Source organism: Rosa chinensis, chromosome 5 (assembly GCF_002994745.2).
Source record: "Rosa chinensis cultivar Old Blush chromosome 5, RchiOBHm-V2, whole genome shotgun sequence".
Classification (NCBI taxonomy): Eukaryota; Viridiplantae; Streptophyta; class Magnoliopsida; order Rosales; family Rosaceae; genus Rosa; species Rosa chinensis.
The window spans coordinates 52,951,022-53,011,566 of record NC_037092.1 but is presented as its reverse complement, the minus strand read 5'-3'; the positions used below and the strand labels follow the sequence as shown (position 1 = coordinate 53,011,566).

General features: G+C 40.7%; 2 protein-coding genes and 1 long non-coding RNA gene across 11 annotated transcripts; all 3 read left to right on the top strand.

The window, feature by feature from the left end:
• Positions 1-14,193: 14,193 nt before the first annotated feature.
• Positions 14,194-19,077, top strand: LOC112166743 (sterol 3-beta-glucosyltransferase UGT80A2). 7 transcript variants are annotated; one of them, XM_040507202.1, is made up of 7 exons: positions 14,194-14,458; positions 14,635-14,797; positions 15,788-15,892; positions 16,778-16,948; positions 17,648-17,711; positions 18,060-18,117; positions 18,921-19,077. In XM_040507202.1, the coding sequence occupies exons 4-7, from the start codon at positions 16,780-16,782 to the stop codon at positions 19,020-19,022; spliced, it is 393 nt and encodes a 130-aa protein (XP_040363136.1). In that variant the 5' UTR covers positions 14,194-14,458; positions 14,635-14,797; positions 15,788-15,892; positions 16,778-16,779; the 3' UTR covers positions 19,023-19,077. The 7 variants fall into 7 exon arrangements, 5 of the variants coding, with proteins under 5 accessions (XP_040363136.1, XP_040363135.1, XP_040363134.1 ...); XM_040507201.1 differs by having other exon boundaries at positions 14,631-14,797; XM_040507200.1 differs by lacking the exon at positions 14,194-14,458 and having other exon boundaries at positions 14,465-14,797.
• A 13,679-nt stretch (positions 19,078-32,756) lies between these two features.
• On the top strand, positions 32,757-35,657 carry LOC121049524. Of its 3 annotated transcripts, none has more exons than XR_005800626.1 (4): positions 32,757-33,065; positions 33,188-33,289; positions 33,953-34,612; positions 35,009-35,657. It is a non-coding gene; the product is annotated as an uncharacterized LOC121049524 (long non-coding RNA). The 3 variants fall into 3 exon arrangements; XR_005800627.1 differs by lacking the exon at positions 35,009-35,657 and having other exon boundaries at positions 33,953-34,034; positions 34,124-34,702; XR_005800625.1 differs by lacking the exon at positions 35,009-35,657 and having other exon boundaries at positions 33,953-34,702.
• A 19,612-nt stretch (positions 35,658-55,269) lies between these two features.
• Positions 55,270-58,593, top strand: LOC112168343. The gene is made up of 3 exons (XM_024305468.2): positions 55,270-55,816; positions 56,080-56,430; positions 58,053-58,593. The coding sequence occupies exons 1-3, from the start codon at positions 55,705-55,707 to the stop codon at positions 58,223-58,225; spliced, it is 636 nt and encodes a 211-aa protein (XP_024161236.1). The 5' UTR covers positions 55,270-55,704; the 3' UTR covers positions 58,226-58,593.
• The last annotated feature ends 1,952 nt before the right edge of the window (positions 58,594-60,545 follow it).

Here is a 60,545-nt window from a genome sequence, read left to right as displayed (position 1 = left end):
CGGAAAGAAATTTTTTTAGAATCATTTTTTACTAAATAAAATAACCGTATGATTGAGAAAATCACTTAACTAATGCAAAAAAAAGGGACCTAACATCTACAAAAGATTGCAAGCCCAAAGCTAAAACAAAAAATGCAAATCTAAATTCCAAATAGATCCAAATCCACACGTAATGGACGCCTTAAAGACCAACTAGATCCAAAGCCACACACAAGGGAGGCCCAGTGTCCAACTTCGAGACCAATATACATTGGGAGAAAGAAAAACAAAACATTTAGAAGAAATCAAGAAAATATGAAGTTTATTGAGCTTCCAACTTCGAGCCCAGTATGCATGGTGGGAGAAAGAAAAAAAATTAGTAGGATTGTTATTGATGTGATTCAAACTTAGGTGGGTTTGATATTAGTTAAAACACTAAATCAAGCCTGCAAATCCTTATACATGTACATATTGCACATACTCAGTCATTTATACTAGAAATCTCGGGTGGGCTTGAGTCCTCCCCACCATGTATGTAGATCAGCCCTTGGCTGTTGCCATGATTTACATTTTGTGACGCTATCACCATGTTAATCTCCGCTCTATATTGCTTATGCTTAATTGCTTATAAACATACATGGTTATGATTTGATCGCGGATAAATTTATGAATATATATGGATCAAGTTCTTACTTGGTCAGCTTAGATGTATAACCCCTCTTTCACAAAGATGTAATTGATTTAAGCAGGCATGCTATAGAGGTTGCAGAAGCAAGAAAAATCTTCAATGACATACGTGAAGCCCTTGCTAAAGTCATATGTAGGTACAATTCTTGTACACGTCGTATTGGCATTCCCATACAAAACTATGACAAAGTCCCTTTACTGATCTCGGAGAATCACAGGTAAATGCATCTGCATATGCATGGGATTGCAACGTGTGTTGCAATCCCCGAGTTAGTAGTCAGTTTCATGTGGAGTCCGATTTTGAAAAGTAGGTTTTAGGTTTTATGTATTTATGTCTTTAAAAGATTTTTCTGAGTGTTAAAATCATGGTGTTAATGCCCTAGGGTTTTTAGGACTTGTCTATTCCTAATTGATTTTCTTTAAGATTTATTGGATTTCATATATGGAAAGTTACTTTCCTAATTAAAGGACAATTAGGGTAGAATCTTTGGTTGAGAGGTTTTGCCGTTGGTGCTTGATACATATTCAGAAAATATGCACGACAGAAGGGGGGATCCAGTGACGCTAGAATTTTGTTAGTTTGAGATTGAATCTTCACAAAGAGTCAAACTTGGTCCATGTGTAAGTGTTATTGATCATGTTTTCATATGCATAAATAAACTCTCTTGAGATCAGTAGAGAGACTGTGAAGAAGGAAGAACAAGATTTGGTCATCGTTCAATTGAAGGAGTTCAAGAAGATAGACAAATTGTGTGTTAGTTTTTGGTCTAAACAAGATAGCCGAGCTAGTGCTATTTGAAGTTGTAAAAGAACATATCCTTTTGAATATGATGATTCTTATTTTGGGTTCTCAAGAGTAAGAGCCCCGCACTGTTTTAATCTCATATTTGAGGTTTTCACTGCGTAACCAAAATTTGGTGTCCCGTTTGTTTATTTTGATTTCTGCTGCCCAGTAAGGATTGATCCGTGTACTACAATCCTCATTCTCCAGAAAACAGTTTATGTCCTTGTATTTTCACTTGGCATCAGAGCAGGTTCTAAAGCTTTTTAGTTGATCCGTGGTCAAGGATGGAACGTGAATATAACAGAGCCTCCAGTTCGATAAATTGCCCCCCGCCCTTTGTTTGATGGTGAAGATTACTCACAATGGAAGATCATGATGAGGGCTTTTCTCTACTCTCAGGACGAAAGCATGTGGAACATAGTTGAGAATGGATGGGAACACCCAACCAAGGCAGAAGAATCAAAGAAAGTAGAAGGGTCCTCTCCAAGGGTTCTCAAACCTAGGAAGGAATGGACAGAAGAGGAAGTTCGTGACAGAAATTGTGACTTTAAGGCAATAAATTCACTATTCACAACTTTGTCCAAGAAAGAGAGGATGAGAATTAGCCACTGTGACACAGCCAAACAAACTTGGGATCTACTTCAGGTTACTTATGAGGGAAACAAGAAGGTTAGAGGTCAGAAGCTTCAAAGACTCGTATTGGAATTTGAGAACATGACCATGGGGGCAGATGAAACGATTGATGATTTTCATGCTCGACTTCTCAATGTGACAAACCAATGCCGCAGCCTTAATGATCCATTTGAGGAGCACCGAATAGTCAAGAAATTTCTCAGGGCTCTTCCTTCAAAATTTCAAGCCAAGCAGATTGCCATAAAGGAGACTCAAGACCTGGACACCTATTCTCTTGACGAACTGATAGGTAATCGCAAAACCTTTGAGAGGATGATCAAGCTTGAGAAAAAGGTAAAAAATATTGCTTTCTCTTCTATTAAAAAGAAAGATGATGTTGATGATGATTATGTGGATTTATCATTGTTGACAAAAGAGTTCAAAATTTTTTTGAAAAACAAAAAGTCCTTTGGCAACTCTTCGAAAAATTTTCCTAACAAACCTAAATTGTAACGCCCCAATTTGCACCTCTCCAAAAGTGGTTACGTTACAGTGCTGCGAACCTTTAGAAGTACATGCTAAGCAAGCGTAACTCATGTCCTAAAGAGACGCCAGGCAATTTCACAAAAAAAAAGAAATGAAATGGCAAGAGTTGGCGGAAAACGTAGAGTTTAAAGTGAGGTGAAATTGAAAACTTTATTCTTGTTCTATAGTAAAAGAACATTATAACTAAACGATGTCAAGAGAGACATTACTACTCAATTGACACAAAACTGAAAGGACAGCATTGAAAATAAATTTTAGTTTGGTTCAAACCATAAAGTTAACATTCACCTCAATCAAACAATGACAATTTAGTAGAGGTGATCAAAATGTGAAGGTAAATATACCGAAGAGTCAAGTAAAATAAAATGTAACACCCAGCTCAGTGCCGAAATCCTCCTCAATCCTCGTGCACAGTACCTGCAAGATCAACTATAGTAAGGGTGAGCTTTCGTCCTCGCTGCTCAAACATCAACCCTGGCTAGGTTTTAAAACCAAATAGTAATTGGCGCCAGTTGAGTAAAATATAATAAAATTAAATAAAGAACTCCCGATGTGAAACCATATGAAAACAAATGAGTACCCGGGTAAAATCAAACCTGATGACCGGTCTAATACTAGACAACTACATCCTCACCGAATATATAAATCTTCAACCATTGGTGAAGAGTAGCGAGAGTGTCCATTTATGCCGTACCACCTAGATCTAGTGTCACACCGTAAAGGATGTTAGGCACTATCCCGTCCGTACAGCCCCTCCGGAGGTTTAGGGGATCGAAACCCAAGGAAGTCGCTATGCCCCGCTCAGTCTCAAGTCATCTCATGAACTCAAGTGTTAAATCTTAAAAACAACTTCAAACCATAAAAACAATGTAGGAAACATAAGAGCACTAACTAGGGTGAAGCCTCCCTACCTCGAATCAAAGTGCTTCGAATGTTATTCCAGGTCAAGCAATACCTCTGCCTTTGGCTTGTGCAACTAGATTCCATGCTTCGTCATCCTATTACCAAGTTGGATAAATCATCAATTCACTTGACCGGTCTTTATAATTCATCTCCAACTTAACAACCTTTTCAAAGTAGTACTAACTTATCTAAACATGAGATAAGTTGATATAAGACTCCATATACGTCTGCACCTTTGAGTATCAATTAAAATAGCCCTTAGAATTCAAAAGGCGAATGCAGATACAAGTGAGCTTGAGGTAGGAACTGATGATGCTTGGAGATTTATTAGAAATTCATCTGAACAGCAGTGAACTTGAATCTTTCCAGAATTAAAGCTGACATATCAAGGTACAACATACTAAAATTTCAAGAAAATTGGCGTTAAAGAAGTAAGGGAAAAGATGGATGCAAACAGCCTAAACTGTTCAGTTTTTCTTAAAAATTCCAGCTGCATTCTATCAACTTAGAAAATTTGTCAAAAATTCATTTTGACTCCAATTGACATCAAACCAGTTGGTGATGGATTCTTGACATGTCTAGGTTTAAGAACTAAAATCTCAGCATAAACACAATCAAGAGCCATATGGATTTGATAAGTAAAAGTCCAGAAGGTCAGGTTTTGATATGAATGAACTTTGATTATGAATAAGCCATAACAAGGTTTTGATATGAGATAAAGGGAAAAACTGAGTCATAACAGGTGCAAATGGTAAGTTTAAGTATCACAAAACTTAATGAATATGAGATTCTATAAGATAATTTAACTAGAAAAGATGGAATTCAACAGATTGGGACAAAACTTACCAACTGTAAAATCAATTGTGTGAACTCAAGATGGAGATGTAAACTTCATGAAATTAACTCAAATGTCGATGGAGAAACATGACCCAATCTGAGTAGAAACTGAATTTGAAAGAGGATTGGACATGCAAACACGAATTAGAATCAAATATCAGTGGTATCTTAGAACATGATTTTCACTGAACTGTAAGCGGTCTCTCCTTGATTGAGAACGAATTAACCGTTGGATTATCATGATTTTCGAGTAAGGTATAGAAGACGCAATTTCGAACAACTTTCATGAAGAAGTCGTACTGATACAAAGGTTCAAACTTGCAGTTTTTGGCCATCGAAGTTGGCTGACAGCAGCAATTCGGGAAGAGGTCAGAATCTCCCTTTTTGAAGATGAACTTGCATGCATCCATTCTCCATAGCAGCTGATAGACTCAAACGTAATCATTGTACAGAAACGTTGGCATCACTGAGACGAAAATCTGGAGACTAAGTTTACAGTGATCGGGCTCTGGACGACATAGATATGAAATGGTGAAATCGGTGGATCAAGTGGGTCGGTGAATGATCTGATGCTGATATGATCAATGTGGTCTCACTGGTCTTGAATATAAGCTACTGCAAATATACCCATTTGCCCTTGAACTTTGGTAACCCGTAACTTTTTCGTCTAACTCTGTTTCATGAACCGTGTACGTGTATACGCTAGCGAAATCAATAACTTTCCAACAATGTAAAACTCACATCTTTAATTTCAATCTCCATAAAACATTTGGAAGGCCCTAGCAAGTATATGGTTGTCGAAAGCTAATTTCTGAAAATAAATCTGAAAGAAATCATTACTAATGCTCCACTAAGTAAATGGTGCTATCACTTCCTCCTGTCCTCGGGGACTAGGAAATTTCTCAATTACGTCACTGAAAACTTCAGGCCCTCACATAAATGCTTTGAGTGTGGTGGAATTGGACATCTTGCTGTCAATTGTGGTAACAAGAAGTATAATTCACGTGGTAACAAGGCTTTAAAGACCACATGGAGTGATAGTGATGAAGAGGTAAATCTTGCTCTTACTTCCTCTTTTAATTCTGAGTTATCTGATGTTTCTGATTTAGAAGATGACACTTTTGATGAAGAAACAAATGAAAATGCAAGCAATTGTATAATGCCTCAAGAATTGTTCTTAAGAAAAATAATAAACTTGAAGAGGAAATTGAATTTTTAAGGGGTGAGAAAGAGAAGATTGAGAAAAGATTTGAAATATCTTTGAAAGAATGGGAAGATGAGCGTACTGACTGTTTCTGTTGAAGAATACGGGACCTAAAGTAAGAAGCATGATGGAGAGAGAGAGAGAGAGAGATGACACCGGATGTATAGTGGTTCACCTTGCACTTGGGGCAAGGCTATGTCCACTTAGATATTTTACTATGAGTGAGGTCAAGTGACCTTTGTAGTGATACAAATGTGGGGATCATGGATCCATCCCTTCTAAGAAGGGGAGGACTTCCTCTTATAGCTAAAGGAAGTCCCCATCTAGTTTACATTTCCGATGTGGGACATAATATGCATATTGCTTCTCTTGAAGCCTTTTGGAGAGCATGGGAGGGTGGCCTCCCTATGAGGTACTGGCCGACCTCCACCATAGCGAGGTAGCTCGGGTGTCGGACTATCGGATGCATGTCGTAGGCGGGACTAGCCATGTTGCGGGGCCCACCTAAGAGGTCGTTGATCATGCTTGGAGGTATGTAATATAGGTGGTATGTACAAGTTCCCCAAGTCCCCGAGTAAGAGGCGCTTCTTGGTTAGGGAGTTTAAATGTGATGCCGCCAAGTATGAGTGATGACCTCGTTGAACGCTATACCCATACTAGTCCCCCAACTCCGTAAGTAAGAAGGGACTCTACAGGTAGGTTGGTTCCACGGGGCCCTCATCACGCTAGTACCTGCAAATAAGATAAGAGTGTACAAAATACATATTGATTGCGCTAGGGCAATCTAAGTGACATTTGAGTCAAATGCATCGAGGTGCATGAATGTTTATGTGATGCATGATGAACACGGTAAGACATGATATGTGTGATGAACACGGTAAGACATAATGATATGTAAATGTTGTATGCATATGATGAACACATGTTAGGACCGAGAGTGTAGTTACTCGCCGAGTCCCCCAAGTCACGTAGTTAGTACTTAGGTTACGCTCGAGGATGCCCGTGAGTTTGAGCATAGAGCTTCGGTATTGTAGTAACTATTGGTCGACATACTACTGAGACTATAGCATGGCCATGATAGTCCCCCAAGTATGGGTTAGAGGAAGGAACTCTAACTTACTTGACCTGAACGTATAAGCCATAACATGTTTCTGTTGAAGAATACTAGACCTAAAGTAAGAAGCATGATGGAGAGAGAGAGAGAGAGAGATGACACCGGATGTATAGTGGTTCACCTTGCACTTGGGGCAAGGCTACGTCCACTTAGATATTTTACTATGAGTGAGGTCAAGTGACCTTTGTAGTGATACAAATGTGGGGATCATGGATCCATCCCTTCTAAGAAGGGGAGGACTTCCTCTTATAGCTAAAGGAAGTCCCCATCTAGTTTACATTTCCGATGTGGGACATAATATACATATTGCTTCTCTTGAAGCCTTTTGGAGAGCATGGGAGGGTGGCCTCCCTATGAGGTACCGGTCGACCTCCACCATAGTGAGGTAGCTCGGGTGTCGGACTACCAGATGCATGTCGTAGGCGGGACTAGCCATGTCGCGGGGCCCACCTAAGAGGTCGTTGATCATGCTTGGCGGTATGTAATATAGGTGGTATGTACAATTGTGTCGCCGGTGATGTGAGGTGTCGCTGCTTGGGTGCCAAAAGCAGGAGTGGGGATCATGGATCCCACTGGGATTCCGGTAGCGAGATGGATCAAAGTACTGAGATGGAGCTTCCGAGAAATGCAGTGGATACCGGGAGGGGTCGCTGGGTTTGGTCTCGGTGATGCCGGGTGCCGGTATGGGCTTTAGGAACTATTTGAGGACAGCGGTACCCGTTGGTGAAGGGCTGGCGATAAGGGATGTCGGGTACCGGTATGTAGACTTGGTGGTGTAAACTCGGGTTTGCTTAAGCTGCCGAGATGAGCTGCTAAGAGGAGGTATCGAGTTGGTCACCGAGAGGAAGTAGAGGAAGTGTTGTTGTTGTCGGGACCGAGAGGTGTGTGTCACCGAGACTGGTGGGAATGAGTCATCGAGAGCGGGACTGCTACCGGGATGACCTACGGTGATGAGCTACGGAGATGACCTGCTTAAGTGGTTGCAGCGGGACTCAACTTTCGGTGGGTGTCCAAAGTAGATGCTAGGTGGACAGAGTAGATAGTTGATGAATGTAGATGAGTTGGTGCAGGTACCGCCAGAAAATTTATCTGCATTAGTGTTGCCGGAGAGATGGGGATGTTGGAAGAGGACCAAGAGCGGATCTTCTCAACGAGTCCCGGTCGGGTACTACTGAAATGGACATTGGTTGTAGAAATGACATGAGTATGGTGATGAGCTATGAGGGTGCGGCGTCCTGCGCGTACCCGCTTACTCATGAGTCCCGGAGAAGAGTGGAGCCTGGGAGTAGAGGGTGCGGGGTCCTGCTCGTACCTGCTGACTTGTGCTACCCGTACATGACTCTTGCTCAAGATCGGAGGTTCATACCCAAACTCCTAGGGGCCCCTCCTTCTAGCGCTAATGTTTCTGTGTGAGAATACGAGACCTAAAGTAAGAAGCATGACAGAGAGAGAGAGATAGTGACACAATTATGGTGTATAGGGGTTCACCTTGCTCTTGAGACAAGACTACGTCCACTTAGAGATTCTACTGGCCAAGTAGCCTTTAGTAGTGATACAAGTTGAGGATCATGGATCCCATCCCTTTCCAAGAAGGGGAGGACTTCCTCTTATAGCTAAAGGAAGTCTCATTCTATTCTATATTTCCGATGTGGGACAATAATACACATATTGCTTCTCTTGAAGCCTTTTGGAGAGCATGGGAGGGTGGCCTCCCGATTAGATACCGACTGACATCCACCATGGCAACGTAGCTCGGGTGTCGATCTACGAGATGCATGTCATAGGCGGGGCTAACCATGTCGCGGGGCCCACCTATAAGGTCGTTGCTTATGATTGGCAGTATGTAATATAGGCAGTATGTACACTAACTATGATTGTAACTCAACACAGCTAATTGCTTCAGACATGGCTTTACTTAGTTTCTTTCATAACCCTAAAGCATATGCAGACATTGTGTTGACTAGAAACAAAACATGGGTGGAAAGAGCCAGTCTGCAAACACATGCATGGAATTTAGTAGAAATGATACAATTTTTCCTAAATCTTGCTTCCATCCCAGCGAGCGCTTCAAACATAGCATAGTGTAGGGCTTGAGCTCCTAGCTCTCCACATTCAGACCCACAGCAGTGTAGCCCAAATGCCCAGCCAGCCGAAAAAGCCCAGCTCCAAAGCCTTCAGCATAGCCATAGCCCAACCAGCTTGGCCCACAGCCCCACAGCCGAGCAGCAAACCCTAATTCTAAATTCGAATTTTCCGCCGAAAAACGCCGCACGTACTGAGATCCAAGGCTGGGCTCCAGCTGCCGACCCCGTAATCTCAACAACCAACGCTGACCTAGAAAATGCAGGCTGCACAGTCGCGATAGTCGCCCTTCAGAAGACGCCGAGTCCGCGGCCAACTCTGTGAACCCAACAGTGCGGCCGCTGTCACCAGCACCTCCAGTCCCATAACCCCGTCAAAGATCCAAAATCCTGCATGAGGGATGCGGATCGTCGTCTCCTGCTCCATGAAGTGGAAGACTCCCCTCTCCTCTGCAAATACCTTCAACCTCCCCCCACCGGAGTTCAGCACCGAGAGCACAGCCTTCCCCGACAACCACCGGCCACATAGCACAGTCTTGGACTACATCACCACCCCCAATCAGGCTCGCCACAGCCTCCGCAAACAATGCAAGAGTAGCCACCGCTCCCTCCTCTGCCATAGCAACACCGGACTCAATCAATTTCTAGGCTAGAGAGAGAAAAAGTCAGACCGTTTCTTCTTATCTTTATGAACTTTTAATAATGTTAAGTACATTCTAATTTGGTATACCTTGTTCAGTGTTTAATGTGAGTCCCGTAAAAATTTAAGGAATTAAGGCGAGATTAATTGAGATCAATTTTACATCTCGATTGTGTCGGAAAGTGAGCGTGGAACCAAGGCCCTGGAGGCCGAGTTAGCCAAAGGTGATCCTAAGTTCTTGAACAATATTGATAAGAGGAATGCTAGCAACCTTCCCCTCCAACCTTTCCCAATCTACCTCCCCACTTATCTTGGGCCATGTGGATTCATTTATGATTACAATTTATGTATTTACTATCTTGAAAAAATAACTAATTTCATTCTATGTTTTGCCCTTATTTGGTGTTAACTCAGTGGTTATAGCACCCACTACCTAAGATTGAGGTCATGGGTTCGAGTCACCATGGGGGTAGGAGTGAAATCCTTTTATTCTCTTTAACATGAGAAAAAAAAAATATTTGACCTTATTAAATGCTCTCTATTAATATGAAAAAAAAAAAACTCTTGACTCTTTTGTTTTTCTAACTTTTTCATTTCTTATATTACCTAAGTTTTTTAACGAAAATTTTTCTTTCATTTATTTGGTCATGTTCCATAATACTGAGTCTTTTTTTGACATCTTTTTTTATTTATATAAAACCCACAAACAAAAATGGTCAAACTCACTGCATGACAGCTACAAACATTTTTTCTTTTTTTCCTTCTCGTTAGAACACATGTTAGATGAGATGATTATATAATTATTTTTCTTTTACATTCTCTTTGATATATGTATATAAGTAAAGCAAACGTTTGGCCATATTTATGGTTTCAATTTTTTTTTTTTTTTTTGGGAAAAATTTGAAGTATGTATGTTCTTAAATATATATATATATATATATGTATGTATTTCTTATGTAATTAAATACGTACGTAAGCCCTCAAAAGTAATATAATTGTGTTAACGTTAGAATCGAAGGCTCTAGTTAGCTTTAGAGAGAGAGAGAGAGGAGAGAGAGAGAGAGAGAGAGGCACACACAAGAAGTATAGTGGTTCATTTCCCACCTTAGCGGGAGACTACGTCCACTTGAATATTGTACTATGTGTGTTTGGGCCTTGCGGCCCAAAGAGAATACAAGAGATGTAATGGGATGTTGAGTAATTGGGAAGGAGTCTCCTTTTATAGGGGAGGGAGGATCCTTCCTTTACATGTTTTCCAATGTGGGATGCTAAAACCACTAGTCTAGTGTAGAAAGGCATATTATGGAGGCAACTTGGCAGGGCCAGGAAGGTGGCTTCCCGGTGAGGTATTGGCCGCTTCCGACTACCGTGGCATAGCTTGGACATCGGGCTACGGGATGAATATCTCGGTTGGGCCCATAACCCATCAAGAGGGTGTTACTTATGCTTGGTGACATATAAATTAGCCTTGCTAGTAGAGGTATCTACAAGTCCCCGAAGTCCCCAAGTAAGTGGAGCTTCTTCGTTGGGGAGTTATAATCATGAAGTCATCAAGCATAAGCAACCGGGCGGCACAAAGCCCTTACAAGTCCTCGAACTCCGTAAACAAGAAGGGACTAGTTAACCTGCATAGCAAAGACAGAAGCGCCCATATGTAGAATGCTTGTTGTGTTGGGCAACGTATGTGAGTTGCATTGATATGCATTGACATATACGAATGTATGAGGTGCATGATACATGTTGATGTATATATGTGAATGGCGCCGAGTACAATCGAGTATGACGTATAAACTCGAGAACGCGTTTAGTTGTGTGAACATATCACGAATAAGCATATGAATTGCATATGATGCGGATGGTGGTCGCAAGAAAACGAACGAGTCGAGTTGACGAGGTTACACTCGGTGTAAGTTGCATAAGTGCCATGAAGGCAATCATTTGTAATTCGTGAACGATGAATACGCGAACGCTTGTGTTTGTTTGGTTTTCGCTCGTATTAATGGAACGCGAAAAGGATTCAATTTGTTGCGAGCGACAATTAAGGGTGGAAGAATTCAATATTCCATTAATGTGTGTGAACATGTAATATATTGGTCTTTGTATATGTGGATCTTATGGCCATATAACATACACAATAGATAGTGGCAAGTGTAATGGGTGTCCAAAGAAAATTGTGGGAGTAGTCCCGGTGACATAGAATGAAGTGTTTGTGAACTTGGGGTTTAAGTAAAGCATGTTAGACATGATCGAGCAAGTTGAGTGTAGTTGAGTGTGTAGGCGCTGTGCGAGCATGCGGGGCATGGCCCAAGCGCAAGTCGTGGCCATACTCGATACCCAAGCGAGTCATTTATCCAAGCATGTTTAATTAAGTCAAAGTGTCACAAGCTTCTAGATGCATGTCACATGAAAGTGAATTTAAGCATGTATGTGTGTAGCATGTACTTGTAGTAAAGTTACTGATAACATGTTGTAGGCATGCTTAAGGGTCATGGAGACATGTATAATCATGGCAAAAGCTCTAATTTTAAGAGCGTAAGAGATAAGATATAGTGACTTATCTTATGCCGATTTGGAGTGAGTTGGGGTTGGCTGAGCATTACAGTCCATTGCTTGTGGCGGATAAAGTATTTCGATAATGTACATCAACTCGTAGTTGAGGTGATGAGCTCGATAGAAATAGTTGAATTTCCTTGAAACAAAATAGGAGATTAGTACACTAGTATTTTGCATATATATATATACACACACACACACACACACTTTGATAAAATGGACAAAGTAATATATCCATCATGCTAAGTGTAGAATATATGCGTATGCATTTCTACCATGTATATGTGTCCTTGGATTTGAACTTGGTCGAGAAACATATAAGATTATTTTGTGACTTGTGGACCTGTGAGAATGTGACCTTCTCATAAGAGGTGTAAAACAAGTGTTACGCTAGCTTGAATTTATGATTGCAGTCAGAAATTTACTAGTTCTTGTGATCATAGCACGATTAGAACATGCATCCACTAGTAATTATCACATGATGTAAAGCATGGCATTATAATCAGTACATCAGCAGGAGATCTAATGCATGAATGCTTATGTTCATCTTGATAGCTCTTATGCACATAAGTAAAGTTTTAAACATGCTGACAAGTAACAAGTTGAGATAGACTTTTTTGCGTAGCACATGCATGCAATTATCTATCAGATGCCTTATGTGTCTAAGAAACATATGTGTCGCAACAAACCATATATATGTGTGTTTACTTGACACTGATGCTTGTTGATTTAGGCATGACAATGCCAATAACATGATAGCCATGTATTTATTGAGGTAAGCGATAGACACGTATCCAATTTGAATATCAACTTGTCAAAGAAACATAGAGTTTTCAGCGATCTTAGCATGCTTAAAATAATGAAAGGCTTGTAGTTTTAAACATGGAACAACCAATGAGGGCATCTAATTGTGCATGAGGAGCATGTGTAAAGTATAAATATATGTGGCATTTGCACGGGTAACCTAAGTGTCAAATATATCATGCTGTTTGATAGATGGCATGAGAGCTATGTATCATGCTATTGTGTACAACAGAGACATATAGATAGATATATAGGTGTGTGGTTGGTGTTACTGATACGTGGCGTTGTATTATGTCATGGCAAACCATGTGTTTCAGCATATATAATAGATCCAAAGCATGATACACTACACCAAAAACATTAACATACAACACTTTTTGCACAACGGAAAAAAAAAAGTGTTGTGTGATGAAGAAAAGTGAATCACACAACATGTTTACAAAACTTCCGTTGTATAAGGTGGTTAAAATTCTGAAGTTTTTATTTAGAATGTCATTGCACAATGGTTACAAGAATAATCTGTTGTGTGAATCATAAAAAAAATAGTGGCAGATTTCCCTCCTAGATCAACTCAAATTTGGCTCCAAATTGGTACTACATAGTACAACAGCATAGTTATATCTGTTGTGTGAGAGTAGCATTCAAAACATGATACAACTGTTTTTTACCTTTTGTTGTGTGATAAAGTGGGAAATATTTGGATGTGCCTTTATTTGGCCCAAAATGGCACTGAAGCCCCCCAAAAACCTCCAAGTTTTGATTGAAATATAGCACCAGATTGATGATCCCACAACCAAATGAGTTGTTTCCGTTGTGTCAATGAGCATTGCCTAGCATGTTACTTTGGTTGCATATTATAGCGGGAACTTTTCCCTCTTTGGAACCTTAGCTGAGGTTTAATTTGTTCACAATCAGACAACAAAACTTCGTCTTTATGTTGTCTGATTCATAAAGCAAAAATTAAAAGCCTGCCTTTGACAACCTAATTAGCTAGCTAGGTTTATTGGATTTGCTGTCTCCCCGTCAACACTTTGTCAAAACAACCATTTCCTCTCGTCGAGCAGCTCTCTTCTCAACTTCATCAAAAACCATCACTCTCTCATCAAAACACCATGGGTCTCTCATGAAAACACCATCTGTCATGAGATTAGGTCTATCTCTCAGAAGCCATGCCAACCCATTCCCTCTCTCATCTCCCCTCACCTGCAAACCAAAAATGAAGAAGCTCGGAGTTTTGATTCTAAGCAAAATCACCGCGAAGGTAATTCCCATCTCAACCAAAACTGTGTGGTTTAAGTTTAATTAACATGTAGAAGCCCTGACCTTGTTGTTCTTGCGCAGCCGACTTGAAGCCACTGAGCATATCTCTCTCTTTCTCTTTTCTCTTCGTCACTCTCTATTAATGGTGCTCTGGCCACGAACCTGTCTGTAGTGAGCAATTTGATGGCGGGTCTCTCATCAAAACACCATCTGTCATCAAAATATATCTCGATTAGGGCTCGACTGTACTCATCCATCACTGCAATCATCGATTAAGATTATACCCATCTGTACAATCGCTTAAGATTTCGATCTATTCATGGGTTCTTCGTACTGGGGAAAAGATAGAAGAAAAATGGTTTTCAATCTAGACATCGAAATACCGGAGTTGAAACTAGGGTTCCATTTGTGGGTTCTTCGATTTGGGGATTTGGGGGTTTCTCGGCGATTCTTGGTGAATTTAATTTTGGTTTGTTTTGGTGAAAAACTGTGTTTTGTTTGGTTTTTAATCTCAATTATAACCACATTTTGTTGGTTATTCATCAGCTTAGTAGCTTCAAAATCTCATCTCGCTTTGCTTATTTGCTTTCATTGATAGAAAGAATCTTACTTTGTTCTATGCCCAGCTAGTTTGCCTTATTTGCAGAGAATCTGCAGCAGACCATCTTCTCCAACCATTCCAAGGCCTTTGCATCACTACTTTCAACAATTGGTAATTGCAATTCAAATCCTCTTAGTATTGTCGTTGCTATTCTCCCCCGTAGTTCCCGCCAGGTCCCGTCGCTCAATCTCTGTATGTATTCCAAATGCCTCCATCTCTTTTCGGAAAGAAATTGCAGGTTATTTAGGCTTTCTCAGTTAAATTTTGTATGATTTTGTGTCTACTTTCTTTAGAAATTGTTCACTTCAATGGTAATATGTTGGTGATCTAGTGATGGCTACTGTTGATTAGGTTGAGTAACGAGATGCAGGTTCAATCGGAAATAGCTACTGTTTATGTTTTGAAGTTCAGCTGTGTTGAATTATTGCTAGGTTTGTACATGCAGGTTCAATCGGAAATAGCTATTGTTTATGTTTTTGAAGTTCAGCTTTGTTGAATTATTGCTAGGTTTGTGCCTGTACATTATTGTAGAAACGGTTGCATGATATTGAATATCCTGCAAGCAAAATCTAACTTCAATATTCTGGGGGATCCTCTTTAAAGAACAATGAATGCGCCCCTCCAACTGATATGACAACATGTGTTTTTTAATTCTATCTCTTTGTAAAAAAAAGTGAATTTATTAAACTGGATAATTAAGTACAAAAGTTGTATAGGATTTCTCGCAAAAAGATTATGGAGGACGATTGTTTTCTGAATGATTGATGCTTGATTACCATGAGTGCTCTGTCTTTCATCTCTCTAATTTCCTCTAAATCTCTCTCTCTCCCTCTACCTTATCTCCTTATCTTTGTTCATTCTCTTCCTGTGCATTGCAATTATTAAACCATCTGATGGTTTTTGGTACTTAGCTGTTGCTTAGGCGATATTATTACGCCCCTGAGTTGTTAATCTTGGGTGTTCACTATTAAAAAAGGCTGGTTTGGAAATTGACTACATGATCTATTAGTTACTTTCAATTCATCTTTATGTCGGCTGTATAAATATGAGTACTTGAGAAATTTTATTTATATGGAATTGAAGTTCACAGGCCAGGAATGAGAATATATAAAGAGAGCTTTCTTGGTCGTGATATCTGAGAACCTTATCTGTGAAATGATGGGATGTTACTCAACTTTGCAGGAAATAGGGTTAGGCTAGCAACTCATGCAAATTTCAAAGATTTTGTCCTTACTGCTGGGTTGGAGTTCTTTCCTTTAGGTGGAGATCCAAAAGTTCTTGCCGAATGTAAGTAAATATTTTTGAACTTTTTTCTTTTTGGATATCCTGCTTACATGATGAGTCTTTTGTTTTTTTTTTTTTTGTTCTGGTAATTTTGGTGATTGATAGGTTCTTATTTTCTTTTTAATGAAGGACAAGGTATTTACTAACTATCTTGTTTGATCTATCAGACTTATTCATAGCGTGTAAAGTATTAACTTTCGCCTTGTTCTGCTTTATTGAGTAATTCTGGATGTATTTTGGTGCCGGAAATAAACTTGGATATGTTAGAATTGAAGATTCATGCTTTTTTGCCTGTATGTTCCTTCAAGAACACACAAATGTGCACCTAACTGTCTCAAAAGGCTTCAATCAATAGAATCAGCGATGGGGGTGTTTATGCTAGAATTGGTTGTGAGATTGAACCAAATATGTATAGGAGAATCTCAGTTTGCACCTTCTGTAAGTTTCTCATTGAAGTTATTTTTTTACTAAGCACCTTCCATACAGCTCACCTCTGAAATGGATATCTACTTCACCGTCCAAATTCCAAGTGCTATCTTGGTAGTCTCTAACATAATTCTGGAAATTGCTGAGGATCACAAGCTTCACACATATGAATCTGTTAATGAAATATCCAATGATGGCTTTCCTGGGATTTTGAATTCTACAGTGAGCCACATGATATGAATTCTTGATAAATAAAACTCAATGTTACAAATCTACTGGGATTTTGGGAATATGCCATTCTTTATTGGATGCTTAAAGTTTTTGTACTTAAAAAATTGCATTGGCTTGATGCTTGTCCTTCTGTATCAATATTGAAAGGTTCTTTGTTTGGCTCCAAACACTTGTTTTTGGTTTGTCCATAAATGTAAGCTTTAATAATAGCTTTATATTATATATTTATAGATATGGTCAAGAATAAAGGTTTCTTGCCATCGGGACCTTCGGAAGTATCTATTCAGCGACAACAAATAAAAGAAAAAATATTTTCTTTACTTCCTGCGTGCAAGGAACCTGATCCTGATTCCAATGTCCGGTTTAAAGCAGGTGCAATAATTGCCAACCCACCAGCATATGGTTAGATTTCGTCATCTTATTTATTTATTTATTTAATTACTTCTTGTGTTTTCAAGAAAACTAAGAGCTAATGGTATTTGTGGTTACTATAACCACTTAAATAATTGACCTTTTCTTCACATATTGATATTTTGCAAGTCAATTTGACATATTGGTTCCGTGGAAATGAACTAAAACTTTCTTTTGTGTGAGATCTGAGTAATATACAGTGGATCAAGAGAAAAAAATGGTAACAAACTGGAATTTAAATCAAAATTTGTACATATATCTATGAACTAAACTCTGCCAGAAATTATAGTGCTTTTATTCTCTTCAAATTATGACCTTTCCTTTGGAACCAAACTCCCTTCTTGGCTAATTAGCTCAATGTCTTGAACTTCTTTAAAAGGCTTCATGCTTAGGGATCATCTACAGTACATTAATGTATCGATACATTAAGTAGACTAAGTTCAATACAGAGGTAGACTAGCTCAGTACATGGGTAGACATGCATGGAGTTAGTCTACCCTTGTACCGAGCTAGTCTACCTCTGTATTGAACCTAGTCTACTTGATGTATCGGTGCATTAATGTATTAAAATATTTTCCTCATGCTTATGTTCTATTGGAAAATAATAATAACCAAAAGATCTTTTATTTTTATTTTTATGTGGTTTGAAATTATTTTGTGGTCTCTTAATCTTTGCAAATCGTGGTCCAGGGCACTCTCATGTTGCTGAGGCACTAAAAATACCGATTCATATATTTTTCACAATGCCATGGACGTAAGTATTTCTAATTAACTATTATCTTGTTATTGCTTTAGACTTTCTGTGTCCATTGTTTGTTTTGGTGCTATGTGTTTCTTAAAGACACATAATGGATACCAGTATAGGGAATGTTCATCACATATATATAGCTTTTCTAAAGTTTGGAAAATTTTATGAATTTTATTCTTTATCCCTTCTCATTTTCAATGGGGACGTTTTCGGATTAAATAGTCAAATAAGTGCCTCATCCTAACAAAGGATAATTTTCCTCATTCTTTCATGACTCTATGTTCGTATGTAGCTTCCTATCTTCATATCAGATTTGTATATTATATTTCTTGATAATATGCTTACTTTTCTTAGGCCTACCAGTGAATTCCCTCATCCTCTATCCCGTGTCAAGCAACATATTGGATATAGAGTGAGTCTCATATCAAACTTAAATATCTTACTGATTTTGATTTGCATTGGTGCTTTTGTTGGCCAGTTCTTTATTTTGCTGTTGAACAATTTTTTCTTTTCTTTCCAGCTATCATATCAAATAGTTTATGCATTAATTTGGCTAGGAATTTGAGACATGATAAATGAGTTTAGGAAGAAAATGCTGAAGCTGAGACATACCACATATTTAAGTGGATACTATAGTACTCCTGCTGACGTTCCCTATGGGTATATATGGAGTCCTCATCTTGTTCCCAAACCTAAAGGTCATATTTAAATCTCTTTCATTCAGATTGAAAACTTTATATATATGAATTGACATGATATTAGGTCATGGGGTTACTGGTACAATAAGTTGACTGATAAATGGTATACAGAGATTAAATTTGAGGTTTTGTTTTCATATAGCATCATAGTTTTCTTCAATGCACTGTGCACTAGGTACTGAGGGACTAACAATTGCTAATATCTATTGAGTTGTCAATCTTCTGTTCTTCATCATTCCATGAGTTAAAGATCAGCCCGACTGTTCATATGTTCTATTTTCCTGTTGGTAACCTAATTTGGCCATTATGAGTAGACTCCATAATCAGTGTCTACTAGGTCTCTCCTCTAGCTAGCTTCTGAATGTAAGAGCTAATGTCATTGTATTGAATATCAAAGAGAGTCATAATTTGATGTCATATTGAGAAAGAGTGCAATAGTGTGTCTTTTGCCATTGCTCAGATTCTTGGTTATACTTTAAATCTGAAGATACATGATTTTCTAATAAACTAATTTCAGTGGGAGAGGAGAGGCAGCAGCCAATACACCCAAGCGGATATTGATCAAGTGCGAAATGAGTGGGGGAAGTTTGTTGTCAACACATATGTGCACGAGTCATGAAGTAGCGCACTTGCTGCTGGTACATTTTAGATAAGGAAAACATTTTTTTTGTGCTTCTCTGTTGGTACATTGTCATGCACCATGTGTGGCATGTTTTGGAACAATATATGTGTAGATCAGCTTTTTGATGTCCCAAGTAGATGGGCATGCACTAGAATGCTCTTCTTGTGTAAAATGTTGGTTTCAATGATTGGGAAATGCACCCTTTTTGCTTTTGAAGTTTAAAGTATTGGTTATATGAATCATTTGATGGTTTGTAATGTTTGTATTTGATAGAGTACTGTTCATGCACAATCTAATTCAGGAATTGGATGTTCAAATGATCACACAATAGATTAGATATAATGATCACTGCCTGTTGTCTGCATGGTCAAAAATGAGACAAAAATACATTGTAATCAATCATATCACACATCGGTTTTTAACGAATCAGTGTCTTTTGATTTACACTCAGACAACAGAATTAATTGAACTCCATTGTCCTACAAGTTAATCACACAACAGAATTAATTGAACTCTGTTGTCTAACAAGTTAATCACTCAACAGAACTAATTGAACTCTGTTGTCCTAAATTTAATCACACAACAAATATAGTCCAATCTCTGAAGTTGGAAGAGCAATCAGACAACAGACAAGATAGCAGACGCTGAGAAATCGGAGAACGTAGACGATGCGGAGCGCTAGAGAGAGCAGACGCCACAGAATCGGAGAACGTCAACGCGGGTTTCGAGGAATTTTCCGATCTCAATCACTGAAGGTTCTTACCTTTCTCACCATGCCGGCGCCGGGCACCAAGATCTCAGTTCATGACTCGCCGCGCAGACCTCTGGTATTGTCCCCGCACTTTCCAATCTCAGTTCGCGACTCCCCGGGCAGTCAGCCGGTGCCGGAGAATTGGCTTGCGATAGAGAGATAGAGACAGAGCGAAGCCAGAGGTGGTGGCCCGAAGCCGCCGGAGCAGCCATGGCACAGAGAGAGAGAGAGAGAGAGAGAGAGAGAGAGAGAGAGAGAGAGAGAGAGAGAGAGAGAGAGAGAGAGAGAGAGAGAGAGAGAGAGAGAGAGCGAAACCGGAGGTGGGGCGCGGCACAAAGAGAGATAGAGAGTGAGACAGAGAGTCTGAGAGGATAGAGTTTAATAGGAGACAAAACTGTCACTATAGGTTAGATTGGGTAATTAGGGTTAAAAAACTCTTGATGGAGTAAGTGGGCAATGTTCATGCTGAAATTGGTTAAGTGGTCGCGGCCCCTAAAATAAAATAGTTGTGTGACTGAAAATAATCAGACAACAACAAAAATAAACCATTGTATAATGAACCTTGGACAACATCACATAATAACTGTTGTCTGAATTGACTCATTCAGACAACATCAAAAAAATCAACCATTGTCTGAAATGTTTTTGCACAAGAGCCAAGAAAAAACTGTTGTTGGATTTGAAAACTTAGACGACATAATATTTCTTGCTGTCGTCTGATTATTTCAGACAACGGTTAAAATGTTTGCTGTCGTCTGATATGTGCTGTCTGATTCCATAATTGGTGTAGTGTACCCTGTAGTAGACCTTCTCATAAGTAGGCATCCTGCCCAATCCGAGTCACAGAATGCTCGCAGCCGCATATTACTAGTTGAGGAAAAGAATAATCCTTGGCCAGGAGCAGATTTCAGATAACGCACAACCAGTAAAGCTGCCTCCCAATGAGCCTTTCGAGGTTGGTGCATAAACCTGCTCAATATATGGACAGAATACGTAATATCCGGCCATGAAACTGTGAGATATATCAACCTTCCAACTAACCGCCTATATCACCCTGGATCTTTGAGTGGCTCACTCTTTTTAGACAATTTTAAACCACGTTCCATGGGTGTATCGATGGGAGCTGCCCCTAATAACCCTACATCCTTAATGATTTCCAACGCATATTTGCATTGAGAAATAAAAATGCCTTTCCTAGATGCAGAAATCTCAATACCAAGGAAATATTTCAAGCTACCAAGGTCTTTAAGGCGAAATTTATTATGCAAGAACTTCTTGATATCAGCTATACCCATGGGATCATTGTCAGTAATTAAAATGTCGTCAACATATATCAAAAGGGCAGTAAAATACTTGCCTTGCTTTTTGATGAAGAGAGAGTAGTTAGCTCGAGATTGCACAAAACCAGCTGAACGAATAGCTTAGGAGAATTTAGAAAACCATTGTCGTGAAGCCTGTTTCAAACTATACAAAGTGTTGACACCCAAAAATCCACCTAACAAGCCCAATTCATATTTCGAGGGAATTACAACCGCAAACATCACTCCACGCACGTGGACCCATGCCACATTCATGCACTTAGGGTTTACAAGAATGGGTGTGGTGTGGAAGGTTACGGAAAAGTATGAACCCATCATTAGTTTTAGACACTAGTAATTTTGGACTTGGGAACCAAAATTCAAGCCTAGTAGTCTAATCCTAACATGGGTAAGTGAAGAAGAGAGAGAGCCCAAAAGCCCAAGCCCAAATCCTTTAGAACCAAACAAAACAGTAAATGCTAAACATAGGATTCTTGATCCCAACCACATATCATAATCCCATAGAGGAACATAATCCCAGTAGTACAGCAGAAATTCTGGGATTGCAAACTTACTAGTAGATTTAAGCAGTGGGATTCCTGCAACAGTAATTCCAGTAGCAGATTTCACGGCAGAAATCCTGGATAACAATCCTAGCAGTAGATCTTAGGGATTATGAATCTATGATCACAACCATACGCCAAAGGCAGCAAGAGTAATTAGGCATCATGACTCAACTCCTATAAATTCAGAGTTCTTTGATAGGAGCATTTTAATGCGACGTTTTAACTGCATTTCCCTACATTTTCTGCGTTATTTCCTTAATAAAACTCTGTTTAGGAAAGTTTCCATTCTTTGATTGGGAAAGTTCCTATTTGTAGAAAGTTTCTATTTTTGTAGTTTCTATTTATCATTTTTAGTAAGTTTCCATTTTCGGTAGTTTCTATTTTTCATTTTTAGAAAGTTTCCCATTTTCAGTTTAGGAAAGTTGCCATTTTTCATTTTTAGGAAAGTTTCTATTTTTCTTACTAGTTTCTATTTTCAGGACCTCCGAGCTAGAAAGTGGAAATGAACTCATAAATGGAAAGAGGAGCTTGCGAACTACAAGGGGAGCAAAGATGAAGAACAATGAGCCACAGAAATGAGCAGAAATGAAGAGAAGAAGTTTTCCTGGTCCAACCAGGAAACCCTGCGGAAAGGAGGAAGGCTTCCCTAGCAAGTTTCCAACGCAACCATGAAAAAGAAATGGAAAAATAATGTGTTTTGCGTTGGAAAATGAGAAGGCTTAAAGATGAAGCAACGAGGCCCAAGAACTCTTTGGATTTTCGGCAAATTGGATAATGGCCCATCAAAGCCCATGACATTAGGGTTTGTGACGCAAACCCTAGCCCTTAAAGATGTTTGCCGTGAATTTGCAAGAGAGAAACAAGGAGGAGGCGTCCAAAAATCAGAAAATAATAAGAAGATTTCGGTGGAGATTTTCTAGGGCTATTTTTATGGAAAGAAAATCTACTTGAAGAAACCCTAGAAGACCTAGCCGTCCAAGCCAAGAGGAAATCAAGGAATTGCCGTGCAAAATAAAGAAGAAACCCTAGAGAATTCGGCAAAGATTTTATCTAGAGAGTTTTAAGGAAAGAAAATATGTGTGGAGACCAAGAAAAGCTCAAAAGAAGTCTAGATACATTCCTATATTCCCTAAAGAGTTTTGGCCGAAATAAAAGAGAAAAATCAGAATATTATCAAGGGAATTTCGGCAAGAATTATTTAGGGAATTAAATGGAATTTTGTGATTGGTTGCACCACCTCATAGGGCTTATGTGGCAAGCAAGCATTGGAGGAAATTATGTGGAGTTATATCATTGTGCCGTGAGATTACTAGGGTTACAAGGCTTGGAGAACAAAGGAAGCCGTCCCCTATATATTCATCTCTTCTTTCAACGTCAAGGGGTTCCAAGTTCCATTCTTTACGTTTATACTTTGAGAAAAAAATCAGAAAACTCTCTCTAGCTTAGCCGTGTTCTTCTCCATCCTCTAGGGCAACCACGAAGTTCAAGCAAGGCCAAGGAAGAAGAAGACAAGCCGTGCACACCATCCACCCCCCACCTTGAAGATTGCTTTCGAAATTCAAGAGACCATTCATCACTTCATTCATCTCATCTTCATCACGGTGTAATCCGATTCTCCTTGTAACCTTTGCTTTGTAATTTTCGTTGGTTTTGCCCTAGTTGACACACATGTTTGAACAAGTGTTGTTTTCTGAAATTTTATGATTAATTGTTAATTTTCAGATTCATATATTGCGATTTATGGTTGCTTTTGTGTGAGTGTTTGATTAAATTTGCATGATAGATAACTTTTGTATTTTAATCTTATGTGGTTGCAAACACTTAGGGTTTTGATATAATTGGTGCTACGAATTTAAGAACATGAATCAACTTTTTGGTTTTGTGTTCTTGAATCAATAAGTAGTAAAGGTTTTGTACAAAAACCGAATTTAATCAAAGAAGATTGCAATTAGGTGGACTTTTTCATACTAAGTTGCACATTTGAGTTGATAGCCTTTCTAGGTGCTTAATGCGTTAAACATGACATGATTGACTAGCTTTCTAGGGTTTGATTGCATGTTTGATAGGATTAATCTAGGTGCTTTCGCTTAGGTTAATTAGCATTGAAAGTAAAATATGGGAAATTGTTTGCTTTTGAACGTTTCACATGATCAACTCCTCTTGCATGACTATGATGAACAATGATGAACTTGAATCAATTTTAATCATGAGTTTCGAATTTGATCTTTGTTCTTGCATCCCATTTATATTTTTATGTTTTTGCATTTTAATTATTTTCTTAACTTAGTTTAAAACTAGAAAACCAAAAATCAAAAATCCCCCCTTTTTCGTAAATATGTATATATTTTGTTATATTTTTGTAAATATTATACTTTGTTTTAATTTTAATTGTTTAATTGTTTGACAATGACAGGTGTACCCTCAATCCCCGGAATAGAACGATCCCTACTTACTTTTACTACTAACGATATTTTCAGGGTTAAATTGTGCGCTTGCTTTCAGGCGCATCAATTTTTGGCGCCGTTGCCGGGGATTGAAAAATCACTTGTTAAATATGTGAATATTTGTTTTGTTTATTTATTGTGTTCGAAAAAAAAAAAAAAAATCTCTTGTTAATTGTTTGTAATTCTCTTAATTGTTAGGTAATTAGTTAATTAATTACTTAGGTTGTTTTTTATATTGTTGAACACGAATTTTATTTGTAAGTTGTAAATTGAGAGGAATAGGTGAAGTCTCTTTTGTTAATATTGGCCTAAACCCCTTATTGGTACCTAGTTCAGGTCCCTTAAGGTTGAGGGCGGCCTTTATTAACACTTGTTGAACTGTCTTCACACTTATGACCTTTTTCATCTCAGTAAGTATAGCCTATGTGGAATGGTGTCTAGGAAGGGGACAACGTTCATGACGGGTTTTTTGAATCCAGAAGTGCTTACAAATGGGCCTAAACCACTATGTGGGAGTAGCTCATGCCAAAATGGATTTTTCCTCTCGTGTTCGTCCTCCCCCACCTGGCCATTTCAGTAAGGTTGCCCAAAGGATTTGAAAGGGACTTTGTGTCTTGGCGACTATACTTGGGCCGCACGTCCACTTGATTTACCGCTTGGAATTTAATTAGATATCGACAATATTTATAACAAAACAAAATGTTGTGATACACTAAGGGAAAAAAAAAACATTTGTGTAAATATTTTTCATGTTTTTTTTTTTTTTTTTTACTCACTTGTGTTAACTTGTGTCTTTTGTACAATTTACTTGCTAATTACTTGTATTTTGCATAGTTACTTGTTTATATTATTTTGTATTTCACTAACTTTATTTAATGGAGGTACCGTCTGGCTGAAAGACGTTAAATTCAAGCGCTGCGTGGGAGGCAACCCAATTCAGAAGTAGCTGTGAAGGAGTCTACCAACACAGATTTGCTTTCTCTTTCCCTATTTCTTTTTAATATTTTCAATTTTTCTCTTTTGTTTTTATTTTAGGATTTATTTTCGTAAATGTCTTCTATCTATGCTTATTTGTTTCATTGCATGTTTATGATTGATTACATTGAGGACAATGCAATATTTAAGTGTGGGGGAAGGGATTTATATTTTTAGTCTTTTATTTTGAGTCATATATTGAAAAATACAAAAAAAATTGAAAAATGTCAAAAAATTTAAAAATTTTCGTTGCTTTTGTTTTTGTTTTGAGTCTTAGGATGCCCTTTCAACTGTCTAGGATGATTCTATATCTCTGAAATCATGACTAAAAGAGGATCACAAGATTAAGATGATTTGTAAACATGGTATTCTTTGGTTAATTGAGATATATGAAAAATGTGTGCCTTGTAGTGGATATGGATTTCGAAACCTTGGTACAGAATATGAGCATGTTAAGATGAGTTTTGATTCATAAAAGCCATGTGAGATAGTTGAGCCATGTCCCTTTTCTTGGAGTGATAAATGAAAAATATATTCTTAATTTCTTGGCGATGTTTTGATGATCTCATTATTCTTTCATTTGATTGACTGCTTGCCATAGATTAAGTTTGATGGACTAGAGAATGCTAGAATTCGCTCTTGTGCTTGTTGAGACGTTTGTCAATACATGGCCCTGATTCTGGAAAGGATAGAGGCACCCTAGGAATTACCACCATTGCCAAATAAACCTGTGTCCCTAATTGTGCCCGTCGTGGGACTCCCCTAGATAAGCCCCTTTGAGCCTACATTAAACCTTTTCATTCATCACCCTAAAATCCTTAACCATGAAGCTTAGTATAGTTATAACCTCACCCTTTGTTCTAAGAACTTAGTGGAGCTATCTTTTGAGACATACTACGCGAGTTTGGTGCTAAGGATGGAAATTGAGAAGAGGTGAAAGTTCAAGTGTGGGGGTAGACTTGTCCATAAAAGAAAAATATATGAAAAAGCCGAGAAAATGGAAAGAAAAAAAAAAATTGTGTATACGGCTAAAAAGAAAAAGAAAAAGAAAAGTATATATGGATTTTAGTCCCCCATACTTGGTGATTCTGGAGTCTGCTTTGAATTGAAGGCCCACTACAGAAAAATTTGGCCTTTGTCCAATCACTATAGTTTAAGGGAAGTTTACAATGAAGATTGGGCCCAACATGAAGACATTAGGCCCCTCTTATGTTACCTCTAGGGAAAGTGACGTTTTTTTTTGCAATGCCTTGGTGGATTTCTTGAGGTCTCTACATTTACATGAGCTCTGCTAGGTTTTTAGGACACTTTTATAAATCCTTACCCTTCATTTCTTAAAACCTTGAGCCTTGGCCCCATTACAACCTTTGAGAAGACCTTCTTGATCCTTAAGATGGGACAGCCCTTGATGTGGAGATGAGTTACAAGAGTTGAACATATGGCTTGGGTCCATCTGTGCAAGTAGTTGGTATCCTTCATGAGATCTTTAAAGAAAATTATACATGTGCTTTCGTTTCTTGAATTATGTGATATACTTGCTATCTTTCACATATACTTGAGTGTATAAGCTTTTAAGCATTGCCATGATCTGAGAGAAGAAAGAGTGGATATAACTTGTGAGGATTTGAATCATACTTGTTTGAAGCATGCTTAACAGAAACCATCACCATTGTTCCAACCAAGTCCTACTTGTGTATATGTAACTTATGTGTTTTAATTAACTCTCGAATGCCTAAACATTTATTCTTGGTAAAGTGCTAATCTTGGTGTTGTGAAAGTAAGAGATTGCTGAGACAAATAGTTGAAGGGCAATAGAGTCTTTGTTTGTAAAGTCTTTAATTTTCGTTGAGTCTTAGTATGTGTCTTAGTGTGATTTTGCTAAGGGACTAGCAAAAGCTAAGTGTGGGGGAATTTGATAGGAGCATTTTAATGCGACGTTTTAACTGCATTTCCCTACATTTTCTGCGTTATTTCCTTAATAAAACTCTGTTTAGGAAAGTTTCCATTCTTTGATTGGGAAAGTTCCTATTTGTAGAAAGTTTCTATTTTTGTAGTTTCTATTTATCATTTTTAGTAAGTTTCCATTTTCGGTAGTTTCTATTTTTCATTTTTAGAAAGTTTCCCATTTTCAGTTTAGGAAAGTTGCCATTTTTCATTTTTAGGAAAGTTTCTATTTTTCTTACTAGTTTCTATTTTCAGGACCTCCGAGCTAGAAAGTGGAAATGAACTCATAAATGGAAAGAGGAGCTTGCGAACTACAAGGGGAGCAAAGATGAAGAACAATGAGCCACAGAAATGAGCAGAAATGAAGAGAAGAAGTTTTCCTGGTCCAACCAGGAAACCCTGCGGAAAGGAGGAAGGCTTCCCTAGCAAGTTTCCAACGCAACCATGAAAAAGAAATGGAAAAATAATGTGTTTTGCGTTGGAAAATGAGAAGGCTTAAAGATGAAGCAACGAGGCCCAAGAACTCTTTGGATTTTCGGCAAATTGGATAATGGCCCATCAAAGCCCATGACATTAGGGTTTGTGACGCAAACCCTAGCCCTTAAAGATGTTTGCCGTGAATTTGCAAGAGAGAAACAAGGAGGAGGCGTCCAAAAATCAGAAAATAATAAGAAGATTTCGGTGGAGATTTTCTAGGGCTATTTTTATGGAAAGAAAATCTACTTGAAGAAACCCTAGAAGACCTAGCCGTCCAAGCCAAGAGGAAATCAAGGAATTGCCGTGCAAAATAAAGAAGAAACCCTAGAGAATTCGGCAAAGATTTTATCTAGAGAGTTTTAAGGAAAGAAAATATGTGTGGAGACCAAGAAAAGCTCAAAAGAAGTCTAGATACATTCCTATATTCCCTAAAGAGTTTTGGCCGAAATAAAAGAGAAAAATCAGAATATTATCAAGGGAATTTCGGCAAGAATTATTTAGGGAATTAAATGGAATTTTGTGATTGGTTGCACCACCTCATAGGGCTTATGTGGCAAGCAAGCATTGGAGGAAATTATGTGGAGTTATATCATTGTGCCGTGAGATTACTAGGGTTACAAGGCTTGGAGAACAAAGGAAGCCGTCCCCTATATATTCATCTCTTCTTTCAACGTCAAGGGGTTCCAAGTTCCATTCTTTACGTTTATACTTTGAGAAAAAAATCAGAAAACTCTCTCTAGCTTAGCCGTGTTCTTCTCCATCCTCTAGGGCAACCACGAAGTTCAAGCAAGGCCAAGGAAGAAGAAGACAAGCCGTGCACACCATCCACCCCCACCTTGAAGATTGCTTTCGAAATTCAAGAGACCATTCATCACTTCATTCATCTCATCTTCATCACGGTGTAATCCGATTCTCCTTGTAACCTTTGCTTTGTAATTTTCGTTGGTTTTGCCCTAGTTGACACACATGTTTGAACAAGTGTTGTTTTCTGAAATTTTATGATTAATTGTTAATTTTCAGATTCATATATTGCGATTTATGGTTGCTTTTGTGTGAGTGTTTGATTAAATTTGCATGATAGATAACTTTTGTATTTTAATCTTATGTGGTTGCAAACACTTAGGGTTTTGATATAATTGGTGCTACGAATTTAAGAACATGAATCAACTTTTTGGTTTTGTGTTCTTGAATCAATAAGTAGTAAAGGTTTTGTACAAAAACCGAATTTAATCAAAGAAGATTGCAATTAGGTGGACTTTTTCATACTAAGTTGCACATTTGAGTTGATAGCCTTTCTAGGTGCTTAATGCGTTAAACATGACATGATTGACTAGCTTTCTAGGGTTTGATTGCATGTTTGATAGGATTAATCTAGGTGCTTTCGCTTAGGTTAATTAGCATTGAAAGTAAAATATGGGAAATTGTTTGCTTTTGAACGTTTCACATGATCAACTCCTCTTGCATGACTATGATGAACAATGATGAACTTGAATCAATTTTAATCATGAGTTTCGAATTTGATCTTTGTTCTTGCATCCCATTTATATTTTTATGTTTTTGCATTTTAATTATTTTCTTAACTTAGTTTAAAACTAGAAAACCAAAAATCAAAAATCCCCCCTTTTTCGTAAATATGTATATATTTTGTTATATTTTTGTAAATATTATACTTTGTTTTAATTTTAATTGTTTAATTGTTTGACAATGACAGGTGTACCCTCAATCCCCGGAATAGAACGATCCCTACTTACTTTTACTACTAACGATATTTTCAGGGTTAAATTGTGCGCTTGCTTTTAGGCGCATCATTCTTGCTGCTACAAGGGGGGCATTCAGAAACAACCCCAAAGAAACCCACATGCAAAGCAAGCCCAAGCAATTCTCCAATACTTATCCCAGAAGCATGTAGGAAAACCCAGAAACAAAACCAAGCAGTTTCCTCCAACACCATCCTAAAAACCCATTTCCAATCCAAAAACTCATCAACCACAATCTGAATCCAAGCTTGCATGGCTGCTGCGAAACTCTCATCTTCACTACAAATCATGCTTTTCTAGCTCCCATGCCGCATGCATCTTGCCAAGCCTCTTTTGAAACAATCAATTCATTGTCGTTAATATACAAGGAGCTATCGGGAAGAACACAACAGCAAGCTTCCTTGGATTCTCGTGTCCTTCAAAGTTTGCTGGACCTAGTCTTCGCTAACTCAGATAAAGGGGACAAGATTTTGGGTTCGGCCATGGTGATTTCACTACCGTACAACCCTGATAAAAAGTGCCCCTACACAAAGATTTATGTAACCGGCAAACCAAATGCTCCTCCCCTTGTCTCCAAAGCCCTGGCTGCAGTGACATATAAATTTCTTCATCGAGGTCTTTGTGAAGGAAAGCATTGTTGACGTCTAACTAATGAAGTGACCAACCACGAGAAGCAGCCAATGCAAGCAAGCAACGGACCGAAATGATCTTGACAGTAGGGGAGAAGGTGTCATCAACATCCTCCAATAGTGTGAAACCCTTCGCCACTAATTGTGTTTTGTACCTCTCGATAGAGCCATCTGACTTGTGCTTGATTTTGTAGACCCAACGACAACCAATGGGGGTCTTGCTGGCAGGAAGAAATGTGAGGGACCAAGTGCCATTAGCCTGTAGTGCCTCTAATTCTGATTGTATAGCAGCATGCCATTCTGGAAGAGTGATAGCCTCCGAATAAATCTTGGGTTTTGTTACAACATTGATTTGAGCAATAAAAGATTGATAGGCAGGCTGATATCTGCGATAGGAAACATAATTAGCCAGTGGGTAGCTTGTACCTTTGGTTGGACCTAACATGAGAGAAGTCGATTGGTCAGAGTAAACATTGGAACAGAAATAGTCGTTGAGTTTGGCAGGTAGGGCAGTCTGGTGGCTAGAGCGACGAAAAGGAGGTTCAGGAGCAAGTTCGGGTACAGGAACGGGTTCTAGTTCAGGAGCTGGTTCGGGTACGGTTGGGTAAAAGGGCGGTGGCGGGAGGGGAAGAGATGATGATGAAGGTGCCACCATCAAAGATGGGGAAACAAAGTCCGTCGAATCAACGGGCACTAAAGGCGAAGTGATAGTGGCTGATGGTGTTAGGGTTTGAGGGCGGTGGGAATAGGTGCGAATAGAGGGCGGCGGCGTGGAAGGAGGAGGAGAAGATGACGACAAATCAGGTTCTGGGTTTCCATTAGAAGAAGAGGATGAAGGCTAGCTTTGGACGATCGTCAAAAGCAGAGTCAAAGAGAGAGGACGTGTGATAAGGTAGCAAGGGAATTGGGCCATATTTGTGGGCCAACAGAGAAATAGTGGAGCTGGGCTGGATAGAAGCATAAGGAAAGATGTGTTCATGAAATTTGACATCCCGACTAGTGAAAACCTTTTTAGTCAATAAAAAAAATAACTTGAAGGTTTTTTGACCGACGGGGTAACCGATGAAGATGGAGGGTATGATCAAATTTGTGAGAAGGGTGTACATTAGTGGCATAGGCTAAACATCTAAACACTCGGAGATGAGAAAAAGAAGGCGGTTTCAAATAAATAAGTTTAACGGAGTTTTGAAAGAGAATATTAGAGAAGGTAATCGATTAATGATGTGGACAGTAGTAATATCACACTCCCCCTAGAATTGGGTAGGGAGATGAGCTTGAAACTTTAAATCACGAGCCACTTGGAGGATATGACGATGTTTGCATTCCACAACCCCATTTTGTTGGGGCGTGTAAACGCAAGAATGTTGAAAACAGACACCATTATCTTGAAAAAAAGAACGAAGCGAGAGGAATTCACTACCATTGTCACTTCGAAAAGTTTTAATGCGAGATTCAAATTGAGTGAGAATATTGCTAAAGAAGTGCTGTAAAAGTGGTTGTGCTTCATCTTTGTGACGCATCAAAAATATCCAAGTGAAGCGTGTATAGTCATCAACAATAGTTAGAAAATAACGTGTACAAGAAAGAGAAGGGTGTCGATAACGACCCCAAATATCACAATGAATGATCTCAAAAGGTCTTATAGATGAAATATTGCTAGGATTGAATGGTAAACGACTCTGCTTAGCCAAAGGACATACATGGCAAGCTTTATTAGACTGAATGGAACAATTTTAAAAATTCCTAGCAATGAAATTTAAACATGAGGGTCATGCATGGCCCAAGCGATTATGCCAGAGGTCGGTGGAAAAAATGGTAAGGTTACATGTTGGTTGGTTTGATGAGGAATGATTGGATATAGATTTCTCCGACGCTAGTACCACCAGATAGTATAGCTCGTTATGTTGTTTACCCAAACCAATCATCTTCCTTGTAGCTAGATCCTACAAAATACACCAATAAGGGAAAAATGTCACTGAACAATTTAGATCTCTTGTTAGATGACTAATTGACAATAAATCAACTTTGAATCTAGGTACAGATAAGACATCATGCAGATAATAAATTGTATTCAGAGGCAAGGATCCTTTCGCAGCAACATTCACTTTTTCTCCACTAGGCAACAATATGGATGGTAATGAGCAATTTTTAGTTTTATGCAATAATTGAGATGATGAAGTAATATGATCCATCACCCTGCTGTCAATAATCCAATTACGGGAAGCGAATTTGGACAAACCTAGTTTTGTTACCGCATTTTCTTTAGAGCTAGATCTTTCATTATACTTGTTAAGAAGTAATAAGAACTGCTTGATTTGGGCTTCAGATAATGTAACTGCAGGTCTCCCTTCATCATTGTCCAATCCCTCAGAAATTTGATGAGCCGAAGGAACCCCTCTAGAATCGTTCGAATTTGGGCTAGAATTCTGCTTTGCCTTAGGATGGCCTGGTGGATACCCAATTAATTGATAGCATGTTTGGACCCAATGACCTGGATCTTCACAATAGGAACACTGAGGCCTGCCTCTACCTGCACTGTGACACTGTTCATTGCCAAAAGGGCAAACATTTGGACGGACATCTTGTGAGACCCGGAAATTTCAAGTGTCTCTTTTGAGTTTCAACGGATACGTTTTTGGATGTTTCCTAATCTTCAACATATCTCTTATGACAATTCTTGCAAAATTATTATTTGCAAAATTTGTTCAACTTCTATATTACTTTTAAATAATTATCTCTTTTCTACAATTTATATTCCTAACATATTTTCTTAAGTTTTTATTATCATCCCATACCATTAACCTCTTTTAGAGAACTCCATCGAGACTAACCTTATAAAGCCCAATTCTCAAAAGTAGTTCTTTAAGAAACAAGCTTAACCTTTTTCTGCCAGAAAACAAAATCTCCCCCTTCTTCTCCTCCTGAAGCTTCTCTTAGCCCTGTTTACGTCAATCAATTTTCATGCCTTAATGCACCTAAATCCAAGCCTCTGATCGAAAAACGTTCTTCATCAAAGTTTTTCATCATCATCTCTTCTATAACATATCCAAAAATTAGTACGATCAGATCTGTAATGAAGTCTGTACATCGATCTGAGTAGAAGTTCGTCAGAAATCAGAAGATTTCGAGTTTCAGCTTTTCTTTATCCTCTTTCCTATCAGGATTCCTCAAATTCCTTTGGAATTAATTCCATTAAGAGGTAATATCACTGTTCATTTTATATTTCCATCTCTTCCTACCAATTTTAGAACTCAATATACTTTATTGAGTATCCTACTTAATGAGGTCCTCTTATTTTACCTTGCATGTTCAAATCGGAAGTGGCATTCCTTGATATAAGACTGGGCTTGGCCAAATTCATCTTGTCTCCATCTTTTCCTGTCGAATTTCATGAGGGAACTCACCCATACGTTTGATTCAGTGGTGAGTGTCTTATTTTTCTCTCAACTTTGTTCTTAATGTTGTTAATAATGTGATTGGTTGGTTTCTGGTTTTGTATCTATATTCATATAACATGCTCTCGTATTGCTTAGCTTGTATTTGAAATTTGGGTTCACTTGATCAAACTCCCTGAGTTTTATATTAACCTCTTACAGAATCCTTTTTTTTTGGATTGAATTCCTTGCATATTAAAGCCTATTCATATGCATATCAATTTGAAAGAGACTCCATTTGCTCTCTCTGAACGCATCAAAATTGATTGTGTTTTCATTATGTTTTTGTCTCTGGTTAAATGATTGGCAAGTATTGTGAATCCTTCACTTTAGCTCAGTGATGTTATTAAAAGCTAAATATCCAAAGCTTGTTATTTTCAGTCTCATTAAGGAATCTGGAAACCAATTCAATTTCGTTCAATTTCTGACCAGCTGAAATGTTTTGAGCATAACTCTTTCAATTTTCATCCTTTTTACTTGATTCTTTTTGGGATGTATTCAGTACACCTTGAACTTTATTTCTGGAAGTTTTTAGCTTGATTGGTCAATGTTTACTATGTCTAAACCATCAGATTTTCCAGTTCCAAAATAATCCAGTTTTGTCATCTTTCACTTCCATATAGTTAGTGACACTTGCTTATTTCTGGATTAGGGCCTCCTATCACTCAAAGAAGATCAGTGACGATGGCATTGCATTGATTATTCACCCAACATCGCTTAGCTTTGGACTCCAGGTAGGGAGGCTCACCCTAGTTAGCAGTTTTTCTGAATTCTTTTATTGTCTGCAATTGTTTTATAAAATTTTCTTGCTTGAGTTTATGAGGATGACTTGAGAGTGAGCCGGGCATAGCGACTTCCTTGGGTTTCGATCCCCTAAACCTCTGGAGGGGCTGTATGGACAGGATAGTGTCTGACATCCTTTGAGGTGTGACACTAGTTCTAGGTGGTATGGCATAAATGGACACTCTTGCTCCTCCTCATCAGTTGTTGAAGATTTAATTCTTCGGTGAGGATGTAGTTGGCTATTATATAGACCGGTCATCAGGTTTGGTTTATACCCGGGTACTTATGCTTTTGCATATAATTTTACATTTCGAAATCTTTTAATGATTTTGAAATGTTTTTACTCAACCGACCGGCCCACTACTATTTGGATTTACATAATTTCAAACCTAGCTAGGGTTGATGTACTGAGCAGCGAGGACGAAAGCTCACCTTTACTTTAGTTTCTCTTGTAGGTACTGTACACGAAGTACGAGGATGATTCGGGACTGAGCTGGGTGTTATGTTCTTTTAAATTCCAGACCTGTTGGTATGGTTGTAGTTATATTTGTTCACCTCTGTTTGTGCCCTTAAGTTTTCATTCAATGAGGTGAATGTTACTTGTAGAATATTATTCTTTGGCCAAGTTTATTATTCTTTCGTTGATATATTCATTCTTCGAAGTCAAGAACCAAGTCTTTTAGGTCTCAAACTTCTGTTTATAGTTCTTAACTTTCTTTTGTTTCAATATGATATTCTGTGTACATACTATTTCTTGAGATTCAGGTTATGGTTTGGGTAAAGTACCCTTATGAATTGTTAAAATTTATTTTTGTTTGATTACAAACAATTAGTAGATTTCACCTCACATTCAGCTTTAACGTCTTCTGCTATCTCTAACAATTTTACATGTTTTCAGTAATTTTAAAGCCTTGCATTTCTGTAGGGAATGAGTTGAGAAATCTTAGCTTGCATCCCTATGGATACGCGGCACTGTGACGCTACTAATTTGGTGAGGTGCAAATTGGGGCGTTACACATCTTGTTGGGCAAAGGAGTGGTCGGATCTTTCAAATCTTCCTCCTTTAGTTGAATTCAAATTGAACATGTTGTTGTTCCTTACTGCCATGGCTGCTGCACTAGAGCTAGATTCGGCTGAATTATATGAATCAGTGAGAAGTAGTTGTTTCTCTACTTAAGAGACTGCAACGTATGCTTGGTGGACAGTTGGAAGGGGATTTATCAAGAGGATTTACTTTGAGTTGCACTGTAAGTCTCATTTAAACCCATTAAGAATTGCATCAGTGTTGTTGATCTGTTTGTGCTCCATGTGCTACATCTAAGTATGTGGCCAATTCATCCCATAAACTCTTCAATCTTGGGTAGTAGGTAGAGACTGATAGTTGTTCTTGCCGAAGAGAAGCGATATCTCGCTGAATCTCAAAGATACGAGGTGATTGCCTTGTGAGAATCGCTCACGAAGATCTTCCTACACTTTATGAGTAGTAGGATAATAGATAATAATGTCAATGTTAATGTTTAAAGTTCAGTGGTAGCTAAACCTTTACTAACGCTGGTTCAATGGGCGGACCGCTATCAATGATATTCTTTAGAGCTCCCGCTACCTGTCAAGTGAAATACAAAGGGCGTCAGAGGGAGACCGCGCTGGGCGGTCTTCTCTTCTCCGATGCCTAAGTTAGTCAATGTATTTGTGTTGACAAAGTAACAGTAGGTAAGTATTAAATGCATAATTAAAGAGGAGAGAGGAGAGAACTTTTATAGGTGAAGAAGGGGCTGGTATTCTACATGTTTTCGATGTGGGACTGATATGCTTCAGTCCCTAACTCTTGGAGCTTCTGATGCTGTCTTGGCACGGCGCGTGGCGGTGCGTCAGCGGTGATCTGGGGGCAAGTCGGGGCTCAAGTGGTAGCCTGCTTGGCTATGTTCCCATGGGCCACTCCTTTGGAGGGAGTTGGTACCGCTAGCGGTAGCATGATCGTGGCGTGGCTCATTATAGCTAATTATTCTTGTGAATGCCTATGTAAGTAGAAGTCCCCCAAGTCCCCAGTCAAGGAGGGCAATCTTGGTTGGGGAGTTACCTAGCGGTTCGAAGTGTTGCTTCCGCCAGTCTTTGCAAAAGCATGTCAACCATGGACTTACTGAGCAAACGCTTTATACCTTTTCGGGTGGGCCTCTGCTAGGCCCCCTAGGGAGTCCCCCACTCCCCGGCTAAGTTAAACCTTCGTTTGGCCGGTGTATTGTTTGTTAAGGGGAGCTGCGCTGAGTAGAGGGTGTTGGGTGGCGAACCCAATATTTGATACCCAAGTGGTGGGGGTCAACGTGCCTGGTCAGGGCCGTCGGAGACTGTTGACTCATCCCCCTACCTGTCCCGGAGGACCATGTTTTGACTACAATGCCATGTTATGGTCATTGTCAAAGTGAGGCGTTGCCTCGGGAATCGCCTCTGGCGGAAGTCCTTCTGCTGATGATAAGTGGCTGGCAATGTCGCGATGACCTGGCTGGGGGTAACCAGGTGCTTGGCGTTGCAGTCAGCGGTGACTGTCTTCCCAGGTGTTGAGGGAGAAGTCTTGCTAGCGATTTTGTCTTTATCGGAGACTCGCTTGTATGATGGAGGGAGAAGTTTTGCTAGCGGAGTTACACTTAGCGCAGACTATCTTGCTTGCAAGATGGAGGGACAAGTTCTGCTAACGGAGTTATGCTTAGCGGAGACTATCTCGCTGAGTGCTTCGATGATTTGCGATTTTCCGTCTCGATGGTTACTTTGGACAGATGCTTTGTGCGATGGGGTTTGACACGTGGCCTATATGTATTAGGTTAGAGTGTGTGACAACGTCTCTTCAGCATGCCCGTCGCCTCGTCATTAATGTGGATAATTATTGATTTTGTAACTGAGGCGTCGCCTCGGTTAATTCAGAGAGTAAGTGCGCTTGTGAGGCACGTGTACGGTTGTGGTGTGATGTCATTTTTCAGCGGACAGCCTAGATTAGTTTGAAGTTGACATAAAAGAGAGGGAAACCTTGTGTTTTGGCACTTCGTACTTTTTACCTTGTGTCGTCGTCTTCAAGCTTCGCTCTGCCTTCTGAGAAGAGTATTGCTGAGATTCCATGAAGGTATCCAGTTTTTTGGAAGCATTCATATCTTCTGTCATAAAGAGAAGTGTTTTCGGTCGCACTCTAGTTCTCAACTTTGAGGTTGGTATTCTGCATCTCATCCCTATTTTACTAGATTTCTTTGTTTGTTTTTGTCGATTTCTGGGTTGTTGTTGTTGTTTTTTTTTTTTTTTTTTTTTTTTTTTTTTTTTTTTTTCCGATTTGGGGTACTGTGTTCCTCTCCGGTGTGCTCTGAGGGTGTAAAGCAAGTTTCGGGGATGGGTTTTGGTGTGTGGTAGAGGGTTGGGGTCTAGGGGTTTGCTGGATGGTCGAATCTGGGTTTTTGAGTATATGGGTACTCTGTTCTTGTTTTGGTGTTTTCTGGCCAAGTATTCTTGATGCTTCTGGATGTAACTGATAAAGGGCTAGGCTAGATCCTATTCCAACTGACTGGTTTGAGTTTTAGGGTTTTGGGATGGCTAGCGTCATAGAGATTTCAAGCGGTGAGGATTCTGGGTCTGACGAGTCGCTCAACATGGCGGATAGGGTTTTTATTGACTCGTTGCGTCCGTCTGCCCCTGCAGGAACTAACTGCTCCAAACCGCTAGACATTGCACTGCTACAAACCATACCTTAGGAAGTTTCCATGGGTCGTGCTGGTTGTAACGCCCCAAGCTGCACCTCACCAGCTTAAGCACGTCACAGTGCCGCGAATCTCTAAAACATAAATCGAACACTCGATTTATATCCTAGAGAACCGCTAGGCATTTTGTTTGAAAAACTTTTTGTAAAACACAGCGGAAGCTACAAATGTTTTTGAGGTGAAAACTTGAATTGCTAGCAACTATTTTGTTTGTTCAGAACTTGGATAAAGGCGCACACGGGGTACGAATTTCAATGAAAGAGAATCCAACTGAGTTTAACCCGAGGCTAGATAACAACAAGCTCCGAAGCACGAAGTTTGAGCAATAAGATTTAGCACAACTCCAGACAAGGGTTTAGCGAACTTGTTATGCACACCCAGCTCCGTCCGCTAATGTCCCGTCACCAGTGTACAGTACCTGCATTCATACTATTGTAGGGGTGAGCTTTCGTCCTCGCTGCTCAACAGGAACTCTAACCCGACTAGGCTTGAAACCAATAAATAAATTTTGGAGCTCCAGTATGAAAATAGGCTTAAACCAAGTATTTAAAATGAATGACAACTTTAATGTTTTTCAACGTGAAAACCGATGCATGATGCTTGAATAAACACGGCGCCAAATCCAAGTGTTACCTGATGGCCAGTCCCATAGACCCATTACACGACCTTACCTCAATTTAATTTATCACCAGGTAAGCGTAGGGAGAACGTCCACTACCTAGCTACACACACGTACCGAGTCCGTGATTGCAGATACTCGGACGACCGGTATAGCTAACCCTCCGGAGGTTTAGGGGATCAAACCCAAGGAAGTCAGTGCCCCTTTCGCTCTCAAGCCATCACATCTCTCACAATTTGGTTAGTATGCATTGCATTTTAACATAACCAAACCGTACCACCCATCATGCAGCATTTTAACACAAGATATAAGAAAACAACTAACCGAGGAGAGTCCTGAATCCCTACCTGGATTCCGATGCTTTCTCTCACGTACTCCGAGAGTTGCGAACCTTCTGTTCCTCGGGTAACTGGAGTCCTAGATTTCAACATTTCGATAGTTAATAACTTTTGGACAGTTAAACGAAATCTCAATGATTTATATACCGTCCAAACCAACTTTTCCTGGTTTGCCCAGGAGTTGACCGTTTGACTATGTTGACCTGCACTTTTTAGGTTGACCAACATTGACCAATCAATGCTAGTTCGATAATTAACTTACAATATCGAACATTTACTTCAATTTACAAGATACTCGAACCAACGGAAGTTATATTCATTTCCCAATTTCACCCACGAAGGGATTTAACTTTATTTAACGATCTCATCACATAGCAATTCCATCGAATTACTATGGACACCTAACATAAATCTAGCTTCACACAAAGTGTATCCTAAATGGCTAAGGACACCCAGAACCGTAGTTTACTTCCTTTTTCCATTTTCGTTCAAGGTATGCCCAAAACTACTATTAACACCCACTTAACCAATTCCAAATATTTCACAACCAATTCATAAATTCTAAACTGTTATCACCTAAATAACAACAACCACAATCAAACATGATAGTCATAATCCATTCACATCGACACACAACCCATTCTGCACATGCAATCGAGCTTATACACATTCAAACAACCAACTATCCATTTCAAGGCCACAACAACAGGTTATCCACTCATTTTCAAACCCAACCTTGAGCAACCAAACTTAGAACAAGCATAATACAATCTCAGCCAAACGACCCATTCAGTTCATCTAACCTTCAAGTATCATACCAAGATCAAAACTTGGTTCGAGAGTTGAAATATACCTTCAAAAGCTACTTCGAGCAAGCTCGATTGAACAGGGATGATGACGAACTGGGAATCCAACACCAGCTAGCAGTTCTTTGGAATTTAGCTTCAGTTTAGAACGACAAGCATCAACAGGTGGAGACGAAATGAAGAGCGAACCAAGAGAGGCCAGAGAAGTCGCCTGCGTTGAAGAGCAGAGCCGGAACTGAGAGGAATCCAAAAACCCAATTCATCAGAACTTACTCCAATCCGAAAACTAAGTATCAAATCGTGTATATTATGACGAAGGGATGAATTTCCATACCGAATGCGCCTTGAATGGTGGCCGGAAACTTGCAGAAATCGCCGGCGAAAGCTTGGACCTTCACCGTCTGCTCTTCGTTCTTGTCAGGTGCATGGACGATCCAAGAGCATCAGGCTATAGGCGACGAAGAGGTGAAGAAGATGGTGGTCGTCCGTCGTCGATCGGTGGTCGGACGAAGTAGCGCCGGTCGGACCCTGTTGCCGGTTTCTGGGTTTCGTTTCTGGTCAGAGAGAGAACTCTGATTCTCTCTTCTCTCTCGATCCATTTGGATCTCCCAACAGAACACACATAGATAAATAGACTGACCCAATTAAGGATGAACGGCTAGGATCAAGAGGTGGAGTCGGTGGATGGCTAGGATCACGCCATCTGTTTTCCTAATTTCTTAATTTAATTTACTAAAATTCCTCAACTTCGGAAAATAATTAAAAAGCTCAGGTCACCGAAAAATTCTCCGAAAATTTCCACGAACTCGTCGTGACGTGCACTTCATTATCCAACTTCTAAATTGAAGATTTCACTTTAAGAAAATTTCTGAAAATTCTCTCGAGCGCGTGGATAACAATCAAGATCGTTAAATAATTTCTCGAACGATCTCCACAAAGCTCGACACACTCTTCCGGGGCTCACACTGGTTGTCCTGAGAGTTCTAGGGCAAGAGAGGATGTCGCTGCTCGCAAGAGGCGGGAGGAGAGACTGGTGAGTAATAGTACGGCTAGCGGCTCTGCTGATGGGGGGAGAGAGTCTGGCGGGGAGGAGGTTGAGTCAGCCTGGGTTCTCCGCGACTGTACAGCAGTTGACGAGGTGGGAGGGCCGATGACGGTGGCCTCCGTCAACCATGTGAAGCGGGTGTTCCGCCTGCCAGGCGTTGTGAAGCTGCGACCACCGCTGAAGGATGAAAGAGTGTTGGTCCTGTCAGAGGGGCATGCCGCCATGCACGAGGCGATCTTCCGCCAGGGAGTGACACTCCCACTGCTTCCAAACCTCCAGATTTTGGTCTGTGAATTTGGCATCGCCTTTAGGAAAATTTTCCCTAATATGTGGCGGTTGCTGATGGCGCTCAACTCACTTTGGCGTCTGTCCGGTTGTGAGGGTCCAACCGCGGCGGAGGTGCTGCACTTCTACGAGTTGGTTTACGTGAAGCGTCAAGGATGCAGCGAACAAGTGAATTTGAGTCGCCGCCAAGGGGCGTCCAAGCTAATCGAGAACTTGAAGGACTCCATGTCACCCTGGCGGGGGACCTTCTGCGTTGCCACCGATGGGTGGGAGTACCAAGCGGGGTCGAATGCGGGAGAGCCGACATTCAGGATTAAGTCGGAATTCCAACCTATCCGAGGTTGTCAGTCTGTCGCCGTTTAGAGTTGGTTTTTTTTGTTGCGTAACAATTCCCCTTGTAATGACCATTTTGTTGTTTTTGTGTAGCAGGCATGCGCTATAGCCTGACGCGCAACGAAGAGTGCCGCTTGGCAAGGATCCGCGGCTGCTGGCAGAACCGCAATTTGCTAGATCTCCGCCTACTTACTGGCTGGGATCTGTTGGTCGATCAGCAGCTGACACGAGCCCTTAGTAAGTACCTTCTGTAGATGTGTGTTTGAGTTTGATTGCCGTGAGGCTAACCCGTTGTTTTGGTACAGATTTTCAGCCGAGAAACAGAGCAAGCCGCGAGGCTTTTGCGAAAGCCATGGACCGCACTGAGATAATAATTTCCTGGAGAGCATGTATGCCTCTGGGCTAGAGGCCCAAAAGACCACCGTCGACCCTCAGACACTGGCGCTGAGCCCATCCGCGGTTCCCGTGGTGTTGCCGATGCCGCATCATTCACACCTCGGCCCCGACGGCGTGCCCTTGGTGCAGGCTGGAACTGGGGGAGGCAATGTCCCTGCTGCGCCAGTGCAGCAGAAAGAGAGGGTGCCCGCCATTAGGCGTGGGTCGAAGGAGAGGGCGGCGGCCGCAAAGGGTCCAGTGACCATTACGGGGTTGGAGCCACAGAGGGGAGCACTCCCCTTCGCCGCTGGTGTGACCCGGGTGGTACACCAAGGGAAGCGACGACAAAACTATCTGGTCGACGAGGCTGACGCGGATGATGTGGAGACCATTGGGGTCCATCAGCGGAAGAAGGCAAGGCAGACCCACTCGAAGGCGACAGTGACCACTGGGCCAGAGGTGCTGACGAGCGACCTCGACTCGTTTGCCGCATATGCTGAATTTTTTACTGAGCCTGAGAGGGAGTCTATCTTCCACCTCTACGAGCAGCTCGGGTTTTGCGGCCTGGAAGGGATTGTGCGCTCAACCGCCGTTAACCAATTGTCCTTTAGCTCAGACTTTGGACATCTCTCGGTTGGGCCGCATGAATTGTTCCTGGCAGCGTCGAACCAGCCCCGGGTTGAGCGGGAGCCTAGGGAGGAGATTAAGGGCCTCCAAGGGGAGCTGGGGCAGGCTAAGGACAGACTGGAAGATGTGGAGCGACGCCTGGCCAAAGCAGACTGTGATGCGGCGGATGCCCGTGGCAAATTGGCCATCGTCGTTGAGCGGGACCTGGAGCGAAATGATCTCGTCTCCAAGCTAGAGCAAGATATAGCCTTGCTGCGGGATCGCGTGGCGGCTAAGGATAAAAAAGTTGAGATTCTTCAGCGGGAAACTGCCGCTAGGTCCGCTGAGGTGAAGAAGTTGGAGAGTAAGGTCGCTCGCCTGGGAGCTGAGGGAGAACGTGCGACGGCATCCGCTATGGAGACGTTTAAACAGTCGACAGAATACAAGAAGGCCATGACTGAGGCGGCGAAGGCCGGTGCCATGGCCAATGTGGAACTGCTGAACCAGAAGGGCGCTATCGATTGGGTCAAGGCATCCCAGCCCGCTGGGCCGTCAGGTCAAGCTGCACTGCCCGCGAGGGATGTGGTTCCCATTAAGGCTGAGGGTGTCCGCTCAGATAGCGGTGAGAGCAGTATGCATCCGGCGGACGACTCTCAGCGAACCCGACCGCCTACTCAGTCTGAGGTCTCCCGTGCTGGCTTTCTGAGTGCCCACACCCACACGGACGGTACCATTATAACGTCGAGCCCTACCGCTCGTGGGTCGGATCAGACGAACCGTCAGTCCGAGCAACAACCGCCGCTGGAGGGCGAGACTGTCGCTGATGCTCAGCCATGAAGATGACTCCCCATCCTGAAGTAGCACCGCTGAAGGCTTTGTCTCCCTTTTCTTGTTTTTTTTTTTTTTGGCACTGCTAAGGCCTATTGTAACTTAACAATATTCTTGGGCGGGGAGTCCCGACTCCTAATGTAAAGTTGGTATTTTGCTTCTGAGATTTTTTGTTGTTTTCAAGTGTGGATGCCTTTGCTGATTGCATTGTTTGAATGTTTATGAACCGCTAGAGTTTTGACTGCTGTTTTACGACTCAATGAAACATTAAAGGGATTAAAATTGTTCCAAGTGCACGATGTAGCGGACGTAGTCGCCGAATATTGTTGGCGTTGCCAGTGGATTCTTGTGCTTGGGCTTGGTGACAATGGTTTGAATAATTCCTCGTTTCATTGATAGCTGATATGTTAGCATTTACAAAAAGCGGGGTTGTACCCGTTGGGTAGCTTCCCTTAGCTAAATATTGAGTCAAAATTTAGCTAAGCCAAGATACTCTAAGGTAGCGGTTTGACTACTTGTAGTAATATCGAAGGTGTTTGGTATTCCAAGGGTGGGTCGTTGTGACGCCATCCTTGTCCATCAGGTAGAAGGTACCGGGGCTAGCGACTTCCACAATTTTGTATGGACCTTCCCAAGTTGGGCAGAGTCCCGTTGGTGGTGGAATGACCTCCTTCATTACCTAATCCCCCAGTTGGAGGTTCCGGGCTTTGACCCTAGCGTTGTAGAAACGCGATACCCGCTGCTTGTTTTGCAGATTGTGCAAATGGGCCTTGTGTCGTTTTTCTTCTAGGAGGTCTCTGTCGAGATTGACGCCCTCGCCGTTGGTCTCGGGGTAGTAGCCTTTGACCCTGGCGTTAGGTTGAGTTACCTCAATGGGTAGGATGGCCTCAATTCCAAACATCATGCAGAACGGTGTTTCACCAGTGGCAGAAGTTGGGGTAGTTCTGATGGCCCATAGAACTTCTAGAAGCTTCTCCGCCCATAAACCCTTGGCGGCGTCGAGTTTCTTTTTTAGCAGTTTTTTGATTATCTTATTTGCTGCTTCGACTTGGCCGTTGGTTTGGGGGTGAGCGACAGATGCAAAACTCATCTTGGTGCCCAAGTTAGCGGTGAAAGATATGAGTTCCTTGTTGTTGAACTGCGTGCCGTTATCTGTGATGATGGTGTGGGGGACACCATAGCGACAGTAGATGTTCTTCCAGAGGAAATGAGTTACCTTGGCTGTGGTTATTACCGTTAGTGGTTCTGCCTCGATCCACTTGCTATTGTAGTCAATGGCAACAATGATGTACTTGAACTGGCCTTTGGCGGTTTGGAATTTGCCCATCAAGTCGAGGCCCCATGTTGAGTGAATCCATGGGCTAATGATGATCGATAGTGGTTCCGCCGGGGCATATGGGAAATCAGCATATTGTTGACATTTGTGGCAAGATCTTGATATCCTTCTGGCGTCGTCGCCGAGCGTGGGCCAAAAGTAGTCTTGTCGCATTGTGCGATTGGCTAAGGACCTGGCGCCTGAATGGTTGCCACATTCTCCGCTGTGTGTCATTGCTAGCATGATATTTCCCTCTTCTGGGGTTAGGCACCGAAGGTTGGGGTGGGTGAATCCCTGGCAGTAAAGCTTGCCATTTTGGATGTTGTAGCGGGTTGCTCTCCGCTTGAGCTTTCGGCATCGACTTTGTCCTCAGGCAATGTTCCATTGCGCTTGTATTCGATCATCTCGTTCATCTAACTGGGATTGACCTCTATGTTGAAGATTTCCGCTAGGGTTTTTGTAATGCTAGGCCTGTCAAGACACTCTACTCTTGTGTTCGCTGGACTTTGGTGTGGTTGAGCAGTTGCTAGTCTTACTAGGGAATCAGCCTTAGCGTTCTTTTCCCTGGGGATCTGAGTGATGGTGTGAAATGTGAATTTTTTTAGGAGCGTCTTGACGTACCCCAAGTATGCCGCCAATTGTTGGTCTTTGGCCTGGAAACTGTCGTTGACCTGGTTGACGACTAATTGGGAGTCGCTGAATATGTTGACGCTGTCAGCTCCTGAGTCGATGGCGAGGAGTAAGCCGGCAATGAGCGCTTCATATTCCGCCATGTTGCTTAAGGCTTTGAAATTGAACTTCAACGCATATTCCACGTTTAGTCCCCCTAGTCCTGTCAAGATAACTCCGGCGTCACTGGCCTTGGCGCAAGAGGAGCCGTCCACGTGTAGGTTCTTGTCTGACCGCTGGGGGGCTGGCTCCTCAGCGGTTACCATTTTCATGTTGGGTTCGACCTGTCGCTCGGTGAGCTCAGCAATGAAGTCCGCCACCGCCTGGCCCTTCATGGCGGTTCTTGGTTTATATTCAATGTCGAACTCACTGAGCTCGATGGCCCATTTACTGAGACGCCCCGAGTGCTCAGGGTTCTACATTACCTACCTCAGCAGTTGATTTGTTAAGACATGAATTGTGTGGACTTGAAAGTACTGGAGGAGGCGCCTAGCGGCAATGATGAGTGCAAGAGCGAGCTGTTCCAGGGGTGGATATCTTGTTTCGGCCCCGTTCATGCCTCTACCAGCGTAGAATAGGGGGAGTTCATCCTGGCCTTCCCGCAGGACAATGGCGCAGCTTACCGCTATCTGTGATACCGCTAGGTATATGTATAGTGTCTCCCCCTGTATAGGAATATAGAGGAGTGGCACTGCCGCCAAGTACTCCTTCAAGCTTTGGAACGCTCCCTCGCAGTCCGGGTTCCAGTCGATGACCTTCTTGTCGGTTATCTTCAAGACTTTGAAAAATGGGAGACATCTGTCGATGAGTTTGGAGATAAACCGAGAGAGGGCGGTTAGTTTGCCCTGGAGACTCTGAATGTGTTTCTTCCATTTTGGAGCCTTCATGTTGAGGATGGCCTGTACTTTGTCAGGGTTGGCCTCTATACCCCGCTCACTGACTATGTAACCTAGAAATTTGATGGTGGTGACTCTGAAGAAGCATTTTTCTGGGTTGAGGCACATACCGTAGGCCAAGAGAATGGTGAATATGATTATGAGGTTTGCTACGTGTCCGCTGGCTTTTATACTTTTTACCAACATATCGTCCACGTAGACCTCGATGATTTTGCCCAGATGCTCAACAAACATAGCATTTTGCCCAGATGCTCAGTAAGTTGCCCCGGCATTCTTCAAACCGAACGGCATGACATTGTAGCAATATAGGCCTTTGTTAGTGGTAAAGGAGGTGTACTATTAGTCACCAGGGTGCATCTTGATCTAATTGTAGCCGGAGAAGGCATCCATCATGCTGAGTAGCTCGTGCCCAGCGGTTGCATCGACCAGTTGGTCTATGCGGGGTAGTGGGAAACTGTCCTTGGGGCATGCTTTGTTGAGGCCTTTGAAGCCGACACACATTCGCCACTTTCCGCTAGGTTTTTTGACCATGACCAAGTTGGAAATACACTGGGGGTAATTTACCTGGTGGGTGAATCCAATGCTCTGGAGCTTGGCAACCTCCTCTCCTATAGCACGGTATATATCCTCATCAAAGGCCCTCCGCAGCTGCTTGGTAGGGTAGGCGGATGGTTTGATACTTAATTTGTGAGTGATGATCTCAGGGGAGATGCCTGGCATGTCAGCGTAGGACTATGCAAAGACGGCGGCGTTGTCACGTAGAAACTGGGTGAGTTCAGCCGCTACCTCTGGGTCTAGCTGAGCACCGATGAGGACTGTCCGCTCAGGGTGCTTGTCAGAGATGCTGATAACCCTTAAGGATGTCTCCGGGTTGACAGGCTCCTTTTTGACATACTTCTTCTCATCATCTCTGGGATCTTCAAAGATATCTGGTGCCGCTGCATGATTTCCCACTGTTAGGATTTCATGGCGGCTCGCTGATCGTGCCATGGTTGTGGAATAGCACTCTTGTGCCAGTTGTTGGCTTCCCCTCACATAGCTTGTTCCGTTGGGAGTGGGGAACTTCATGAGGAGCATGTACCCAGCGATGATGCACTTGAGTTTGTTGAGTACCGGTCGACCAATGATAGCATTGTATGAACTAAAACAGTCCACAATGATGAACTCCGTATGGATCTCCGCCGTTCGTGGACTGGGGCCGATAACCAGTAGCATATAGTCAGAACCCAATGGCTGTGTGACGTCACCAGAGAAGCTAAGTAATGGCTCATGATCCTGCAGTAGTTTTCTGTTTCGCCGGAGTTTGTCGTAGCACCTGTTAAAGATGACATTTACAGCGGACCCGCTGTCAACAAGGATCCTTCCCACTGACCATTTATCGAGTATAGCATCGATCAAAAATGGATCATCGTGGGGCAGATGTACTCCGCGTACCTCCTCCTCTGAGAAGGTAATGGGCTCCCAACCTGATTTTGGGAGTTTAGCGGACCTCTCATAACGGATATTGCACACCTCCTTGGGGTGGTTGGCACGCGTATAGCGCATTTTTGCCCTATGAGACATGTTGGTGATGGGAGCACCACTGTCGATGGTGTTGATGCGGCCCAAGGGCTCAATGTTAGCGATCACGGGTGGTGGTTAGTGTACCTTGAATTGCTCCATTTTACTGTCTCGGTACAAGGTTTCAATGGCTGTTTTGAGGGCGTTGCAATTGTTAGTGTTGTGGCCGCTATCCTCGTGATATTGCACCACTTGCCAGTGTTTCTGGGCTTTCCGACCCTTGGGTATTTTCTTGGGGGTCGTGGCAGTATCTGGTCCTTGCACTGGTCGTATATTTCTTTGTACGAGGCTATGAGGACTGTAAACACTGCGTACCGCTGGGATGACTCCTGCTTATTATGGTTGTCCCCATGAGATGAGCGGTTGCCCCTATTGTATTGTTAGTCTTTTTGCCACTTGCTCTGGTAGTTGCCTTGCTTCCACTCTCTCTTCTTATCAGTTGGAGGCGTGGCGGAGGCTTTACTAGCGGTTTCCTGATGGCTGGAGGAGGGTTGGGTGGACTTTACAGGTGTTGGTGGTGGTGGGGGGGTCCTCCATATGTAATGAATTCTGCCTGTGCATGGATGACAACCTCACTCATGGCATGATCGTAAGCGGCATTTGGATGGTTGTAATTGAGGTGATAGAGAAATGGTCCTTTGAGGAGTCCCTGCTTGAAAGCTGCGAGTGCCATTGTTTTATCAAGATAGCGGCACTAGGACGTTGCTGCTCGCCACCTGGTGACAAAAGCCTTCAATGTCTCCTCCACCCCCTGCTTGAGGTTGAATAGCTGAGATGTATTGTGGCGTCTGGTGGCCAATAGGATAAATCGAGAGAGGAAGGCATTTGATAGTGCATTGAATGAGTCGATAGACCCTGGCGGACACTCAAAAAACCAACTCATTGCCTCACTATCCAGCGTTTCGCTGAACAAGTGGTAGAGAGTAGCGTCATCGAAGCCCTTGTTATTGGTGACTTTTTTGAAGGTATCTATATGGACAAAGGGGTCAGTCATGCCGCCGTAATGTGACATCTTTGGCGTCTTGGCCTGCGTTGGGCGGATGGCATGCAAGATCCTGGCGGTGAATGGTCCTGGTCTGGATACAAAGAGTGGATTTGGTATTGGCGCTAGGGCGCCCGCCTCGGCCCGGATTAGCCTTTGCTCTAGTTGTTGCATCCGCTCCAGTATTATGGTGGTTGTGTCTCCATTGGGTTCCTTCTGGATACTCCGCTGAACCAGCTCTCGACTAGGGACAGGCATATTACCCTCGTATCTAGCCCTGATTGTCTAGCGGCTGGTATGAGGTTGTGACTTCGCCTCCTGCTCCAACATTAGTTGGGGCTCAAGAGGTGGTCCCATTCCACATAGCTCTGATGGGTTCAATGGTACCTGCATCTGTATGATTGGTCTGTGTACCAATCCGCCAGTGATGGGCTGACTGCACCTAGTGCTCCATACTGCTCGCTTTGCGCTGGGTTGGCGTTTTCTTCCAGCGCCTTCTTCAACTCGTCAAATTTTGACATCAGCGTGGCCACCTACTTTTGGGCCTTGGCCTTTTCTCTGCGCTCCTACTCATGCTCTCGATTCGCCTTGTGAAGGTCCGCTAGTGCCAGCTCATACATAGCGGCGAGGTCCTGCACCAGAGGGCCGCTGCCGCTCGACTGAGCCTCCGCTGTAGTTTGAGTTAGCGGGATCTGGTAACTGGCCTGGGGTTGACCGGTGTGTTGAATAGTGCACGATTAACGTTAACCGCTGGATTAAAGTTGATCGTGGGGTTGGTGGGGTGGGGATTGGCAAATTGATCCGCTTGCTCCTCAGTGTTTCCCCCGCTACCATTAGTCATGGTGGATGTGGTGGGATGGCCTCTTGTTTCAAGGATTCCCACAAACGGCGCCAATGTTAATGTTTAAAGTTCAGCGGTAGCTAAACCTTTACTAACGCTGGTCTGATGGGCGGAACGCTGTCACTGATATTCTTTAGAGCTCCCGCTACTTGTCAAGTGAAATACAAAGGGCGTCAGAGGGAGACCGCGCTGGGCGGTCTTCTCTTCTCCTATGCCTAAGTTAGTCAATGTATTTGTGTTAACAAAGTAACAGTAGGTAAGTATTAAATGTGTAATTAATGAGGAGACAGGAGATAACCTATATAGGTGAAGAAGGGGCTGATCTTCTTCATGATTTCAATGTGAGACTGATATGCTTCTGTCCCCAGCTCTTGGAGCTTCTGATGCTGTCTTGGCGCGGCGCATCAGTAGTGATCTGGGGGCAAACCGGGGCTCAGGTGGTAGCCTGCTTGCCTGTGTTCCCGTGGGCCACTCCTTTGGTGGGAGTTGGTACCGCTAGCGGTAACATGAGCATGACTCATTATAGCTAATTATGCTTGTGAATGTCTATGTAAGTACAATCAACAATTTCTAGATTGACAGTATTGACAATCCAAGAGTGGACCATGTCGTTACATCACGACCAAGTTGCATACCCTTCTGGATCAGCTTCTTCTAAAGGAGCCTTGATTGATCCATTGACAAACTGATGTGCTCATATTTTCCTATATGTCTATACCTCTTACTCTTGATATATATGTTTAGTTCTCCTTATTTATGATTTATTTACATCTTTTAGTGTTTTTGTAGGTTTGTTCCATAGAAAGAATAAAAGAAGCCAAAATGAGCTAAGTAGGAATGAAAGGCAATGTGCAATCTGAGACTGGGCATCTGCTTGTGCAGAACATCTAAATTTGCCTAATTACTGGGAGTCAACCAGATCGAATCAAACAATGAACCTTATATAATTGGAAAGCTACGGATGTCTATTTTTAGTAGAATTTTACGGATCTTGATTTCGATACTTCTGGAGAAAGTTATGATTATTTGAGTGAAGATAGGTCGGACAGGAAATCTACTCGGGAATTTACAACCATTCGTAGAGTACTCAAGTTCCGTGGCACAAGATCGTCAATCCTAATGTTTCAAGGAAGTCAATTCAGATGAGGATTCAATGATGAACTTATTTCTACTTCTACTAGAGATATTTCAAGGTTTTCCTATTCCAAATGAAGAAATGAATCTAAACCCAAGTTTTACAAGGAAACATGAAACCAAAGATGAGCAGAAATCTTCCATATATAAGGGAGCACGAATTTACATGAGAGGGAGTCTCGGAGCACATTGAAGATGCCTATGGAGCATAGACGACTCATCCATCTTCCCTTTCTTTTCCCCTTCCATTCTTTTTATGTTTTTCTTATGTTTTATTTAGTTATCTTTTGTTAAACCTTTTTCTAGGGTTAAGATGATGCCCTATCATGATTGTTTATGTACTTTGATGTTTTATTGATGGATTTATAGTTTCTTTATGATGAATGCTTAATCAATATTTGAATTGATGCTTTATGTTTAAGTTCTTTTATTGATCACCTTAGGGCTTTGCATATAGTAATTGGAAGACAAATTTGAAGCAGAGATGCAATATAATTTGATTAGCTTCTTGTGATTAAGTATGGTAAATTACATTATTACTTGAGAAAGACTAATGGTTTGCTTGATTCCCTTGTTTTCTAAAGCTTAATGAATTCTGCATGTTAAATTTATACCTGAGAAGGATAAACTGCATAGTTAGGATATACAATCTTTACCCGAGAGGGAGAGCATCATACACTCAAGGAAAACTATGGTCTAGAGTACCTGAGAAGGACTTAGATAAGGGAATTATCATGTAGAGGAACAAAAGAATCTATTAATTGCATTGAAACATAAATAGGATTGTTAGTGGTTGATTTCAAAACCCTAGGTTTTATCATTATTTGTTTGTTTCTTTAATTCTCAAATTATTTTTTTATTGAAAAACCCAAAAATCAATATCTTCGTTTGCTTGATTGTTTATGTGATTTTTTGTTTGGATTAATTGAGTTAGGGTTTAAATTGATTATCAATCCTCAGTTGGAACGACCTCGTACTTGCACACTATACTAATGACGATTCGTGTGCTTGCGAGTTTTAATTAAAATTTCACAACACAAACCCGAGCTTGTTCTTCGAATTTAAGGCCAATGTCATAGCCCTTTTTCGATCAGAGTAGTTGTCTCTGTTCAAGGATTTGGAGACTAGAATTAATCCCGGATGATCCGAGTGATGGGTGAAATAAGGATTGGAGATATCAGATTTTGAAGAATCTGAATCTGTTGAACCAGAGGTGGCAACTGATTTGCTGAATTTAGGAGGTGGTGGTTGGACTTCATCGATTGCCATGGTGACTAAAAAATTGAGGAGATGTTACAGAAGAGATCGGTTAAAATGAAGAGTCAGGATCTTAGTCCTGCTCTGATACCATGAACAGAAAATATATTTGGCTGGATGATTTCTTCTATTCATCAGTGTGCAATATATACAGCAATTACAATAAGAGTCTCCACAAAGCTAGGTGACAAATAAGGAAAACTATCCTAGGTAAATGATACATAATGAATGTATTTGATATTGACAGTTATTCTAACAGATTCTACTATACTTTTCAACAAAATTATTGGAAGAGAGATGAAGTTTCATTTGTGTTTGGTCCCTCCCAAGATTTCCATCACTATGCTATATTATGAAGTCCTAAGTAGATTATCTAAATTTTGTTTTTTTTTTCTTTTGTGATCACAGTTTAAGCTAATCATGCTTGACGTTTACAAAATGATAATATGCTTTTGTACTTGAAATTAATCTCATGAAAAATAAAGAAAAATCTGTAGAAAATTACAAAACCTATTCATCCATATACTACTGCAGTACTGCTGAACTTTAATGAAATTTCTGGTCAAAAAAACTTCAATGAAGTAGTTAAAATATCTAACATCTTTTGCATTTTCTGGCTTTAAAGTTAAACAATAATATGACCATACCAATAAAGACCGAAATACATTTTATTCTTTCTCTGAAATCAAGGCCAGAAAAGCCAAAGTGCCAACTATGAGTCTATGACAGGGAGTAATTAGTTTCATGAACAGAACTGTCTATACTTGAATATTATTTACAAGCTGATGAATCAATGAATGCCATTTACAAACTTTGAAATTAATATAAAGAAATTTAGAAGGGTAAAAGAGGGATGGAATTTTAGTTTCGGACGAAAACTGAATGTACTTAGAATTTTAGACCTTTGAAATGTATTATTCATCCAAATAGTGAAGCTCTATAATTTTTCCAACTCCAATCGTTCGAGGTCTAAATTATAGACTTTAATATATTTTATTATTTTTAATTTGTATACTTCAAAATTATAAGTGTTTTCAATTATATTACTAATTCAACTATACTTAGAATTATTTTTAGAGACAAAAATATAATTTTATTGATTGAAGGAATCTTCCTATATTGTTAGATAAGACTTTCAAGTCCACGTGTCGATTCATACACAACTCTACAGATTACCAATTAGATTTTTATTTGCACAAATCACTTTTTGTCTTTATCAAATCATATTAAATTTTTGGATAGGATATTACATGCCACATGTCATTTCATAACTATAGATTTCAGATTAGATTTTATTTCGACATGACACTTCTTATCTTCAGTCTCAAATCTCAATAAAAAAAGGTACTTTGGGTTGCATATCTCATCTCATCTACTTCCTCTACAATCACTTTCAAAACCTTTAGTTCTGTCATCAATTTCTCCAATGCATGGATTCTAATTGGAATGCCAAGTGGGAGGAGATGAGACTAAAACAGGAGAAGATGAGGCAAGAAGAGGAGGAAGAGGAAGCAGAAGCTGTTGCAAGGCGAAGAGATACAACACAACTGGTGACCGTCACAGCAAGTTGGTGGGCTAATGAGCAACTCTTGCAACAACCACAATGGGGTGGCTTGGTTGTAGTTCGAACTTATTCAAGGGGAGTTTGATGATGACGAAGCTTATCCAAATAGGTCTAGGAGAGCTCGGGCTAGAATTTATGATGGTCCAAATTTGCCTCGTGATCCAAGAAATGGCAAAATCTCAATCGAGGAATATATGCTTCGTTATAGGATGATACGCTCACGTTACGCAAACAATGATTTGCAAAAATACCTTATCAAACATGTTTGGTCAAGACGAAGACAAAGAAGATCCTAGTTATGGATGTGGTTTGTTTTCAGTTTATATATTTGTGGTTGTAATAATTGACAATTTATTGTCATGCTTGAGTCTATCTTTGCATTGTCTTCGTTTTTACCATTATTTTTTTTTATAATTATTATAATGAATAAAAGTAGTAAAGTATTATTGTAACGGCTCATTTTGTATTATACTTCATAGTTATATTTAGTTTATGTATCATACCACTAACAAATAATCATCATTATAATAAACTATGTCAAATTTATTTCATAAAATTAAAGATTACATGACCACTAAAGCTTTCATAAAATCAAATTTATTCAAAAAAAGAAAAGAAAAAGGAACCGTTGGGTTGGAAAAACTCAAATTGAGTTTTGGATCAATTATGCAATCATGCAATTTAAAGCTTGAAGTGGGCCAGTTTTAGTAGCCTAAATGGTGGTCTATATTTAGACCAAGAAATGGACTTTAGATCTTCGGGGATCATTTTTGTAATAAATCATATCCATGATTGGAGATGGGTTCTGCTCAACTATGGTCTAAAATATGGACTTTGAACCTTCTATTTGGAGATAGCCCTAGAAATTGGTCAGTCTCCTGCTTGTTATATTTGATTGCAAGTGTTTCTATGAGTCAATTACATTACAACTTGTTAGGAGTACTTAAATACTTGGAGCTTTTAATTAACTTGTTTTCTCATATGTCCTACATTGATTGATTGATTGGTGAGTTTTCATTACCGCCTTACCGGTTTGATGTTTCCTTCACAACACTCATTTTTCTCCTCTAGGTTTGTATGAAGGGGATAGATCTACTTGATAAGAACCATTACCAAAAATAGAAAGACTTCTGTAGAATTTGTATCGTCTTTCCACTTACAGCCCTGTAGGCCATACTTAATAAATGCATAATTTAGATTTACAATTAATAGAAGTCAAGATGTGTGGGTTGGTAGTCAGATTAACCGAATGGTATATTGTTTGTTTTACCAGGAGTGATGTTTAGTATTCTTGAAGTATGGAGTTGATTGTTCTCTATGCAATGGTTGATAAATTACCCCTGGATACCAATATTCTTTTAGCATGGAGTTGATTGTTCTCTATATTTTAGTTATTTAGACACAAACTACATTTATCTGTCTTGATATCGGAGACTGTACATTCAAATCAAACTGAACTATATTTATACTCATCTTGCAGGCACTATGCCGTTAATGCATGCTTTGGCTCCATTGTATTCTTTAGAAGGGATGCACGTAATTACAATGGAAGGACTTGGGAACCACAAATAAGGCCTGCACCCAAAATCCAAGTAATATATGTTGCTTCATTCTCCTTTCCCCTCCCCCCCGGCCCCCCACCCTCACCTCCCCATCTTTGTATCTGTTATTTCATTACTAGGAGTTGCTTTTTTATTTTTTATTTTTAATTCTACAGGTATGACTAACACTTGGATATTGTTAATAAAAGAGGCTCGAGTTGCTTGGTTAGATGAAACTTTTACTGTGTATCTGTCACATGAAAAGCCAATCAAGGCATGATAGAATCATACTTGTCGATTAGGTGCAATTCATATAATTTGCCTTTTGGAAACAGGGTTTTTGTTATCGTGATTTTAAGTCGGTGAGGTCAAATAACATCATTTGACCTGGGAAAGATGTTATAAACATTCAGTGCAGCTGAGTTGTTCGAATCAAAATGCTCAGCTGCTTTTTAGCCTGCATTCCTCCGGATATCAACTGTAAAATCTAACATTAACCCATTTTGGGATCCCCAGTTTAGGGTTCTATTATAGTACTTTTTAGCCTACTTATATACCATAGTCCAAGTCCTCATCTAGATTCTCACCTAATACGAATTTCATATTCCCAAGGAATCATTGGCACGTACAATCTCATGGCTCACAGTGGGGATTTTGCTCCCCGGGTTTTATCATGTCTGTCTATGCATAAAGCAGGTCAAGTGTGACCCCACCTAATGAGGAGATGATTGAAGAATGTCGAGCAGAAAACTTGTGTCGATGGACGATGCCTTTCGGCTTATTGGGCTTTTTTTAATCGGACAAACTATAAAAACCGAGTCTCCCTCTGTTTAACATGCAATTAAGGAGAAAAAAAAAATTCGCAGTTCTCAATATCCCCGAGACCTAGAGAGTAGATGAAGAAGCGAAAACGCGAAATCGAAGAGGACTGCCGCAGCGGGAAGCGCCGCCGTATCGATGACGCGTCCGGCCGTTCTGATTACTCCGATGAGATCGAGACTCATAAAGGTACGGTATATATGATGTTTTGGTTTGTGCTGGGCACCAATTTTCCTTTCTGTATTGAAAATTCATTGCCGCATGTAATTGTATTTTAATGCCCTAGTGTATACTTGGGCCTTTAAGATTATATGTTGATTGATTGATGGCTACTGCCTTGGCTTGATGGTTGGATCATATATATACCATGTAATTGCTTGCATCCATGCCTCTAGCTTCCCTAGGGTCTTTTGGTTTGTTCTTCTCATCATCACCCTTTCTTTATATTACAAGGGAACCGCTAACACCACGTGGGAATTCGAAGTTGAAACGAAAGCGTCGTCGTGGTCCTGCCTGTTCCGAATGTGGTCTTCCCTGTAGCAGAGCCTATACCAGATATGTGAAGCCTCCTTTACCAGAGGGATATGGTTACCTTCCATGGTCAATGGGCGTGGATATGAATGGTCACTACCATGAAGAGATTTCTGATGAGATTGCTTTCATGTCTTGTGACCGTTGTGGCAAGTATGGTGACCACTGGGATGCCCATTGCCCAAATCCCATCAATGACCCTCCAGAACCAGAAGAAATTGATCCTGGTGTTCACCGTTATTCGTGGAAGTATGTATTGAGGGATTTCAAAGGTATGCTATTGGTCATTTTACTTTTTAGAATTGTATATCATGTTTGGAGGATTGAAAAACCAATTTTCACCGAAAAGTTTGAATACTTATTGATTCATATTGAGTTAGAGATTGAACAAGAAGATGAATGACTTTTTGAAAACTTTTGATTCATAAGTAGATGTAGTTTGAGCAAGAAGAATTGAATGACTTTTTGAAGAAGAAGAGTTGAGTTGAATTTTGAAGAAGTAGATGAATTAGTTGTAGGGTCTGCCCTGTTACACTACAATTCCCACTGAGCTAATGCTTTTGAAGATTGAAGGCCTTGTCTTCCCTAATGCTGCTGGGGTTTTGTTTTCCATTGGTTTCCTTTGTGCCAAACATACGCTTGGGTGTACAGTGCCTGGTTTAGTTTGGTGCAGATTGGCTATGAAGATTACCACTCTGGATACCTGGTTGGTAAACACTGTTAGAAAGCTTTCAGATCATACTGGGAGGATCGATTGGACCTTCACTTACTTGGTATTATGGGAAATGAGGAAGTAAGATGTTCGGCTACTTTTAATGGTGTCCTGCCATCTCTAGAGGCCACAATCATCAGAACAAACAAAGGGATGATTATCAATTTGCTCAGGGGAAGAGATCGAATTGGTTAGCAAAAGCACCCACCCCCCCCCCCCCCCAAAAAAAAAAAAAAATTCTCCTCCAACCCATTCGTGGACTCCTCCTCCTAGTTACATGAAAGTTAATGTTGATGGTTCTTGGGATGAGACCTCTGGAAAGGCTGGTATTGGTGTTGTGGTCAGGGATACCAATGGTAACTGGGTAGCTGGTTCTAGTATCCATATCACATCCAATTCGGCAATTGAATGTGAGGGAGCTGCAGTTATTCATGGATTGCAACTAGCTAGAGATTTAAATATTGACAAGCTGATATTGGAGAGTGACTGTCAAGAGATAGTTAATGGTCTGAAGAACAAGATTTCCAGAGGAAATTGGAAGATTTATCCTTTTCTCAATGAGTTTCATAAACTCAAAAGCTCTTTTTCCCGTGTTAATTGGGATTGGATTTCAAGAGAAGCTAACTGCATTGCTAATGCCGTGACCAAGCTAGCTAGAAAGAGACGTGAACACAAGTTTGGACCAATGGTCCTCCAACCTCTGTGATGGATGTTTTGGTGAATGATGGTCTCCTATGTCCACATAGGTCTATCTGAGATTTTATCCGTCCTTAGGACTTTTTTTTTGCAGCTTGCTGCTGTGTTTTTCTATTATGTTTGTGGTCTTTGCTGCGCTTGTGCTTACTGTTCTTGTATCTTTGCTCTTTTTGAGTTTTCATTTGAAGTACTTCTCAGATATGATATGACACACACACACACACACTTGTATGTACATGTGTAAGTGTAACTGGTAACCAACCAGTAACAATGTAGTGATTCATTTTGTCTCGTTTTCTCCCTTAGTTTTCTGGATTTTCTTCTTCAATAAGCTTCTGCTTTGATATTGACATTTTTTATTTATTTATTTATTTTTATTTTTTTAATGGGATCACAGATAATGTCATTATAATTGTTACATACTTACATGCATCACTGGTTTTTTGGTTTTCTCATCTCATCGTTACCTGTTTCTTTATTTAACAGGGAAACCGGAACCACCACGTAGGAAGGCAGTGAAATTGAAGGCTCCGATGTGTGAATATTGTGTTCGTCTCCGAAACCAAGCCTATGCTAGAACTGAAAAGCCTCCTTTACCGGAGGGATATGGTTACCTTCCTTCGTCAATAGGTGTGTATACGAATGGTCACTACCATTAAGAGATTTCTGGATGAGATTGGATTCGTGTCTTGTGACCGTTGTGGCAAGGATGGTGACCACTGGGATGCCCATTGCCCAAATCCCATCAATGACCCTTCAGAATCAGAAGAAGATTGTTCTGCTGCTCGTGGTTATTCGTGGAAGTATGTATTGAGGGATTTCAAAAAAAATTCTTGTTAAGTCTCTATGCATTATGTAGTGCACTATGAACTCTGTATCCGGTAAATTAAATTTCTAACCACTATGAACTCTGTATCCAGTAAACTTAATATGGATGCTTGTTTGAATTTTCATCACTTTAGAAGTTATTGACAATATGTGGTTTGTGGTAGTACATTCTTTTTCTAGTAAGCTCATTCACTGTTCATATCTTTGATTGTATTTTTCAGCTATTACCCATCTTTGCTCTTGTTTCTTGTGCTATAGTCGTGGATCTTGGTCTCATCATGCATTTCTGGCTCAAACCTATATTACCAAAAGTGAAAGAAAAGCTTGGCAAATTCCATTGCAAAAATTTTGACAATGAATCTGAGAGCAATCGTTCATACTGTTCTTCTACTCTAGACTGTATATGCCTCTAATGAATAAGCTACACGCCTACACTTGGTATTTGCATACTTACAAACTGCTGCTCGTTCACTCATTCTAGATTGTACTGATTTTGCAATATTTCGTAAAGTTTCATTTGATTATATTATTAGAAAAGGTTATTATTAAAACGCTATGTCTAAAAAAAGAAAATCATTAAAACAGAGAATAAAACACTCGGCTATTCGTGGTCTTGCTGGAACGCGCCTCATGCGCTTTCCCCAAAACCCATCTGATACTCTTCTTTGTCTCCGATTAGCCCATTTCCTCTCAATCTCTCCGCCTCTCTCTGGCTACCTGATTTCCCTGGTGGCTACCCCAGCTTTCATTTTCTCCGCCCTTCCTCCTGGAAGTGGCGGCGGCCTTGATTCTACGACGATGCAAAGGAAACATGTGAAGAATGGTGGTGACATCAGCTCCGACTTGGAGGCTCTCCGGATGGAGGATCTTGACTCATCGATTCATCCTTCACCTATTCTGCAACCTCAGATGACCTATGCTGGTACTCTCAAAAACTCGATCGATCGCTACCGGCAGACTATGACTGAGGACTTCGAATTCACTGACGAAGACTGCTCCTTTTCCCTGGGTAAGCATGGACAAAATGTTACTTTCTCTGATAAGGTTCATAATAAGCTTGATTATGAATGGCGTTGTGTTGTGATCGTTAAACTCATGGGGAAACCTAACTCCACAAACACTTTTGATTTCATGCTAAGAGGATTAAGAAGAAAATGGCAAGTGAAAGGGCGGTGGCAACTCATCGATTTACCTAATGATTTCTTCATTGTCAAGTTTAATTTGGAGGAAGATATGAATTATGCTCTCTGTGGAGATCCTTGGATCCTTGCAGGGCAAACTCTGATTGTGAGAAAATGGAGACCTGATCTTGATCCCATGAATGAAGTGATTGGAAAGATGGCTCTATGGGTCAGAAGTTTTGGTTTGCCTGTCAAATTTTTCAAGGACTATACTGTGGCCAAAATTGGAAAAATCCTTGGTGATGTAGTCAAAGTGGACAAACTCACACTTGGTCAGGCTAGAGGACAATTTGCTCGTGTTTGCATTGAGGTTGATTTATCGAAGCCTCTACGTCCTTTTGTTGAAGTGGAATCCATTGCTTATAATGTGGTTTATGAAGGCATCTCTCTCATATGCTTTGAGTGTGGATGCTTTGGTCATTCAAAAGACAAGTGTCCCTCAATTAAGAATGATGCTTTGGTCTTAACACTTTTAATGCTACTGCTCCATCTCATACCCCTAGTGATGAGACATCTTCTCCACCTGAGATGAATGTTTCTACAATGCTGCAAGATGTGAATGCTCCAAGACATGGTGACATTATTAAAGAAGACATGGGACCTTGGATGTTGATGAGTTATAGGAATAAAAAGAAGATTGGAGAGTCTGGTGAAGCTAGGAAAAATAGTAATGGCAGTGGTTCCAGATTTGATGTCTTGCAGGAGGAAAGTGGTAAGGACTCTGAGTTGCCTACACCGACCATTGAGAATAACTCTTCTGATAGCAGCCCTCCCATTGTGAATCTTTGGAAAAGCTTCCAAGAGAAGAAGAAGACAGTTCCTCTGAACAATGAGCCTACCAAAACCAAGAATGCGGCTGCTACCCATACCTCTGTAAGGAAAATTGGCCCTTCTGGTAATCTTTCTTCCTCTGTGAAAGCTACTGCTCACAATGGAAAATCTACATCTCTGAAGACTAAAGGTAGCTCTA

Coding starts and splice junctions, on each gene's coding strand:
- LOC112168343 (XM_024305468.2), top strand. CDS start 55,705: ATGAAGAAGCGAAAACGCGAAATCGAAGAGGACTGCCGCAGCGGGAAG. Junction 55,817..56,079: donor TGAGATCGAGACTCATAAAG/GTACGGTATATA, acceptor TTTATATTACAA/GGGAACCGCTAACACCACGT. Junction 56,431..58,052: donor TGTATTGAGGGATTTCAAAG/GTATGCTATTGG, acceptor TTTATTTAACAG/GGAAACCGGAACCACCACGT.
- LOC112166743 (XM_040507202.1), top strand. CDS start 16,780: ATGGTCAAGAATAAAGGTTTCTTGCCATCGGGACCTTCGGAAGTATCT. Junction 16,949..17,647: donor TGCCAACCCACCAGCATATG/GTTAGATTTCGT, acceptor ATCGTGGTCCAG/GGCACTCTCATGTTGCTGAG. Junction 18,118..18,920: donor AGCAACATATTGGATATAGA/GTGAGTCTCATA, acceptor AACTAATTTCAG/TGGGAGAGGAGAGGCAGCAG.